Below are 72,089 nucleotides of genomic sequence, written 5' to 3'. Positions count from 1 at the left end.
CATGGACCATTGTGATGACAAATGTCATGAAGCATTGTGATGACTGGAGTCAGGGAGCATTGTGATGACATATGTCATTGTACATTGTGATGACAATGGCATGGAGCATTGTGATACAAAATGTCATGGAGGATTGTGATGACAAATGTAATGGAGCATTTTGATGACAAGGGCTTGGATCATTGTGATGACAAGGTCCTGGGGCATTGTGATGAGAAAACCATGGAGTCTTGTGATGACAAGTCTCATGGAGCATTCCGATGAAAATGGCATGGAGCATTGTGATGCCAAGGGTCATGGAGTTTGTGATGACAAAGTTCATGGGGCATTTTGATGAGAAGGTCGTGGTGCATTGTGATGAGAAGGGCAGGGAGCATTTTGATGACAGGGTCATGGAGCAATTTGATGAAAAGTATCATGGAATATTTTGATGACAGTGGTTATGGAACATTGTGATGTCAGGGGTCATGAAGGATTGTGATGAAAAGGGTCATGGAGCATTTTGATGACAGAGGTAATGGAACATTGTGATGTAAGGGTTCATGGAGCATTGTGATGATAAGGTCATGTAGCATTGTCATGACACGGATCATGGAACATTGTGATGACAGGGGGAGAGAGCATTTTAATGAGAAGTGCATGGAGCATTGTGATGACAAGGTTTTTGGAGCTCTGTAATGACAAGGATGTGGAGCAATGTGATGGCAAGCACATGGCGCATTGTGATGATATGGGTTGTGGAGCATTGTGCTCACAAGCGCATGGAGCATTGTGATGACAAGGGTCATGGAGCATTGTGCTGACAAAGGCATGGAGCATGGTGATGACAAGGATCACAGAGCATTGTGATGAAAAGTTCATGGAGCATTGTGATGAGAAGGCCATGGAGCATTCTGATGACATGCGTCATGAATCTTTGTGACAACAAAGGCATGGAGCATTGTGATTACACGGGTCTTGGAGAACTGTGATGACAAGGGTCATGGAGCCTTGGATGACAAGGCCGTGGAACATTGTGATGGCAGTGGTCATGGAGCATTGTTAGGACAGGGGTAATGGAGCATTGTGATGACAAGGGCATGGGACATTAGTCTGAAAATTTCATGGATTATTGTGATGAGATACGGCATGGAGCATTGTGATGACTAGGGCACGGAACACTGTGATATCTGTGTCATGCGGGATTGAGGTGACAAGGGCATGGAGCATTGTGATGAGAAGAGTATCGAGCATTGTGATGACAAGCGTCATGGAGCATTGTGCTGACAAGGGCATGGAGCAATGTGATGAGAGGCTTCATGTAGCATTGTGATGAAATGAGATGGAGCATTGTGATGCCAAGGGTCATGGAGCTTTGTGATGACAAAGGTCATGGAGCATTTTGATGACAAGGTCGTAGTGCATTGTGATGAGAAGGGCAGGGAGCATTGTGATGACAAGGTCATGGAGCAAATTGATGAAAAGTGTCATTTATCATTTTGATGACAGGGGTTATGGAACATTGTGATGTAATGGGTCATGGAGCATTTTGATGAAAAGGGTCATGGAGCATTCTGATGAAAAGGTGCATGGAGCATTGTGATTACAGGGGTTTTGAAGCATTGTGATGAAAAGGGCAAGGAGCATTGTGATGAGAAGGCAATGGAGCATTCTGATGACATGCGTCATGGAGCTTTGTGATGACAAGGACATGGAGCATTGTGGTGACAAAGGTCACAGGGCCTTGTGAGAGGAGGGCATGGAACATTGTGATGACAAAGGTCATGAAGCATTGTGATGACCGGTGTCATGGAGCATTGTGATGACAAGGGCATGGAGCATTGTGATGACAGGGGCATGGAACATTGGTCTGACATGTTTCATGGATTATTGTGATGACAGTGGGCATGGTGCATTGTGATGACAAGGGCATGGAACATTGTGATGATAAGGTTATGGATTATTGTGAAGACATGTGTCAGGGAGCACTGTGATGACATATGTCATTGTCCATTGTGATGACAATGGCATGGAGCATTGTGATACCAAGTGTCATGGAGGATTGTGATGACAAAGGTAATGGAGCATTTTGATGACAAGGGCTTGGAACATTGTGATGACAAGGGCCATGGAGCATTGTGATGACAAGGGCATGGAGCATTGTGATGACAAGGGCCATTGAAAATTTTGATGACAATGTCGTGAAGCACTGTGATGACAAGCTCATGGAGCTTGCTATGACAGGGATCATAGAGCATTCCGATGACAAGTGCATGGAGAATTGTGATGACAAGATCATGTAACATTGTGATAAGAAGTGTCATGGAGCATTGTGATGACAAGGACGTGGAGAATTGTGATGACATGGGACATGGAGCACTGTGATGACCAGGGCATGGAGCATTGTGATGTCAAGACCGTGGAGCATTGTGATGAGAAGATCACGGATAATTTTGATGACGAGTGTCATGGAGCACTGTAATGACATGGGGCATGTAGAATTGTGATTACAGGGGTCTTGGAGCATTGTGATGAAAATGGTATGGATCATTGTGGTGAAAAATGCATGGAGCCTTGTCATGACAGGGTTCAAGGAGCATTCTGATGACAAGTGTCAGGGAGCATTGTGATGACAAGTGTATTGAGCGTTGTAATGCCAAAGGTCATGGAGCACTGTGATGAGAAGACCATGGATAATTGTGATGATGAGCGTCATGGTGCATTGTCATGACAATGGTTATGGAACATTGTGATCACAAGGGTTTGGTGCATTTTGATGACAGCGGTCATGGAGCATATTGATTTCATTGTGATGACAATAGCATGAAGCATTATGATGATGGACATGGTGCATTGTGATGACAGGGTCATGGAGCAATTTGATGAAAAGGGTCATGGAACATTTTGATGACAGTGTTTATGGAACATTGTGATGTCAGGTGTCTTGGAGCATTGTGATGAAAAGGGTGATGGAGCATTCTGATGACAGATGATATGGAACATTTTGATGTCAGGGGTCATGGAGCATTGTGATGATATGGCATGTGGTATTGTGATGACAGAGGTCATGGAAAATTGTGATGACAGTGGGGAAGGAGTATTGTGATGACTACTGATGGAACATTGTGATATCAGTGGTGAGAAAGCATTTTGATAAGAAGTGCATGGAGCATTTTGATGACACGGTTTATGGAGCATTGTGGTGACAAGGGTCATGGAGCATTGTGCTGACAAATTCATGGAACCTTGTGATGACAACGGTCACAGAGCATTGTGATGAAAAGTTCATGGAGCATTGTGGTGACAATGGTCACAGAGCCTTGTGATGACGAGGTTAAGTACCATTGTGATGACAAAGGTCATGAAGCATTGTGATGACTGGAGTAACGGAACATTGTGATGACACGGGTATGGAGCATTCTGATGACAGGGGCATGGTGCATTGGTCTGACAAGTTTCATTGTTTATTGTGATGACAGTGGGCAAGGCGCATTCTGATGAGAAGAGCATGGAGCATTGTGATGAGAAGGTCATGGAGTACTGTGAAGACAGGGGACTGGGTGTATGTGATGACATATGTCATGGTCCATTTTGATGACAATGGCATGGAATATTGTGATGCCAAGTGTCATGGAGGAATGTGATGACAAAGTTAATGGAGCATTGTGATGACAGTGATTTGGAGCATTGTGATGACAAGGGTCATGGAGCATTTTGATGACAAGGGCATGGAGGATTGTGATGACAAGGGCCATTGAGAATTTTGATGACAAGTTCCTGAAGCATTGTGATGAAAAGCACATGGAGCTTGCTATGACAGGGGTCATGGAGCATTGCGATGACAAGTGCATGGAGAACTGTGATGACAAGAGCATGTAACATTGTGATGAGAAGTGTCTTGGAGCATCGTGATGGCAAGACCGTGGAGCATTGTGATGAGAAGACCATGGATAATTTTGATGACGAGCGTCATGGAGCACTGTAATGACAAGGGGCATGGAGCATTGTGATGACAGGTGTCATGGAGCATTGTGATGACAGGGATCATGGAGCATTGTGATGACAAGGGTCATGGAGCATTCTGATGACAAGCTTGTGGAGTACTGTGATGACAATGGCATGGAGCATTGTGAGGAAAAGGGCATGGAGCATTGTGATGAAAAAGGCATGGAGCCTTTTCATGACAGGGTTCAAGGAGCATTCTGACGAAAATTGTCAGGGAGGATTGTGATGACAAGTGTATTGAGCATTGTGATGACAAAGTTCATGGAGCATTTTGATGACAAGGGCATGGAGTATTGTGATGACATGGGTCATGGAGCTTTGTGATGAGAAGGTCATGGAGCATTCGGATGAAATTATTCATGGAGTACTGTGATGACAGGGGTCATGGAGCATTGTCATGAGAACAGAATGGAGCAATGTGATGAGAAGGTCTTGGAGCATTGTGATGAGAGGGCCATGGAGCCTTGTGATTACAAGGGTCATGGAGCATATTGATGAAATGGTGCATGGAGCATTGAGATTGCAGGGGTTTTGAAGCATTGTGATGACAAGAGCATGGAGAACTGTGATGAGAAATCAATGGAGCATTCTGATGACATGCGTCATGGAGCTCTGTGATGGCAAGGACATGGAGCATTGTGATTAAAATTTCATGGAGCATTGTTCTGACAAAGGTCACAGAGCTTTGTATGACGAGGTCATGGACCATTGTGATGACAAATATCAAGAAGCATCGTGATGAATGGAGTCACGGAGCTCTGTGATAACAGGGGTCTTAGAGCATTGTGATGAAAAGGGAATGGATCATTGTGATGAAAAAGGCATGGAGCCTTGTCATGACAGTGTTCAAGGAGCATACTGACGACAAGTGTCAGCGAGCATTGTGATGCCAAGTGTATTGAGCATTGTGGTGACAAAGGTCATGGAGCATTGTGATGAGAAGACCTTGCATAACTGTGATGACGAGCGTCATGGGGCATGTGATGACAAGTGTTATGGAACATTGTGATCAGAAGGGTTTGGAGCATTGTGATGACAGAGGTCATGGAGCATTTTAATTTCACTGTGATGAAAATAGCATGAATCATTATGATGATGGGCATGGTGCATTGTGATGACAGGGTTCATGGAGCATTGAGATGAAATGGGGCATGGAGAATTGTGATTACAGAGGTCTTGGTGCATTCTGATGACAAGGGTCAAGGAGCCATGTGATGACACGGCAGTGGAACATTGTGATGGCAGGGGTCATGGAGCATTTTTATGACAGGTGTAATGGAGCATTGTGATGACAAGGGCATGGAGCAATGTGATGAGAGATTTCATTGAGCATTGTGATGACAATGGCATGGAGCATTGTGATGCCAAGTGTCATGGAGCTTTGTGATGACAAAGGTCATGGGGCATTTTGATGACAAGGGTATGGTGCATTGAGATGAGAAGGACAGGGAGCATTTTGATGACAGGGTCATGGAGCAATTTGATGAAAATGGTCATGGAATATTTTGATGACAATGGTTATGGAACATTGTGATGTCAGGGGTCATGAAGCATTGTGATGAAATGGGTCATGGAGCATTTTGTGACAGGGGTTATGGAACATTGTGATGTCAGGGGTCATGGAGCATTGTGATGATAAGGGCATGTAGCACTGTGATGAAAGTGTCATGGAACACTGTGATGACAGGGGTGAGGGAGTATTGTGATGACTAGTGATGTAACATTGTGATATATGTGGCGAGAGAGCATTTTGATGAGAAGTGCATGGAGCATTGTGATGACAAGTGTTATGGAGCATAGCAATGATAAGGATGTGGAGTATTGTGATGACAAGCGCATGGCGCATTGTGATGACATGGGTCATGGAGCATTGTGCTGACAAGCACATGGAGCATTTTGTTGACAAGTGTCATGGAGCATTGTGCTGACAAAGGCATGGAGCATTTTGATGACTAGGGACACAGAGCATTGTGATGAAATATTCATGGAGCATTGTGGTGAAAAAGATCACAGAGCCTTGTGTGACGAGGGCATGGACCATAGTGATGAGATAGTTCATGAAGCATTGTGATGACTGGAGTCATGGAGCATTGTGATAAAAGGGGTCATGGAGCATTGTGATGACAAGGGCATGGAGCAATGTGATGACAGGGGCATGGAACATTGGTCTGACGAATTTCATGGATTATTGTGATGACAGTGGGTTGGAGCATTGTGATGGCAAGGGCATGGAGCATTGTGGTGACAAAGGCATGGAGCATTTTGATGACAAGGGACACAGAGCATTGTGATGAAATATTCATGGAGCATTGTGGTGAAAAAGATCACAGAGCCTTGTTTGAAGAGTACATGGACCACTGTGATGACAAAGGTCATGAAACATTGTGATGACTGGAGTCACGGAGCATTGTGATGACAGGGGTCATGGAGCATTGCTTTGAGGAGATTATGGATTATGGTGATCAGAGTGGGCATGGCGCATTGTGATGACAAGGGCATGGAACTCTGTGATGACAAGGTCATGGAGTATTGTGAAGACAGGTGTCAGGGAGCATTGTGATGACATATGTCATTGTCCATTGTGATGACAATGGCATGGAGCATTGTGATACCAAGTGTCATGGAGGATTGTGATGACAAAGGTAATAGAGCATTTTGATGACAAGGGCTTGGAACATTGTGATGACAATGGTTATGGAGCATTGTGATGACAAGGGCATGGAGAATTGTGATGACAAGGGCCTTTGAGAATTTTGATGACAACGTTGTGATGCATTGGGATGACAAGCGCTTGGAGCTTGCTATGACAGTGGTCATAGAGCATTGCGGTGACAAGTGCATGGAGAATTGTGATGACAAGATCATGTAACATTGTGATTAGAAGTGTCACGAAGCATTGTGATGACAAGGACGTGGAGAATTGTAATGACTTGTGACATGGAGCACTGTGATGAACAGGGCATGGAGAATTGTGATAGCAAGACCGTGGAGCATTGTGATGAAAAGACCATGGATAATTATGATGAAGAGTGTCATGGATCACTGTAATGATAAGGGGCATGGAGCATTGTGATGACAGGTGTCATGGAGCATTGTGATGAGAGGGGTCACGGAGAATTGTGATGACAAGGGTAATGGAGCATTGTGATGAGACGGTCATGGAGCATTGGCCTGAAAATGTTCATGGAGTATTGTGATTGCAGTGGTCAATGAGCATTGTGATGACAAGGGAATGGAGCATTTTGAGGACAAGGTCCTGGAGCAGTGTGATGAGAAGACCATGGAGCCTTGTGATGACAAGTCTCATGGAGCATTCTGATGAATAGGGGCATGGAGCATTGTGATTACAGGGGTCTTGGAGCATTGTGATGACAAGGTCAGGAGCATAGTGATGAGAAGGCCATGGAGCATTCTGATGACATGCGTCATGGAGCTTTGTGATGACAAGGGCATGGAGCATTGTGATTACAGGGGTCTTGGAGCATTGTGATGACAAGGGTCATGGAGCCTTGGATGCCAAGGCGGTGGAACATTGTGATGGCAGGCGTCATGGAGCATTGTTATGACAGGGGTAATGGAGCATTGTGATGACAAGGGCATGGAACATTGGTCTGAAAATTTCATGGATTATTGTGATGAGATTCGGCATGGAACATTGCGATGACTAGGGCATGGAACACTGTGATACATGTGTCATGGAGGATTGTAATGACAAGGGCATGGAGCAATATGATGAGAGGTTTCATGTAGCATTGTGATGAAATGGCATGGAGCATTGTGATGCAAAGGTTCATGGAGCTTTGTGATGACAAATGTCATGGAGCATTTTGATGACAAGGTCGTGGTTCATTGTGATGAGAAGGGCAGGGAGCATTGTGATGACAGGTTCATGGAGCAAATTGATGAAAAGTGTGATGGAACATTTTGATGACAGGGGTTATGGAACATTACGATGTCAGGGGTCATGGAGCATTTTGATGAAAAGGGTCATGGAGCACTCTGATGAAAAGGTGCATGGAGCATTGAGATTACAGGGGTTTTAAAGCAATGTGATTACAAGGGCATGGAGCATTGTGATGAGAAGGCAACGGAGCATTCTGATGACATGCGTCAGGGAGCTTTGTGATGACAAGGACATGGAGCATTGTGATTACAGGGGTCTTGGAGCATTGTGATGAAAAGGGAATGGATCATTGTGATGAAAAATGCATGGAGCCTTGTCATGACTGGGTTCAAAGAGCATACTGATGACAACTGTCAGGGAGCATTGTGATGATAAGTGTATTGAGCATTGTGAAAACAAAGATCATGGAGCACTGTGTTGAGAAGACCATGGATAATTGTGATGACCAGCATCAAGGGGCATTGTGATGACAAGTGTTATGGAACATTGTGATCAGAAGGGTTTGGTGCATTGTGATGACAGAGGTCATTGAGCATTTTGATTTCATTGTGATGACAATAGCATGAAATATTATGGTGATGGGCACGGTGCATTTTGATGACAGGGTTCATGGAGCATTGAGATGAAAAGGGGCATGGAGCACTGTGATTACAGGTGTGTTGGAGCATTGTGATGACAAGGGCATGGAGCATTGTGATGAGAAGGCCATGGAGCATTCTGATGACATGCGTCATGGAGCTTTGTGATGACAAGGGCATGGAGAATTGTGATTACAGAGGTCATGGAATATTTTGATGACAGCGGTGAGGGAGTATTGTGATGACTAGTGATGGAACATTGTGATATCAGTGGTGAGAAGGCATTTTGAGGAGAAGTGCATGGAGCATTGAGATGACAAGTTTTATGGAGAATTTTGATGACAAGGATGTGGAGCATTGTGATGACAAGTGCATGGTGCATTGTGATGACATGGGTTATGGAGCATTGTGCTGACATGCGCATCGAGCATTGTGATGACAAGGGTCATGGAGCATTGTGCTGACAAAGGCATGGAGCTTTGTGATGACAAGGGTCAGAGAGCATTGTGATAAAAGTTTCATGGAGCATTGTGGTGACAAAGGTCACAAAGCTTTGTGTGAAGAGGTCATGGACCATTGTGATGACAAATGTCATGAAGCATTGTGATGACTGGAGTCACGGAGCATTGTGATAACAGGGGTCTTGGAGCATTGTGATGAAAAGGGAATGGATCATTGTGATGAAAAAGGCATGGAGCCTTGTCATGACAGTGTTCAAGGAGCATACTGATGACAAGTGTCAGCGAGCATTGTGATGCCAAGTGTATTGAGCATTGTGGTGACAAAGGTCATGGTGCATTGTGATGAGAAGACCTTGTATAATTGTGATGACGAGCGTCATGGGGCATGTGATGACAAGTGTTATGGAACATTGTGATCAGAAGGGTTTGGAGCATTGTGATGACAGAGGACTTAGAGCATTTTGATTTCATTATGATGACAATAGCATGAATCATTATGATGATGGGCATGGTGCATTGTGATGACAGGGTTCATGGAGCATTGAGATGAAAAGGGGCATGGAGAATTGTGATTACAGAGGTCTTGGAGCATTGTGATGACAAGGGTCATGGAGCCTTGTGATGACAAGGCCGTGGAACATTGTGATGGCAGGCGTCATGGAGCATTGTTATGACAGGTGTAATGGAGCATTGTGATGAGAAGGGCATGGAGTAATGTGATGAGAGATTTCATTGAGCATCGTGATGACAATGGCATGGAGCATTGTGATGCCAAGGGTAATGGAGCTTTGTGATGGCAAATGTCATGGGGCATTTTGATGACAAGGGTGTGGTGCATTGTGATGAGAAGGGCAGGGAGCATTGTGATGACAGGGTCATGGAGCAATTTGGATAAATGTGTCATGGAATATTATGATGACAGGTGTTATGGAACATTGTGATGTCAGGGGTCATGAATCATTGTGATGAAATGGGTCATGGAGCATTTTGTGACAGGGGTAATGGAACAATGTGATGTCAGGGGTCATGGAGCATTGTGATGATAAGGGCATGTAGCACTGTGATGACAGTGGTCATGGAACATTGTGATGACAGGAGTGAGAGAGTATTGTGATGACTAGTGATGGAACATTGTGATATATGTGGTGAGAGAGCATTTTGATGAGAAGTGCATGGAGCATTTTGATGACAAATTTTATGGAGCATAGCGATGAAAATTATGTGGAGCATTGTGATGACAAGCGCATGGCACATTGTGATGACATGCGTCATGGAGCATTGTTCTGACAAGCGCATGGAGCATTGTGATGTCAAGGGTCATGGAGCACTCTGCTGACAAAGGCATGGAGCATTGTGATGACAAGGGTCAGAGAGCATTGTGATGAAAAGTTCATGGAGCATTATGGTGACAAATTTCAAAGAGCACTGTGATGAGGAGGGAATGGACCATTGTGATGACAAAGGTCATGGAGCAATGTGATGACTGGAGTCACGGAGCACTGTGATGACAATGGCATGGAGCATTTTGATGACAGGGGCATGGAGCATTGGTCTGACAAGTTTCATGGATTATTGTGATGATAGTGGGCATGGCACATTGTGATGACAAGGGCATGGAGCATTGTTATAACCAGGTCATGGAATATTGTGAAGACAGGTGTCAGGGAGCATTGTGATTACATATTTCATGGTGCATTGTGATGACAATGACATGGAGCATTGTGAAGCCACGTGTCATGGAGGATTGTGATGACAACGGTAATGGAGCATTGTGATGACAAGGGCCATTGAGAATCGTGATGACAAGTTCGTGAAGCACTGTGATGAAAAGCACATGGAGCTTGCTATGACAGGGGTCATGGAGCATTGCAATGACAAGTGCATGGAGAATTGTGATGACAAGAGCATGTAACATTGTGATGAGAAGTGTCATGGAGTATTGTGATGGAAAGACCGTGGAGCATTGTGATGAGAAGATCATGGATATTTGTGATGATGAGCGTCATGGAGCACTGTTATGACAAGGGTCATGGAGCATTTTGATGACAGGTGTCATGGAGCATTGTGATGACAGGGATCATGGAGCATTGTGATGACAAGGGTCTTGGAGCATTCTGATGACAATCTTGTGGAGTACTGTGATGACAATGGCATGGAGCATTGTGAGAAAAACGGCATGGAGCATTATGATGAAAAAGGCATGGAGCCTTTTCATGACAGTGTTCAAGAAGCATTCTGAGGAAAAGTGTCAGGGAGCATTGTGATGACAGGTGTATTGAGCATTGTGATGACAAAGTTCATGGAGGATTGTGATGACAAGGGCATGAAGTATTGTGATGACAGGCATCATGGAGCGTTGTGATGACAAGTGTTATGGAACATGGTGATCACAAGGGTTTGGAGCATTGTGATGACAGAGGTCATGGATCATTGTGATTTCAAGTATCATGGAGCATTGTGATGACAAGGGCATGAAGCAATGTGATCCCAAGGTTCATGGAGGATTGTAATGACACTGGTAATGGAGAATTGTGAGGACAAGTGCATGGAGCATTGTGATGACAAGGTCATGTAGCATTTTGCTGACAAAGGCATGGAGCACCGTGATGACAAGTGTCATGGAGCTCTGTGACGACAAGCGTCAAGGACCATTGTGATTACAGGGGTCATGGAGCATGGGGATGACAAGCGCATGGAATATTCTGATGACAAGTGGCATGGATTATTTTGATGCCAGTGGTCATGTAGCATTGTGATGACATAGGTCATGGAGCATTGTGATGAGAAGGTCATGGAGCATTGGGCTGAAAATATTCATGGAGTACTGTGATGACAAGGGTCATGGAGAATTGTGATGAGAAGGGAATGGAGCAATCCAATGAGAAGTTCCTGGAGCATTGTGATGAGAGGGCCATGGCGCCTTGTGATGTCAAGGGTTATGGATCATACTGATAAAAAGGTTCATGGAGCATTGTGATTACAGGTGTTTTGTAGCATTGTGAAGACCAGGGCATGGAGCATTGTGATGAGAAGGCCATGGAGCATTCTGATGACATGCGTCATGGAACTTTGTGATGACAGGGACATGGAGCATTGTGATTAGAGGGGTCTTGGAGCATTGTGATGAAAAGGGAATGGATCATTGTGATGAAAAATGCATGGAGCCATGTCATTACAGTGTTCAATGAACATACTGATGGCAAGAGTCAGAGAGCATTGTGATGTTAAGTGTATTGAGCATTGTGATGACAAAGGTCATGGAGCATTGTGATGAGAAGAACATGGATAATTGTAATGACAAGCGTCATGGGGAATTGTGATGACAAGTGTTATGGAACATTGTGATCACAAGGGTTTGGAGCATTGTGATGACAGAGGTCATAGAACATTTTGATTTCACTGTGATGACAATAGCATGAAGCATTATGATGATGGGCATGGTGGATTGTGATGACAGGGTTCATGGAGCATTGAGATGAAAAGGGGCATGGAGCATTGTGATTACAGGGGTGTTGGAGCATTGTGATGACAAGGGCATGTAGCATTGTGATGAGAAGGCCATGGAGCATTCTGATGATATGCATCATGGAGCTTTGTGATGAGAAAGAAATAGAGCAGTGTGATTAGAGGGGTCTTGGATCATTGTGATGACAAGGGTCATGGAGGCTTCTTATGACAAGGCTATGGAACCTTGTGATCGTAAGTGTCATGGAGCATTATTATGACAGGGGTATTGGAGCATTGTGATGACAAGGACGTGGAGCACTGGTCTGAAATGTTTCATGGATTATTGTGATGAGAGTGTGCATGGATCATTGTGATGACAAGGGCATGGAACACTATGATACATAGGTCATGGAGGATTGTAATGATAAGGGCATGGAGCATTGTGATGAGAAGGGCATCGAGCATTGTGATGACAAGCGTCATGGAGCTTTGTGATGACAAGGGCATGGAGCAATGTGATGAGAGGGTTCAAGGAGCATTTGATGATAATGGCATGGAGCACTGTGATGCCAATGGTCATGGAGCTTTGTGATGAAAAATGTCATGGAGCATTTTGATGACAAGGCCGTGGTGTATTGTGATGAGAAGTGCAGGGAGCATTGTGATGACAGGGTCATGGAGCAATTTGATGAAAAGGTTCATGGAACATTTTGATGAGAGGGGTAATGGAAAATTGTGATGTCAGGTGTCATGGAGCACTGTGATGAAAAGGGTCATGGAGCAGTGTGTGACAGGGATTATTGAACATTCTGATGTCAGGGGGCAGGGAGCATTCTGATGAAACGGGTCACTGAGCATTTTGATGACAGGTGTCATGGAGCATTGTGATGATAGGGGCATATAGCATTTTGATGACAGGGGTCATGGAACATTGTGATGACGGGGGTGAGGGAGTATTGTGATAACTAGTGACGGAACACTGTGATATCTTTGGTGAGAGAGCATTTTGATGAGAAGTGTATGGAGCATTGTGATGACAATGTTTATGGAGCATTTTGATGACAAGGATGTGGAGCATTGTGATGACAAGCACATGGCGCATTGTGATGACATGGGTTATGAAGCATTGTGCTGACAAGCGCATGGAGCATTGTGATGACCAGGGTCATTGAGCATTGTGCTGACAAACGCATGGAGCATTGTGATGACAGGGGTGACAGAGCTTTGTGATGAAAAGTCCATGGAGCATTGTGGTGACAAAGGTCACAGAGCCTTCTGTGATGAGGTCATGGACCATTGTGATGACAAATGTCATGAAGCACTGTGATGACTGTAGTCACGGAGCATTGTGATTACAGGGGTCTTGGAGCATTGTGATGAAAAGGGAATGGATCATTGTGATAAAAAAAGCATGGAGCCTTTTCACGGCAGTGTTCGTGAAGCATACTAATGACAAGTGTCAGGTAACATTGTGATGATAAGTGTATTGCGGATTGTGGTGACAAAGGTCACGGAGCATTGTGATGAGAAAATCATTCATAATAGTGATGACGAGCGTCATGGGGCATTTTGATGACAAGTGTTATGGAACACTGTGATCACAAGGATTTGGAGCATTGTGGTGACAAATGTCATGGAGCATTTTGATTTCACTGTGATGACAATAGCATGAAGCATTATGATGATGGGCATGGTGCATTGTGATGACAGGGTTCATGGAGCATTGAGATGAAAAGGGGAATGGAGCATTGTGATTACAGTGGTCTTGGAGCATTGTGATGACAAGGGCATGGAGCCTTGTGATGACAAGGCCGTGGAACATTGTGATGGCAGGGCTCATGGAGCATTGTTATGACAGGTGTAATGGAGCATTGTGATGACAAGGGCATGGAGCAATGTGATGAGAGATTTCATTGATCATTGTGATGACAATGGCATGGAGCATTGTGATTCAAAGGGTCTTGGAGCTTTGGGATGACAAAGTCATGGGGCATTAGGTGACAAGGGCGTGGTGCATTGAGATGAGAAGGGCAGGGAGCATTGTGATGACAGGGTCATGGAGAAATTTGATGAAAAGAGTCATGGAATATTTTGATGACAGGGGTTATGGAACATTGTAATGTCAGGGGTCTTGAAGCATTGTGATGAAATGGGTCATGGAGCATTTTCTGACAGAGTTTATGGAACATTGTGATGTCAGTGGTCATGGTGCATTGTGAAGATAAGGGCATGTAGCACTGTGATGACAGGCGTCATGGCACACTGTGATGACAGGGGTGAGGGAGTATTGTGATGACTAGTGATGGAACATTGTGATATATGTGGTGAGAGAGCATTTTGATGAGAAGTGCATGGAGCATTGTGATGACAAGGGCAAGGAGCAATGTGATGACAGGGGCATGGAACATCTGTCTGACAAGTTTCATGGATTATTGTAATGACAGTGAGCTTGGAGCATTGTGATGAAAATGGCATGCAGCATTGTGGTGACAAAGGTCACAGAGCGTTGTGTGACGAGGTCATGCACCATTGTGATGACAAAGGTCATGAAGCATTGTGATGACAAAGGTCATGAAGCATTGTGATAACTGGAGTCATGGAGCACTGTGATGACAGGGGTCATGGAGCATTGTGATGACAAGGGCATGGAACATTGTGATGACAAGGTCATGGAGTATTTTGAAGACAGGTGTTAGGGAGCATTGTGATGACATATGTCATTGTCCATTGTGATGACAATGGCATGGAGCATTTTGATACCAAGTGTCATGGAGGATTGTGATGACAAAGGTAATGGAGCATTTTGATGACAAGGGCTTGGAACATTGTGATGACAATGGTCATGGAGCATTGTGATGGCAAGGGAATGGAGCATTGTAATGACAAGGGCCATTGAGAATTTTGATGAAAACATCGTGAAGCATTGTGATGAAAAGCACATGGAGCTTGCTATGACTGTGGTCATAGAGCATTGCGATGACAAGTGCATGGAGAATTGTGAAGACAAGATCATGTAACATTCTTATGAGAAGTGTTAAGGATCATTGTGATGACAAGGACGTGGAGTATTGTAATGACAAGGCACATGGAGCATTGTGATGGCAAGACCGTGGAGCATTGTGATGAGAAGACCATGGATAATTGTGATGAAGAGCGTCATGGAGCACTGTAATGACAAGGGGCATGGAACATTGTGATGACAGGTGTCATGGAGCATTGTGATGACAAGGGTCATGGAGGATACTGATGACAAGCTTGTGAAGTATTGTGATGACAATGGCATCGAGCATTGTTATGAAAGGGGCATGGAGCCTTTTCATGACACGGTTCAAGGAGCATTCTGATGAGAAGTGACAGGGAGCATTGTGATGACAAGTGTATTGAGCATTGTGATGACAAATGTCATGGAGCATTGTCATGAGAAGTCCATGGATAATTGTGATGACAGGCATCAAAGTGTGTTGTGATGACAAGTGTTATAGAACATTGTGATCACAAGTGTTTGGAGCATTGTGATGACAGAGGTCCTGGATCATTTTGATTTCAAGGAGCATGGAGCATTTTGATGACAAGGGCATGAAGCAATGTGATCCCAATGTTCATGGAGGATTTTGATGATAATGATAATGGAGAATTATTATGACAACCGCATGGAGGATTTTGATAACAATGATAATGGAGAATTATTATGACAACCGCATGGAGCATTGTGATGACAAGGTAATGTAGCATTTTTCTGACAAAGGCATGGATCATTGTGATGACAAGGGTCACGGAGCAATTTGATGACAAGCGTCACAGAGCATTGTGATTACAGGGGCCATGGAACACTGGGATGACAAGGGCATGGATCATTGTGATGACAATTATCATGGAGCATTTTGATGCCAGTGGTCATGGAGCATTGTGATGACATGGGTCATGAAACATTGTGATGAGAAGGTCATGGAGCATTGGGCTGAAAATATTCATGGAGTATTGAGATGACAGGTGTCATAGAACATTGTGATGACATGGTAATGGAGAATTGTGATGACAAGGTTCTGGAGCATTGTGATGAAAAGACCATGGACCCTTGTGATGAAAAGTCTCATGGAGCATTCTGATGAAAAGGGGCATAGAGCATTGTGATTACAGGGTTCTTGGAGCATTGTGATGAAAAGGGCATGGAGCATTGTGATGACAGGGGCATGGAGCATTGGTCTGACAAGTTTCATTGATTATTGTGATGACAGTGGGCATGGTTCATTGTAATGACAAGGGCATGGAGCATTGTGATGACAAGGTCATGGAGAATTGTGAAGACCGGTGTCAGGGAGCATTGTGATGACATATGTCATGGTCCATTGTGATGCCAATGGCATGGAGCATTGTGATGCCAAGTGTCATGGAGGATTGTGATGACAAAGGTAAAGGAGCATTGTGATGACAAGATCATGTATCACTGTGATGACAAGGGCCATAGAGAATTCTAATGACCAGGTCTTGAAACATTGTGATGACAAGTGCATGGAGCTTGCTATGACAGGGGTCCTGGAGCATTGTGATGACAAGTGCATGCAGAATTGTGATGACAAGAGCATATCACATTGTGAGGAGAAGTGTCAAGGAGCATTGTGATGACAAGGATGTAGAGAATTGTAATGACAAGGGTCATGGAACATTGAGATGACCAGGGCATGGAGCATTGTGATGGTAAAACCCTGAAGCATTGTGATGAGAATACCTTGGGTAATTGTGATGACGAGCATCATGGAGCACTGTACTGACAAGGGGCATGGAGCATTGTGATGACAGTTTTCAGGGAACATTGTGATGACAGAGGTCATGGAACATTGTGATGACAAGGGCCTGGAACTTTGTGATGACAAGGGCCTGGAGCATTGTGATGACAAGTGGCATGGAGCATTGTGATGACATTGGCATGGAGCACTGTCCTGACAAGGGACATTGAGAATTTTTTTAACAATGTCATGAAGCATTGTGATGACAAGCATATGGAGCTTGCTATGACATGGGTCAGGGAGCATTGCGATGACAATTGCATGGAGAATTTTGATGACAAGAGCATGTAACTTTGTGATGAGAAGTGTCAGGGAGCATTGTGATGACAAAGAGGTGGAGAATTGTGATGACAAGGGACATGGAGCATTGTGATGACCAGGACATGGAGCAATGTGATGGCAAGACGGTGGAGCATTGTGATGAGAAGTCCATGGATAATTGTGATGACGAGCATCATGGAGCATTATTATGACAAGAGCCGTGGAGCATTGTGACATAAGATATCACTTATGAAGGAAATGTAAACATGGCTACACATGAACTGAATTAGGAAAGAGAACTGTGTCTCATATTTAGAAATCATACTTATGCTTGCTTAAGGGGAAAGGAGAGGTAGGGAGATGCACAAAACCAGAGTTTGATATTAGCACAGGTACCGTTGCATAATCCATATACAGAATAGACAAGAGCTACTCCTTCCTCAGTGAACGGGACTCAACAGCCCTATTCCTGCAGAGGAATATATCTGACTAGTAAGAATCTTAATACCTATGTATTGATATGTATCCGTAAGGGAATCAAATGTGTCTAGACCAGCATAAACACGTCAGTGAAAATAAGCTCAACCTCATTATATAAATGATTTTCAAAAACAAAACAAAAAAACAGTGAAATCCTAACACAATTCCTTCAGGTGTTCTGATGAAACCTGGAATGACCCTATCTAAAATGACAGCTGGATGAGACATAAGGCTGGACACTTTTGACTGAGAGGATTGGTGAGATTGAATGAGAAAATGCAGACCGTTTAAAGCAAAAATGCATGCCACCAATTCCATGGGTCACAACTCGCCAGGTAAAAGGGAATAACACTACAGTTATAACATGTATGGGAAACGTAGAGAATGCACACACTGTGAAGACGAATGGTTTCTAAAACTCAACTAATAGTCCCAATCCTGGTGCTCCGGTTTGAGTTTCCAACTGCTTTACTATCAATCTCCCAACTTGGAGAGACAGCCCCTTTAAACTCCTGGTTCGCACAGGTTGCCAAATTGGCAGAGGATGAAAAGGAAGAGGGAGAACCAATGAGAGAGTAGCTGTTAGGCATTTGGACGGGCATATGTCACTCTAATTTCCCGGCAGGAAGAAGAATTAACCAAAGTCTCAGCCACCCACCGGGAACCAGTATAGGTCCTGAACCGAAATTTTGGACTTCACGTCAGCTCACACAAACGAGTTGAATAATGGAGCTCAGGGCACAGCAATTCACAAAATGGCAGAGTAATAAAGGAAAACAATCGGCGAAAAATCTGTTGAGAGAAGGCAAAGGGGCAGACTTGAAAGAGAGCTAGAATAGCAGGAATCAGATTTCAAGAGGTACATTGGAATTGGCTTTAAAGCACAAGAAGAGGGGCAGAACTTCGACAATGATGTACTTGGCCAAAAAGGACGTATGCGTTTTCTCCTGAATATATTCAGGAGAAAACGCATACGTCCTTTTTGGCCAAGCAAGGAAGCGGGCAATGCAAATCTGCACTACAAAGAAGTATCACTTCCCACGAGACAAAAGGGACATCCGCAAAATGTGTAAACACCAGAAAGGCAAGACAGGCACTGGAGAACTGGGAGCCTAGTTATGCTGATGGGCAGCATGTAAATTGCCTACTGCCTCGCTGGAGGAGTGCACTGTGTTCCCTACAACAAGTAAACAACAGAGCTACAGAGCCAAGGGCAATTCCAGTCTAAGGAATATACCTTGGGAAAACTGAAAATCAATAAGACAGAGCCACCCCACCATTTAGAGCTCCACTGCTTACAAGAACCTCAACTTGGGTACACCTGAAATATCCCAGTAAAAGACAAAAATGGTTCAGGAAATTGTGGTATATATGTATGATGGAATATCCCTCAGCCATGAAATCAATATCATAAGGCCAGTAGCAGCGAAATGAGTGGATTCAGGTACGATGATTCTAAGTGAAATAAGTCACAGAGAAAAAGAAACTTATCATAAGATATCACTTATGAAGTTCCTGTAAACATGGCTACACATGAACTGAGTTAGGAAAGACAACAGAGTCTCACATTGAGAAAAAACTCTTATGCCTGCTTAAGGGGGAAGGAGAGGTGGGGTGATGCATAAAACCAGAGTTGATATTAGTACATGTACCGTTCCAAAAACCAACTACGTAGTAGAAAAGACCTAAAACTTCCTAAGTGAAAGGGACTCAAAACCCCATATTTCCCGCAGAGGAAAATATCTGAATAGTAAAAATTTTAAAACCTATGTATTGATATGTCTCCGTAAGGGAATCAAGTGTGTCTAGACTCACATAAACATGGCAGGGAGAATCAGCTCAAACCCATTCTAAAAAGGAATTTCACAAACAAAACAAAAAATCAGGGAAATCCTTTACAATTCCTTCAGGTTCTCTGATGAAACCCGGAATGACCCTATGCACAAGGACAGCTGGATGTGGCATAAGGCTGGACACTTGGGACTGAGAGGATTGGTGAGATTCGGTGAGCAAATGCAGACCACTTAAAGCAATAATGTGTGGCACACATTCCAATGGTCCCAACTCTCCATGATGAAGGGAATACTACTACAGTTATAACATGTATAGGAAACCTAGAGAATGGACACACTGTGAATACGAAATGTTTCTAAATCTCAACTAATAATCCCTCTCCTGGTGCTCCGGTTTGACTTTCCAACTGCTTTACTATCAATCTCCCAACATGGAGAGACAGCCCCTTTAACCTCCTGGTTCGCACAGGTTGCCAATTTGGCAGAGGATGAAAGGGAAGAGGGAGAATCAATGAGAGAGTAGCTGTTAGGCATTTGGACGGGCACATGTCACTCTAATTTCCCGGCAGGAAGAAGAATTAACCCAAGTCTCAGCCACCCGCCAGGAACCAGTATAGGTCCTGAACCAAAATTTTGGACTTGCGGTCAGCTCACAAAAACGAGTTGAAAAATGGAGCTCAGGGGCACAACAATTCACAAACTGGCAGAGTAATAGCGGACAACAATCATCCAAAAATCTGTTGAGGGAAGGCAATGCGGTGGACTTGAAAGGGAGCCAGTATAGCAGGAATCAGATTTCAAGAGGTACATTGGAATTGCCTTTAAAGAACAGGAAGAGGGGCACAACTTCGACAATGATGCAATGGGCCAAAAAGGGGGTATGCGTTTTCTCCTGAATATATTCAGGAGAAAACGCATACCCCCTTTTTTGCCAAGCAAGCAAGCGGGCAATGCCAATCTGCACTGCAAAGCAGTATCACTTCCCACCGGACAAAAGAGACATCCACAAAATGTGTAAAACCTAGAAAGGCAACAGAGGCCCTTTAGAACTGGGAGCCTAGTTATGCTGATGGGCGGGATGTAAATTGCCAACTGCCTCTCTGGAGGAGTGCATTGTGTTCCCTAAAAGAAGTAACCAACAGAGCTACAGAGCCAAGTGCACATCCAGTCTAAGGAATATGCCTTGGGAAATCTGAAAATCAATAAGAGAGAACCACCCCAAATTTAGGGCTGCACTGCTTACAAGAACCTCAACTTGGGTACACCTGAAATATCCCAGGAAAGACAAAAATGGTTCAAGAAATTGTGTTATTACGTACGATGGAATATCCCTCAGCCATGAAATCAATGTCATAAGGCCAGTAGCAGCAGAAGGAGTGGATTCATGTACGATGATTCTAAGTGAAATAAGTCACAGAGAAATAGAAACTTATCATAAGATATCACTTATGAAGGTCCTGTAATCATGGCTACACATGAACTGAGTTAGGAAAGAGAACAGAGTCTCACAATTAGAAAACACTCTTATGCCTGCTTAAGGGGGAAGGAGAGGTGGGGTGATGCATAAAACCAGAGTTTGATATTAGTACAGGTACCGTTCCAAAAACCAACTACGGAAGGGACAAGCCCTACACCTTCCTCAGTGAAAGGGTCTCAAAACCCCATATTTCCCACAGAGGAATATATCTGACTAGTAAGTATCTTAAAACCTATGTATTGATATGTCTCCATCAGGGAATCAAGTGTGTCTACACTAGCAGAATCATGTCAGTGAGAATCAGCTCAAACAGGGAAATTCTTTACAATTCCTTCAGGGGCTCTGATGAAACCTGGAATGACCCTATCTACAATGACAGCTGGATGTGGCATAAGGCAGGACACTTGGGACTGAGAGGATTGGTGAGATTCGGTGAGCAAATGCAGACCTTTTAAAGCAAGATTGTGTGGCACACATTGCAAGGGTTCCAACTCACCAGGTTGAAGGGAATATTACTACAGATATAACATGTATGGGAAACCTAGAGAATGGACACACTGTGAATACGAAAGGTTTCTAAAACTCAACTAATAGTCCCTTTCCTGGTGCTCCGATTTGAATTTCCAAATGCTTTACTATCAATCTCCCAACTTAGAGAGACAGCCCCCCCTTTATCCTCCTGGTTCTCACATGTTGCCAATTTTGCAGAGGATGAAAGTGAAGATGGACAACCAATGAGAGAGTAGCTGTTAGGCATTTGGACCGGCATTAGTCACTCTAATCTCCTGGCAGGAAGATGTATTAGCCAAAGTCTCAGCCACCCGCCAGGAACCAGTATAGGTCCTGAACCAAAATTTTGGACTTGCGGTCAGCTCACAAAAAACGAGTTGAAAAATGGAGCTCAGGGGCCAAGCAATTCACAAACGGGCAGAGTAATAAAGGGAAACTATCGTCCAAAAATCTGTTGAGGGAAGGCAACAAGGTGGACTTGAAAGCGAGCCAGAATAGAAGGAAACATATTTCAAGAGGTAAATTGGAATCGCCTTTAAAGCACAGGAAGAGGGGCACAAATTCGACAATGATGCAATGGGCCAAAAAGTGCGTATGCGTTTTCTCCTGAATATATTCAGGAGAAAACGCAATCGCCCTTTTTGGCCGAGCAAGCAAGCGGGCAATGCAAATCTGCACTACAAAGCAGTATCACTTCCCACCGGACAAAAGGGACATCCGCAAAATGTGTAAAAACTAGAAAGGCAACACAGGCCCTGGAGAACAGGGAGCCTAGTTATGCTGATGGGCGGGATGTAAAATGCCAACTGCCTCTCTGGAGGAGTGCATTGTGTTCCCTAAAACAAGTAAACAACAGAGCTACAGAGCCAAGTGCACTTCCAGTCTAGGGAATATACCTTGGGAAAACTGAAAATCAATAAGACAGAGCCACCCCAAAATTTAGGGCTGCACTGCTTACAAGAACCTCAACTTCGGTACACCTGAAATATCCCAGGAAAGACAAAAATGGTTCAAGAAATTGTGGTACATACGTACGATGGAATATCTCTCAGCCATGAAATCAATGTCATAAGGCCAGTAGCAGCAAAATGATTGGATTCAGGTACGATGATTCTAAGTGAAATAAGTCACAGAGAAAAAGAAACTTATCATAAGATATCACTTATGAAGGTCCTGTAAACATGGCTACACATGAACTGAGTTAGGAAAGAGAACAGAGTCTCACATTTAGAAAACACTCTTAGGCCTGCTTAAGTGGGAAGGAGAGGTGGGGTGATGCATAAAACCAGAGTTTGATATTAGTACATGTACCGTTGCAAAAACCAACTATGGAAGAGTCAATCCCTACACCTTCCTCAGTGAAAGGGACTCAAAACCCCATATTTCCCGGAGAGGAATATATCTGATTAGTAAGAATATTAAAACATATGTATCGATATGTCTCCGTAAGGGAATCAAGTGTGCCCTAACTGGCATAAACATGGCAGTGAGAATCAGATCAAACCCAATATAAAAAGGAATTTCAAAAACAAAACAAAAAAACAGGGAAATTCTTTACAATTCCTTCAGGGGCTCTGATGAAACCTGTAATGACCCTATCTACAATGACAGCTGGATGTGACATAAGTCTGGACACTTGGGACTGAGAGGATTGGTGAGATTCGGTGAGGAAATGCAGAGCATTTAAAGCAATAATGTGTGGCACACATTCCCATGGTCCCAACTCCGCAGGTTGAAGGGAATACTACTACAGCTATAACATTTACGGGAAACCTAGAGAATGGACACACTGTGAATACGAAAGGTTTTTAAAACTCAACTAATAATCCCTCTCCTGTTGCTCCAGTTTGAATTTCCAACTGCTTTACTATCAATCTCCCAACTTGTTGAGACAGCCCCTTTAACCTCCTGGTTCTCACATGTTGCCAATTGGCAGAGGATGAAAGGTAAGATGGAGAACCAATGAGAGAGTTGCTGTTAGGCATTTGGACTGGCACATGTCACTCTAATTTCCCGTCAGGAAGAAATATTAACCAAAGTCTCAGTCACCCGCCAGGAACCAGTACAGGTCCTCAACCAAAATTGTGGATTTGCTGTCAGCTTACAAAAAACGAGTTGAAAAATGGAGCTCTGGGGCACAGCAATTCAAAAACTGGCAGCGTAATGAACGACAACTATCGTCCAAAAATCTTTTGAGGGATGGCAATGAGGCGGACTTGAAAACGAGGCCCAATAGCATGAAACAAATTTCAAGAGGTACTTTGGAATCGCCTTTTAAGCACAGCAAGAGGGGCTCATTGTCGACAATGATGCACTTGGCCAAAAAGTGCATATGAGTTTTCTCCAGAATATATTCAGGAGAAAATGCATATGCCCTTTTTGGCCAAGCAAGCAAGCGGGTAATGCAAATCTGCACTACAAAGCAGTATCACTTCCCACTGGGCAAAAGGGACATCTGCAAAATGTGTAAAAACTAGAAAGGCAACACAGGCCCTGGAGAACAGGGAGCCTAGTTATGCTGATGGGCGGGATGTAAATTGCCAACTGCCTCTCTGGAAGAATGCATTGTGTTCCCCCCAGAAAGTAAACAACAGAGCTACAGAGCCAAGTGCACTTCCAGTCTAGGGAATATACCTTGGGAAAACTGAAAATCAATAAGACAGAGCCACCCCAAAATTTAGGGCTGCACTGCTTACAAGAACCTCAACTTGGGTACACCTGATATATCCCAGGAAAGACAAAAATGGTTCAAGAAATTTTAGTACATACGTATGATGGAATATCCCTCAGCCATGAAATCAATGTCATAATGCCAGTAGCAGCAAAATGATTGGATTCAGGTACGATGATTCTAAGTGAAATAAGTCACAGAGAAAAAGAAACTTATCATAAGATATCACTTATGAAGGTCCTGTAAACATGGCTACACATGAACTGAGTTAGGAAAGAGAACAGAGTCTCACATTTAGAAAACACTCTTATGCCTGCTTAAGTGGGAAGGAGAGGTGGGGTGATGCATAAAACCAGAGTTTGATATTAGTACATGTACCGTTGTAAAAACCAACTACGGAAGAGTCAATCCCTACACCTTCCTCAGTGAAAGGGACTCAAAACCCCATATTTCCCGGAGAGGAATATATCTGATTAGTAAGAATATTAAAACATATGTATTGATATGTCTCCGTAAGGGAATCAAGTGTGTCCTAACTGGCATAAACATGGCAGTGAGAATCAGATCAAACCCAATATAAAAAGGAATTTCCAAAACAAAACAAAAAAACAGGGAAATTGTTTACATTTCCTTCAGGGGCTCTGATGAAACCTGGAATGACCCTATCTACAACGACAGCTGGATGTGGCATAAGGCTGGACACTTGGGACTGAGAGGATTGGTGAGATTGGGTCAGCAAAAGTAGACCATTTAAAGCAATAATGCGTGGCACACATTCCAAGGATCCCAACTCTCCAGGTTGAAGGGAATATTACTACAGCTATAACATGTACGGGAAAGCAAGAGAATGGACACACTGTGAATACGAAAGGTTTCTAAAAGTCAACTAATAGTCCCTCACCTGGTGCTTCGGTTTGTATTTCCAACTGCTTTACTATCAATCTCCCAACTTGGAGAGACAGACCCTTTAACCTCCTGGTTCTCAAAGGTTGCCAATTTGGCAGAGGATGAAAGGAAAGATGGAGAATCAATGAGAGAGTAGCTGTTAGGCATTTGGACGGACACATGCCACTCTAATTTCAAGGCAGAAATAAGAATTAACCAAAGTCTCAGCCACACGCCGGGAACCAGTATAGATCCTGAAGCAAAATTTTGGACTTGCGGTCAGCTCACAAAAAACGAGTTGAAAAATGGAGATCAGGGGCACAGCAATTCACAAACTGGCAGAGTAATAAAGGGAAACTATCGTCCAAAAATCTGTTGAGGGAAGGCAATGAGGCGGACTTGAAAAGGAGCCAGAATAGCAGGAAACAGATTTCAAGAGGTACATTGGAATCGCCTTTAAAGAACAGGAAGAGGGCCACAATTTCGACCATGATGCACTAGCCCAAAAAGGGCGTATGCGTTTCCTCCTGAATATAATCAGGAGGAAACACATACGCCCTTTTTGGCCAAGCAAGCAAGTGGGCAAAGAAGTTCTGCAGTACAAAGAAGTATCACTTCCAAGCGGTCAAAAGGGACATCTGCAAAATGTGTAAAAACCAGAAAGGCAAGACATGCCCTGGAGAACAGGGAGCCTAGTTATGCTGATGGGCAGGATGTAAATTGCCAACTGCCTCTCTGGAGGAGTGAAATGTGTTCCCTAAAACAATTAAACAACAGAGCTACAGAGCCAAGGGCACTTCCAGTCTAGGGAATATACCTTGGGAAAATTGAAAATCAATAAGAGAGAGCCACCCCAAAATTTAGGGCTGCACTGTTTACAAGAACCTCAACTTGGGTACACCTAAAATATCCTAGGAAAGACAAAATTGGTTCAAGAAATTTCGGTACTTACGTATGATGGATTATCCCTCAGACATGAAATCAATGTCATAAGGCCAGTAGCAGCAAAATGAGTGTATTCAGGTACGATGATTCTAAGTGAAATAAGTCACAGAGAAAAAGAACCTTTCATAAGATATCACTTATGAAGGTCCTGTAACCATGGCTACACATGAACAGAGTTATGAAAGAGAAAAGAGCCTCTCATTTAGAAAACACTCTTATGCGTTCTTAAGGGGAAAGGAGAGGAGGGGTGATGCATAAAACCAGAGTTTGATATTAGTACAGGTACCATTCCAAAAACCAACTACGGATTATACAAGTCCTACACCTTCCTCAGTGAAAGAGACTCAAAACCCCATATATCCCACAGAGGAATATATCTGACTAGTAAGAATCTTAAAACCTATGTATTGATATGTCTCCGTAAGGGAATCAAGTGTTTCTAGACTGGCATAAACATGGCACTGAGAATCAGCTCAAACCCACTATAAAAAGGAATTTGAAAAACAAAACAAATAAACAGGGAAATTCTTTACAATTCCTACAGGGTCTCTGAAGAATCCTAGAATGGCCCTATCTAAAACGACAGCTGGATGTGGCATAAGGCTGGACACTTGGGACTGAGTGGATTGGTGCGATTGGGTCAACAAATGCAGACAATTTAAAACAATAATATGTGGCACACATTCCAAGGAGCCCAACTCTCCAGGTTGAAGGGTATATTACTACAGCTATAACATGTACGGGAAACCTAGAGAAAGGAAACACTGTGAATACGAAAGGTTTCTAGAACTCAACTAATAGTCCCTCTCGTGGTGCTTCTGTTTGAAATTCCAACTGCTTTACTATCAATCTCCCAAGTTGGATAGACAGCCCCTTTAACCTCCTGCTTCTCACAGGTTGCAAATTAGGCAGAGGATGAAAGGAAAGATGGAGAACCAATGAGAGAGTAGCTGTTAGGCATTTGGACGGGCACATGTCACTCTAATTTCCCTGCAGAAAGAAGAATTAACCAAAGTCTCAGCCACACGACGGGAAACAGTATAGATCCTGAAGCAAAATTTTGGACTTGCTGTCACCTCACAAAAAACGTGTTGAAAAATGGAGCTCAGGGGCACAGCAATTCACAAACTGGCAGAGTAATAAAGGGCAACTATAGTCCAAAAATCTGTTGAGGGAAGGCAACGAGGCAGACTCGAAAGCGAACCAGAATAGCAGGAAACAGATTTCAAGAGGTACGTTGGAATCACCTTTAAAGCACAGGAAGAGCGACACAACTAGGACAATGATGCACTTGCCCAAAAAGGGTGTATGCGTTTCCTCCTGAATATATTCAGGAGGAAACGCATAAGCCCTTTTTGGCCAAGCAAGCAAGCGGGCAATGCAATTCTGCAGTACAAAGAAGTATCACTTCCCAGAGGTCAAAAGGGACATCCAAAAAATATGTAAAAACCAGAAAGGCAAGACAGGCTCTGGAGAACAGGGAGCCTAGTTATGCTGATGGGCAGGATGTAAATTGCCACCTGCCTCTCTGGAGGAGTGCAATGTGTCCCCTAAAACAATTAAACAACAGAGCTACAGATCCAAGTGCACTTCCAGTCTAGGGAATATACCTTGGGAAAACTGAAAATCAGTAAGACAGAACCACCCCAAAATTTAGGGCTGCACTGCTTACAAGAATATCAACTTGTGTACACCTTAAATATCCCTGGAAAGACACAATTGGTTCAAGAAATTGTGGTACTTACGTACAATGGAATATCCCTCAGCCATGAAATCAATGTCATAAGGCAAGTAGCAGCAAAATGATTTTATTCAGGTACGATGATTCTAAGTGAAATAAGTCACAGAGAAAAAGAAACTTCTCATAAGATATCACTTATGAACGTCTTGTAAACATGGCTACACATGAACTGAGTTAGGAAAGAGAACAGAGTCTCACATTTAGAAAACACTCTTATGCCTGCTTAAGGGGAAACGAGAGGAGGGGTGATGCATAAAACCAGAGTTTGATATTCGTACAGCTACCGTTCCAAAAACCAAATATGGAATAGAGAAGACCTACACCTTCCTCAGTGAAAGGGACTCAAAACCCCATATTTCACGCAGTGGATTATATCTGATTAGTAAGAATCTGAAAACCTATATATTGATATGTCTCCATAAGGGAATGAAGTGGGTCTAGACTGGCATAAACATGGCAGTGAGAATAATCTCAAACCCACTATAAAAAGGAATTTCATAAACAAAACAAAAAAAACAGGGAAATTCTTTACAATTCCTACAGGGTCTCTGATGAAACCTGAAATGGCCCTCTGTACAAGGACAGCTGGATGTGGCATATGGCTGGACAATTGGGACTGAGAATTTTGATGAGTTTCAGTGAGCAAATTCAGACCATTTAAAGCAATAATGCGTGGCACACATTCCAAGTGTCCCAACTCTCCAGGTTGAAGGGAATATTACTACAGCTATAACATGTATGGGAAACCTAGAGAATGGACACACTGTGAATACGAAAGGTTTCTAAAACTCAGCTAATATTCCCTCTCCTGGTTCTCTGGTTAGACTTTCCAACTGCTTTACTATCAGTCTCCCAACTTGGAGAGACAGCGTCTCAAACCTCCTGGTTCGCACAGATTGCCAATTTGGCAGAGGATGAAAGGGAAGAGGGAGAACCAATGAGAGAGTAGCTTTTAGGAATTTGGACGGGCACATGTCACTCTAATTTCCCAGCGGGAAGGAGAATTAACCAAAGTCTCAGCCACCCGCCGGGAACAAATATAGGTCCTGAACCAAAATTTTGGACTTGTGGTCAGCTCACAAAAAACGAGTGGAATAATGGAGCTCAGGGGCGCAGCCACTCACAAACTGGCAGAGTAATAATTGACAACTATCGTCCAAATATTTGTTGAGGGAAGGCAACGAGGCGGACTTGAAAGCGAGCAAGAAATGCAGGAAACAGATTTCAATAGGTACATTTGAATCACCTTTAAAGCACAGGAAGAGGGGCACAACTTCGAAAGTGATGCACTTGGCTAAAAAGGGCATATGCGTTTTCTCCTGAATATATTCAGGAGAAAACGCATATGCCCTTTTTGGCCAAGCAAGCAAGCGGGCAATGCAAATCTGCACTACAAAGAAGTATCACTTCCCACCGCTCAAAAGGGACATCCGCAAAATGTGTAAAAACCAGAAACGCAAGACAGGGCTTGGAGAACAGTGAGCCTACTTATGCTGATGGGCAGGATGTAAATTGCCAACTGCCTCTCTGGAGGAGTGCATTGTGTTCCCTAAAACAAGTAAACAACAGAGCTACAGAGCCAAGGGCACATCCAGTCTAGGGAATATACCTTGGGAAAATTGAAAATCAATAAGACAGAGCCACCACAAAATTTAGGGCTGCACTGCTTACAAAAACCTCAACTTGAGTCCACCTAAAATATCCCAGGAAAGACAAAAATGGTTCAAGTAATTGTGTTACTTACGTACGATGGATTATCCCTCAGCTATGAAATCAATGTCATAAGGCCAGTAGCAGCAAAAGGATTGGATTCAGGTACGATGATTCTAAGTGAAATACATCATGGAGAAAAAGAAACTTATCATAAGATATCACTTATGAAGGTAATGTAAACATGGCTACACATGAACTGAGTTAGGAAAGAGAACAGAGTCTCACATTTAGAGAACATTTTTATGCCTGCTTATGGGGGAAGGAGGGGTGGGGTGCTGCATAAAACCAGAGTGTGATATTAGTACAGGTACCGTTCCAAAAACCACCTACGGAATAGACAGGACCTACACCTTCCTCAGTGAAATGGACTCAAGACCCCATATTTCCCACAGAGGAATATATCTGACTAGTAAGAATCTTAAAAGCTATGTATTGATATGTCTCCATAAGGGAATCATGTATGTATAGACTGGCAAAAAAATGGCAGTGAGAAACAGCTCAAACCTGCTACAAAAAGGAGATTCAAAAACAAAACAAAAAAACAGGGAAATTCTTTACAATTCCTTTAGGGGCTCTGATGAAACCTGGAATGACACTATCTACAACCACAGATGGATGTGCCATAAGGCTGGACACTTGGGACTGAGAGGATTGGTGAGATTCGGTGAGCAAATGCAGACCATTTAAAGCAATAATGCGTGGCACACATTCCACGGGTCCCAACTCTCCAGGTTGAAGGGAATATTACTACAGCTATAATATGTACGGGAAAACTAGAGAATGGACACACTGTGAATACGAAAGGTTTCTAAAACTCAACTAATAGTCTCTCTTCTGGTGCTACGGTTTGATTTTCCAACTGCTTTACTATCAATCTCCCAACTTGGAGAGACAGCCCCTTTAACCTCCGTGTTCGCACAGGTTGCCAATTGGGCAGAGGATGTAAGGGAAGAGGGAGAAACAATGAGAGAGTAGCTGTTAGGCATTTGGACGGGCACATGTCACTCTAATTTCCTATCAGGAAGAAGAATTAACCAAAGTCTCAGCCACCTGCCGGGAGCCAGTATAGGTCCTGAACCAAAATTTTGGACTTGCGGTCAGCTCACAAAAAACGAGATGAAGAATGGAGCTCAGGGGCACAGCAATTCACAAACTGGCAGCGTAATAAAGGACAACTATCGTTCAAAAATCTGTTGAGGGAAGGCAACGAGACGGACTTGAAAGCTAGCCAGTATAGCAGGAAACAGATTTCAAGAGGTACATTGGAATCATCTTTAAGGCACAGGAAGAGGGGCACAACTTCGCCAATGATGCACTTGGCCAATAAAGTCATATGCGTTTTCTCCAGATTATATTCAGGAGAAAAAGCATACACACTTTTTGGCCAAGCAAGCAAGGGGGCAATGGAAATCTGCACTACAATGAAGTATCACTTCCCACCATTCAAAACGGACATCCAAAAAATGTGTAAAAACCAGAAAGGCAAGACAGGCCCTGGAGAACAGGGAGCCTAGTTATGCTGATGGGCGGGATGTAAACTGCCAACTGCCTCTCTGGAGGAGTGCATTGTGTTCCCTAAAACAAGTAAAATACCTAGCTACAGAGCCAAGGGCAATTCCATTCTAGGAAATATACCTTGGGAAAACTGAAAATCAATAAGACAGAGCCACCCCTACATTTAGGGCTGCACTGCTTACAAGAATCTCAACTTGGGTACACCTTAAATATCCCAGGAAAGACAAAAGTAGTTGAAGAAATTGTTGTAGTTACGTACAGCAGAATATCGCTCAGCCATGAAATCAATGTCATAAGTCCAGTAGCAGCAAAATGAGTGGATTCAGGTAAGATGATTCTAAGTGAAATAAGTCACTCTGAAAAAGTAACTTATCATAAGATATCACTTATGAAGGTCCTGTAAACATGGCTACATATCAACTGAGTTAGGAAAGAGAACAGAGTCTCACATTTAGAAAACACTCTTATGCCTGCTTAAGTGGGAAGGAGAGGTGGGGTGATTCATAAAACCAGAGTTTGACATTAGTACAGGTACCGTTCCAAAAACCAAATACGGAATAGAAAAGACCTACACTTTCCTCAGTGAAAGGGACTGAAAATCCCATATTTCCCACAGAGGAATATATCTGACTAGTAAGAATCTTAAAACCTATGTATTGATATGTCTACATAAGGAAATCAAGTGTGTCTAGACTGTCATAAACATGGCAGTGGGAATCAGCAGAAAACCACCATAAAAAATGAATTTCAAAAATAAAACTAAAAAACAGGAAATTCTTTACATTTCCTTCAGGGACTCCGATAAAACCTGGAATGAAAATATCTACAATGACAGGTCGATGTGTCATAAGGCTTGACACTTGGGACTGAGATGATTGGTGCGCTTGGGTGAGCAAATGCAGACCCTTTAAAGCAATAATGCGTGGCACACATTCCATGGGTCCCAACTCTCCAGGTTGAAGGGAATATTACTACAGATATAACATGTACGGGAAACCTAGAGAATGGACACACTGTGAATATGAAAGGTTTCTAAAACTCAGTTAATAGTCCCTCTCCTGGTGCTCCGGTTCGACTTTCCAACTGCTTTACTATCAATCTTACAAATTGGAGAGACAGCCCCTTTAACTTCCTGGTTCGCACAGGTTGCCAATTTGGCAGAGGATGAAAGGGAAGAGAGAGAACCTATGACAGAGCAGCTGTTCGGCATTTGGACGGGCACATGTCACTCTAATTTCCTGTTTGGAAGAAGAATTAATCAAAGTCTCAGCCACCCGCCGGGCACCAGTATAGGTCCTAAACCAAAATTGTGGATTTGCGGTCAGCTCACACAAAACGAGTTGAAAAATGGAGCTCAGCGACACAGCAATTCACAAACTGGCAGATTGAAAAAGGACAACTCTAGTCCAAAAATCTGTTGAGGGAAGGCAACGAGGCGGACTTGAAAGCGAGGCAGAATAGAAGGAAAAAGATTTCAAGATGTACATTGAAATCGCCTATAAAGCACAGGAAGAGGGCCACAACTTCGACAATGATGCACTTGGCAAAAAGTGCATATGCGTATTCTCCTGAATATATTCAGGAGAAAACGCATATGCCCATTTCGCCAAGCAACCAAGCGGGCAATGCAAATCTGCACTACAAAAAGCATCATTTCCCACAGGTGAACAGGGACATCCACAAAATGTGTAAATACCAGAAAGTCAAGACAAGCCCTGGAGAACAGGGAGTCTAGTTATGCTGATGGGCGGGATGTAAATTGCCAACTGCCTCTCTGGAGGAATGCATTGTGTTCCCTAAAACAAGTAAACAACAGAGCTACAGAGCCAAGGGCACTTCATTTCTAGGCAATAAACCTTGGGAAAACTGAAAATCAATAAGACAGAGCCACCCCAAAATTTAAGGCTGCACTGCTTACAAGAATCTCAACTTGGGTACACCTTAAATATCCCAGGAAAGACAAAAGTCATTGAAGAAATTGTGGTAATTACGTACGATGGAATATCCCTCATCAATGAAATCAATGTCATAAGGCCAGTAGCAGCAAAATGAGTGGATTCAATTACGATGATTCTAAGTGAAATAAGTCACAGTGAAAAAGAAACTTATCATAAGATATCACTTACGACGATCCTGTATACATGGCTACACATCAACTGAGTTAGGAAAGAGAACAGAGTCTCACATTTAAAAAACATTCTTATGCCTGCTTAATGGGGAAGGAGGGGTTGGGTGATGCATAAAACCAGAGTTTGATATTAGTACAGCTACCGTTCCAAAAACCAAATATGGAATAGAAAAGACCTACACCTTCCTCAGTGAAAGGGACTCAAACCCCCATATTTCCCGCAGAGGAATATATCTGACTAGTAAGAATCTTAAAACCTATGTATTGATATGTCTCCATAAGGGAATCAAGTGGGTCTAGACTGGCATAAACATGGCAGTGAGAATCAGCTCAAACCCACTATAAAAAGGAATTTCAAAAACAAAACAAAAAAACAGGGAAATTCTTTACAATTACTACAGGAGCTCTGATGAAACCTGGAATGGCCCTGTGTACAAGGACAGCTGGATGTGGCATAAGCCTGGACACTTGGGACTGAGCGGTTTGGTTAGATTCAGTGAGCAAATGCAGACCATTTAAAGCAATAATGAGTGGCACACATTCCAGGGGTCCCAACTGTCCAGGTTCAAGGGAATATTACTACAACTATAACATGTACGGGAAACATAGACAATGGACACACTGTGAATACGAAAGTTTTCTAAAACTCAACTAACAGTACCTCTCCTGGTGCTCTGGTTTGAATTTCCAACTGCTTTACTATCAATCTCCCAACTTGCAGAGACAGCCTCTTTAACCTCCTGGTTCGCAGAAGTTGCGAATTTGGCAGAGGATGAAAGGGAAGAGGGAGAACCAATGAGAGAGTAGCTTTTAGGCATTTGGTCCGGCATTTGTCACTCTAAATTCCGTTAAGGAAGAAAAATTAACCAAAGTCTCAGCCACCCGCCAGGAACCAGTATATGTCCTGAACCAGAATTGTGGATTTGCGGTCGGCTCACAAATAACGAGTTGAACAATGGAGCTCCGGGGCAAAGCATTTCAAAAACTGGCAGAGTAATAAAGGACAACTATCGACCAAAAATCTGTTGAGGGAAAACAATGAGGAGGACTTGAAAACAAGGCAGAATAGCAGGAAACTGATTTCAAGAAGTACATTGGTATCACCTTTAAAGCACAGGAAGAGGGGCACAACTTCGACAATGATGCACTTGGCCAAAAAGTGCATATGCGTTTTCTCCTGAATATATTCAGGAGAAAACGCATAGGCCCATTTGGCCAAGCAACAAAGCGGGCAATGCAAATCTGCACTACTAAGAAGTATCATTTCCCACAGGTGAACAGGGATATCCACAAAATGTGTAAAACCAGAAAGGCAAGACAGGCCCTGTAGAACAGGGAGCCTAGTTATGCTGATTGGCGGGATGTAAATTGCCAACTGCCTCTCTGGAGGAGTGCATTGTGTTCCCTAAAACAAGTAAACACCAGAGCTACAGAGCCAAGGGCATTTCCAGTCTAGGGAATGTACCTTGGGAAAACTGAAAATCAATAAGACAGAGCCACCCCAAAATATAGGGCTGCACTGCTTACAAGAACCTCAACTTGGTTACATTTTGATGACAAGTGCATGGCGCATTGTGATAACATGGGTCATGGATCATTGTGCTGACAAGCACATGGAGCACTCTTATGACAAGGGTTAGGGAGCATTGTGCTGAAAAAGGCACAGTATATGGTGATCACCAGTGTCAGAGAGCATTGTGATGAAAAGTTCATGGAGCATTGTGGTGACAAAGTAACAGAGATTTGTGATGACGAGTGTATGGACCATTGTGATGACAAAGTTCTTGCATCATTGTTATGACGAGTCACGAAGCATTGTGATCACAGGGTCATGGAGCATTGTGATGACAAGGGCATGGAGCATTGTGATGACAAGGTCATAGAGTATTGTGAAAAGAGGGGTCAGGGAATATTGTGATGACATATGTCATGGCCCATTGTGGTGACAATGGCATGGGGCATTGTGATGCCAGGTGTCATGGAGTATTGTGATGACAAAGGTAATGGAGCATTGTGTTGACAACGGCTTGGAGCACTGTGATATCAAGGGTCATGGAGCATTGTGATGACAAGGGCATGGAGCATTGTGAGGACAGCGGACATTTAGAATTTTGATGACAATGTCGTGAAGAATTTTGATGACAAAGGCATGGAGCTTGCTATGACAGGGGTCATATGGCATTGAGATGACAATTTCATGGAAAATTTTGATGACAAGTTCATGTAACATTGTGATGAGAAGTGTCATGGAGCACTTTGATGACAAGGACGTGTAGAATTCTGATGACAAGGGACATGGAGCATTGTTATTACCAGGGAATGGAGCATTGTGATTACCAGGGACAGGAGCATTGTGATAGCAAGACTGTGGAGCACTGTGATGAGAAGGCCATGAATAACTGTGATGACGAGCCTCATGGAGCACGGTAATGACAAGGGACATGGAGCATTCTGATGACAGTTGTCATGGAGCATTGTGATGACAGGGGTCATGGAACATTGTGATGACAGGGGTCATGGAGCATTGTAATGACAAGGGTCACGGAGCATTTTGATGATAAGCTTGTGGAGTATTTTGATGACAATGGCATGGAGCATTGTGATGAAAAGGGCATGGATCATTGTGATGAAAAAGGCATGGAGCGTTGTCATGAGAGGGTTCAAGGAGCATACTGATGACAAGTGTCAGGGAGCATTGTGATGACCAGTGTATTGAGCATTGTGATGACAAAGGTCATGGAGCATTGTGATGAGAAGACCATGGAAAATTGTGATGACGAGAGTCATGGACCTTTGTGATGACAAAGGTCATGGAGCATTTTGATGACAATGGCGTTGTGCATTGTGATGAGAGGGGCAGGGAACATTGTGATGACAGGGTCATGGAACAATTTGATGAAAAGGGTCATGGATCATTTTGACGACAGGGGATATGGAATATTGTGATGTCAGGGGTAATGGAGCTTTGTGATGAATAGGGTCATGAAGCATTTTGATGCCAGGGGTTATGGAACATTGTGATATCAGGCGTCATAGAGCATTGTGATGACAAGGACATGGAGCATTGTTCTGAAAATTTCATGGATTATTGTGATGAGAGTGGGCATGGGTCATTGTGATGACAAGGGCACGGAACACTGTGATACATTGGTCATGGAGGATTGTAATGACAAGGGCATTGAGCTTTGTGATGAGAAGGCCATCGAGCATTGTGATGACAAATATCATGGAGCTTTGTGATGACAAGAGCATGGAACAATGTGATCCGAGGGTTCATGGATCATCTTGATGACAATGGCATGGAGCATTGTGATGCCAAGTGTCATGGAGATATGTGACGACAAATGTCATGGAGCATTTTTTTGATAAGGGCGTGGTGCATTGTGTTGTGAAGGTAAGGGAGCATTGTGATGACAGAGTCGAGGAGCAATTTGATGAAAAGGGTCATGGAAGATTTTGATAATATGGGTTATGGAACATTGTGATGTCAGGGGTCATGGAGCATTTTGCTGAAAAGGGTCATGGAGCATTTTGATGACAGGGGTTATGGAACATAGTGATGTCAGGGGTCATGGAACATTGTGATGACAGGGGTGAGGAAGTATTGTGATGACTAGTGATGGATCATAGTGATATCAGTTGTGAGAGAGCATTTTGTTAAGAAGTGCATGGAGCATTGTGATGACAAGGGTTTATGGAGCATTGTGATGACAAGGTTGTGGAGCATTGTGATGACAAGCGCATGGCACATTGTGATAACATGGGTCATGGAGCAATGTGCTGACAAGCACATGGAGCATTGTGATGAAAAGGGGGATGGAGCACTGTGCTGAGAAAGGCATAGAGCATTTTGATGACAAGGATCAGAGAGCATTGTTATGAAAAGTTCATGGAGCATTGTGGTGACAAAGTCACAGAGACTTGTGATGATGAAAGCATGGACCATTGTGATGACAAAGTTCATAAAGCACTGTGATGACTGGAGTCACGGAGCATTGTGATGACACGGGAATGGAGCATTGTGATGACATGGGCATAGAGCATTGCTCTGACAAGTTTTATGGATTATTGTGATGACAGTGGGCATGGCACATTGTGATTACAAGGGCATGGAGCATTGTGATGACAAGGTCATACAGTATTGTGAAGACAGGTGTCAGGGAGTATTGGGATGACATAAGTCATGGTCCATTGTGATGAGAATGGCATGGGGCATTGGAATGCCAAGTGTCATGGAGGATTGTGATGACAAAGGTAATGGAGCATTGTGATGACAAGGGCTTGGAGCTTCGTGATGACAAGGTCATGAAGCATTGTGATGACAACATCATGGAGCATTGTGATGACAAGGGCCTTTGAGAATTTTGATGACAAGGTCGTGAAGCATTGTGATGACAAGCGCATGGAACTTGCTATGACAGGTGTCATGGAGCATTGCGATGACAAGTGCATGGAGAATTGTATTGACAAGAGCATCTAACATTTTGATGAGAAGTGTCATGGAGCATTGTGATGAAAAGGACATGTAGAATTGTTATGACCAGGGCATGGAGCATTGGGATGACAAGACCGTGGAGCATTGTCATGAGAAGACCCCGGATAATTGTGATGAGGATCATCATGGAGCACTGTAATGACAAGGCGCATGGAGCATTGTGATGACAGGTGTCATGGATCATTGTGATGACAAGTGTCATGGACCATTCTGATGACAAGCTTGTGGAGTAATGTGATGACAATGGCATGGAGCATTTTGATGAAAAGGTCATGGAGCATTGTGATGAAAAAGGCATGGAGCCTTTTCATGACAGTGTTCAAGGAGCATTCTGATGACAAGTCTCAGGGAGCATTGTGATGACAAGTGTATTGAGCATTGTGATGACAAATTTCATGGAGCATTGTGAAGACAGGCATCATGGAGCGTTATGATGACAAGTGTTATGAACATTGTGATCACAAGGCTTTGGAGCATTGTGATGAGAGAAGTCATGTATCATTTTCATTTCAAGGAGCATGGATCATTGTGATGACAAGGGCATGAAGCAATGTGAACCCAAGGTTCATGGAGGATTTTGATGCAATGGGAATGGAGTATTGTGATGACAAGTGCATGGAGCATTGTGATGACAAGGTCATGTAGCATTTTGCTGACAAATGCAAGGAGCATTTTGATGACAAGTGTCATGGAGCATTGTGATGACATACGTCATGGAGCATTGTGATTACAGGGGTCATGGAGCATTGGGATGGCAAGGGCATGGAGCATTGTGATGACAATGGACACTGAGAATTTTGATGACAATGTAGTGAAGAATTTTGATGACAAAGGCATAGAGCTTGCTATGACAGGGGTCATATGGCATTTAGATGACAATTTCATGGAAAATTTTGATGACAAGTGCATGTAACATTGTGATGAGAAGTGTCATGGAGCATTGTGATGACAAGGACTTGGATAACTCTGATGACAAGGGACATGGAGCATTGTTATTACAAGGGAACGGAGCATTGTGATTACCAGGGAATGGAGCATTGTGATAGCAAGACCGTGGAGCACTGTGATGAGAAGGCCATGAATAACTGTGATGACGAGCCTCATGGAACACTGTAATGACAAGGGGCATGGAGCATTCTGATGACAGTTGTCATGAAGCATTGTGATGACACGGGTCATGGAACATTGTGATGACAGGGGTCATGGAGCATTGTGATGACAAGGGTCACGGAGCATTCTGATGATAAGCTTGTGGAGTACTGTGATGAAAATGGCATGGAGCATTGTGATGAAAAAGGCATGGAGCCTTTTCATGACAGTGATCAAGGAGCATTCTGATGACAAGTCTCAGGCAGCATTGTGATGACAAGTGTATTGAGCATTGTGATGACAAATTTCATGGAGCACTGTGATGAAAGGCATCATGGAGCGTTATGATGACAAGTGTTATGGAACATTGTGATGACAGAAGTCATGTATCATTTTCATTTCAAGGAGCATGGAGCATTGTGATGACAAGGGCAAGAAGCAATGTGAACCCAAAGTTCATGGAGGATTTTGATGACAATGGGAATGGAGTATTGTGATGACAAGCGCATGGAGCATTGTGATGACAAGGTCATGTAGCATTTTGCTGACAAATGCATGGAGCATTTTGATGACAAGTGTCATGGAGCATTGTGATGACAAGCGTCATGGAGCATTGTGATTACAGGGGTCATGGAGCATTGGGATGGCAAGGGCATGGATCATTGTGATGACAAGTGTAATGGAGCATTTCGATGACAAGATTCCCTGATCATTGTGTTGTCTGGTGTCATGGAGCGTTGTGATGACAGTGGTTATGGAGCATTGTGATGACAGGGGTCATGGAGCATTGTGATGAGAATTTCATGGAGCACTGAGCTGACAATATTCCTTGAGTATTGTGATGGCAGGGTTCATGGAGCATTGTGATGACAAGGGAATGGAGCATTCGGATGACAATGTCCTGGAGCATCGTGATGAGAAGACCATGGAGCATTGTGATGACAAGTCTCATGGAGCATTCTGATGAAAAGGGGCGTGGAGCATTGTGATTACAGGGGTCTTGGAGCATTGTTATGACAAGGGTCATGGAGCCTTGTGATGACAACACCGTGGAACATTGAGATGGCAGGGGTCATGGAGCATTATTATGACAGGTTTAATGGAGCATTGTGATGAAAAGGGCATGGAGTATTGGTTTGAAAAGTTTCATGGATTATTGTGATGAGAGTGGGCATGGAGCATTGTGATGACAAGGGCACAGAACGACGGTGATACATGGGTCATAGAGGATTGTAATGACAAGGGCATTGATCACTGTGATGAGAAAGGCATCGAGCATTGTGATGACAAGCATCATGGAGCTTTGTGATGACAAGACCAAGGAACAATGTGATGATAGGTTTCATGGAGCATTGTGATGACAATGGCATGGAGCATTGTGATGCCAAGGGTCATGGAGTTTGTGATGACAAAGGTCATGGAGCATTTTGATGACAAGAGCGTTGTGCATTGTGATGAGAAGGGCAGGGAGCATTGTGATGACAGGGTCATGGAGCAATTTGATGAAAATGGTCAGGGAACATTTTCATGATAGGTTTATGGAACATTGTGATGTCAGTGGTCATGGAGCATTATGATGATAAGGACATGTAGCATTTTGATGATAGGGGTCATGGAACATTGTGATGAAAGGGGTGAGGGAGTATTGTGATGAGTAGTAATGGAATATTGTGATATCAGTGGTGAGAGAGCATTTAGATGAGAAGTTCAAGGAGCATTGTGATGACAAGGTTAATGGAGTGTTGTGATGATAAGGTTGTGGAGCATTGTGCTGACAAGCGCATGGATCATTGTGATGACAAGGGTCATGGAGCATTATGCTGACAAATGCATGGAGCATTGTGATGAAACGTGTTACAGAGAACTGTGATGATGAGGGAATGGACCATTGTGATGACAATGGTCATAAAGCATTGTGATGACTGGATTCACGGAGAATTATGATGTGTGGGGTCATGGAGAATTGTGATGACAAGGGCATGGAGCATTGTGATGACAAGGGCATGGAGCATTGGTCTGACAAGTTTCATGGATTATTGTGATGACATTCGGCATGGCGTATTGTGCTGACAAGGGCATGGAGCATTGTGATGAAAAGGTCATGGAGTATTGTGAAGACAGGTGTAAGGGATCATTGTGATGACATATGTCATGTTCCATTGTGATGACAATGGCGTGGGGCATTGTGATGCCAAGTGTCATGGAGGAATGTGATAACAAAGATAATGGGGCATTGTGATGATTAGGGCTTGGAACATTATGATCACTAGGGCCATTTAGAATCTTGATGAGAAGGTCGTGAAGCATTGTGATGACAAAGTCCTGGAGCATTGTGTTGAGAAGATCATGGAGCCTTGTGATGACAAGTCTCATGGACCATACTGATGAAAAGAGGCATGGAGCATTGTGTTTACAGGGGTCTTGGAACATTGTGATGACAAGGGCATGGAGCATTGTGATGAGAAGGCCAAGGAGCATTCTGATGACATGCGTCATGGATCTTTGTGATGACAAGGGCATGGAGCATTGTGAATACAGGGGACTTGGAGCATTGTGATGACAAGGGCATGGAACATTGTGATGAGAAGGCCATAGAGCATTCTGATGACATGCGTCAAGGAGCTTTGAGATGACAATTGCATGGAGCATTGTAATTACAGGGGTCTTGGAGCATTGTGATGACAAGAGTCATGGAGCCTTGTGATTAAAAGGCCGTGGATCATTGTGATAGCAGGGGTCATGGAGCATTGTTATGACAGGTGCAATGGAGCACTGTGATGACTAGGGCATGGAGCATTGGTCTGAAAAGTTTCATGGATTATTTTGATGAGAGTGGGCATGGAGCATTCTGATGACAAGGTCAAGGAACATTGTGATACATGGGTCATGGAGGATTATAATGACAAGGACATGGAGCATTGTGATGAGAAGGGCATCGAGCATTGTGATGGCAAGCGTCTTGGAGCTTTGTGATGACAATGGCATGGAACAATGTGATGAGAGGGTTCATGGAGCACTGTGATCACAATGACATGGAGCATTGTGATGCCAATTGTCATGGAGATGTGTGACGACACATGTCATGGAGCATTTTGATGACAAGTTCGTGGTGCATTGTGTTGTGAAGGGAAGGGAGCATTGTGATGACAGGGTCATGGAGCAATTTGATGAAAAGGGTCATGGAAGATTTTGATGACAGGGGTTATGGAACATTGTGATGTCAGGGGTCATCGAACATTGTGATGACAGGGATGAGGGAGTATTGTGATGACTTGTGATGTAACATAGTGATATCAGTTGTGAGAGAGCATTTTGTTGAGAAGTGCCTGGAGCATATTGATGACAAGTTTTATGGAGCATTGTGATGACAATATTGTGGAGCACAGTGATGACACGCGCATGGCACATTTTGATAACATGGGTCATGGAGCAATGTGCTGAGAAGCACATGGAGCCTTGTGATGACAAGGGTCATGGAGCATTGTGCTGAGAAAGGCATAGAGCATTGTGATGACAATGGTCAGAGAGCATTGTGATGAAAAGTTCATGGAGCATTGTGGTGACAAAGGTCGCAGAGAATTGTGATGATGAGGGCATGGACCATTGTGATAACAAAGTTCATGTAGCACTGTGATGACTGGAGTCACGGAGCATTGTGATGACAGGGTTCATGTAGCATTGTGATGACAAGGCCGTGGAACATCATTATGAGAGTGTTCATGGAGCATTGTTATGACAGGGGTAATGGAATATTGTGATGGCAAGGGTATGGAGCATTGTGATGAGAAAGCCATGGAGCATTCTGATGACATGCGTCATTGAGCTGTGTGATGACAAAGGCATGGAGCATTGTGATTACAGGGGTCTTGGATCATTGTAATGACAAGGGTTATGGAGCCTTGTGATGACAAGGCCGTGGAACATTTTGATGGCAGGGGTTATGGAGCATTGTCATGACAGGGGTAATGGAGCATTGTGATTACAAGTTTATGGAGCATTGGTCTGAAACTTTTCATGGATTATTGTGATGAGAGTGGGCATGGAGCATTATGATGACAAGCGAAAGGAACACTGTGATACATGGGTCATGGAGAATTGTATTGACAAGGACATGGAACATTGTGATGAGAAGGGAATCGTTCATTTTGATGACAATCATCGTGGAGTTTTGTGATGATAAGGACATGGAAGCAATGTGATGAGAGGCTTCAGGAAGCATTGTGATGACAATGGCATGGATCATTCTGATGCCAAGGGTCATGGAGCTTGGTGATGACAAAGATCATGGAGCATTTTGATGACAAGCGCATGGAGCATTGTGATACCAAGGGTCATGGAGCTTGGTGATGACAAAGATCATGGAGCATTTTAATGACAAGCGCATGGAGCATTGTGATGACAAGGGTCACGGAACATTGTGCTGAGAAACTCATAGTGCATTGTGATGACAAAGGTCACAGAGCATCGTGATGAAAAGTTCATGGAGCATTGTGGTGACAAAGGTCACAGAGACTTGTGATGACAAGTGTATTGAACATTGTGATGACAAAGCTCATGGAGCATTGTGATGACACGGGCATGGAGTACTGTGATGACAGGCATCATGGAGCGTTGTGATGACAAGTGTTGTGGAACAATGTGATCACAAGGGTTTGGATCATTGTGATGACAGAGGTCATGGATCATTTTGATTTCAAGGAGCATGGAGCATTGTGATGAAAGGGGTCATGGAGCATTGTGATGACGGGTCATGGAGCATTGTGATGACAAGGGTCACAGAGCACTATGCTGACAGGGGCCTGGAGCATTGCGATGAAACCTGTCATGGAGCATTGTGCTGACAAAGGCATGGAGCATTGTGATGAAAATGTAATGTACTATTTTGCTGACAAATGCATGGAGCATTTTGATGACAAGTGTAATGGAGCACTGTGATGACATGCGACATGGAGCATTGTGATTACAGGGGTCATGAAGCATTGGGATGGCAAGGGCATGGATCATTCGGATGACAAGTGTCATGGAGCATTTTGATTACAAGGTTCCCGGATCATTGTGTTGTCTGGTGTCCTGGAGCGTTGTGATGACTGTGGTCATGGAACATTGTGATGACAGGGGTCATGGAGCATTGTGATCAGAATTTCATGGAGCATTGGGCTGAAAATATTCATTGAGTATTATGATGGCAGGGGACATGAAGCATTGTGGTGACAATGGAAAGGAGCATAGTGATGACAACTTCCTGGAGCACTGTGAGGAGAAGACCATGTAGCCTTTTGATGACAAGTATCGTGGAGCATTCTGATGAAAAGGGGCATGGAGCATTGTGATAACAGGGGACTTGGAGCATTGTGATGAATAGGGCATGGATGATTGTGATGGAAAAGCATGGAGCCTTGTCATGAGAGGGTTCAAGGAGCATACTGACGACAAGTGTCAGGGAGCATTGTGATGACAAGTGTATTGAGCATTGTGATGACAAAGGTCATGGAGCATTGTGATGAGAAGACCATGGATAATTGTGATGATGAGCGTCATGGGGAGTTGTGATGACAAGTGTTATGGAACATTGTGAACACAAGGGTTTGGAGCATTGTGATGACAGTGTTTATGGAGCATTTTGATTTCATTGTTATGACAATAGCATGAAGCATTATGATGATGGGCATGGTTCATTGTGATGACAGAGTTCATGGAGCATTGAGATGAAAAGGGGCATGGAGCATTGTGATTACAGGTGTCTTGGAGCATTGTGATGAAAAGGGCATGGAACATTGTGATGCTAAGGCCATGGAGCTGTCTGATGACAAGCGTCATGGAACTATGTGATGACAAGAGCATGCAGCATTGTGATTACAGGGGTCTTGGAGCATTGTGATGACAAGGGTCATGGAGCCTTGTGATGACAAGGAGGTGGAACATTGTCATGACAGGCGTGAGGGAGTATTGTAATGACTAGTGATGGAACATTTTGATATCAGCGGTGAAAGAGCATTTTGATGAGAAGTGCATGGAGCTTTCTGATGACAAGGTTTATAGAGTATTGTGATGACAAAGTTGTGGAACATTGTGATGACAAGTGTCATGGAGCATTGTTCTGACAAGCCCATGGAGCATTGTGATGACAAGGGTCATGGAGCACTCTGCTGACAAAGGCATGGAGCATTGTGATGACAAGGGTCACAGAGCATTGTTATGAAAAGTTCATGGAGCATTATGTTGACAAAGTTCACAGAGCCCTGTGATGACGAGGTTATGGACCATTGTGAGGACAAAGGTCATGAAGCATTGTGATGACTGGAGTCACGGACAATTGTGATGACAAAGGCATGGAGCATTGTGATGACAGGAGAATGGAGAATTGGTCTGACATCTTTCATTGATTATTGTGAAGATAGTGGGCATGGCGCACTGTGATGACAGTGGCATGGAGCATTGATATGACCAGGTCATTGAGTATGGTGAAGACATGTGTCAGGGAGCATTGTGATGACATATGTCATGGTGCATTGTGATGACAATGGCATGGAGAATTGTGAAGCCAAGTGTCATGGAGGATTGTGATGACAAATGTAATGGAGCATTCTGATGACAAGGGCTTGGAGCATTGTGAGAGAAGACCATGGATAATTGTGATGACCAGCATCATGGGGCATTGTGATGACAAGTGTTATGGAACATTGTGATCATAAGGATTTGGTGCATTGTAATGACAATCGTCATTGAGCATTTTGATTTCCTTGTGATGAAAAAAGCATGAAATATTATGGTGATGGGCACGGTAAATTGTGATGACAGGGTTGATGGAGTATTGAGATGAAAAGGGGCTTGGAGCATTGTGATTCCAGGGGTGTTGGAGCATAGTGTTGACAAGGGCATGGAGCACTGTGAGGAGAATGCCATGGAGCATTCTGATGACATGCGTCATGGAGCTTTTTGATGACAAGGGCATCGAGATTTGTGATTTCAGGGGTCTTGGAGCACTGTGATGACAAGGGTCATGGAGGCTTGTGATGACAAGACCGTGGAATCTTGTGATGGCAGGGATCATGGAGCATTGTTATGACAGGGGTAATGGAGCATTGTGATGACTAGGACATGGGGAAATGGTCTGAAATGTTTAATGGATTATTGTGAAGAGAGTGGGCATGGAGCAGTGTGATGACAAGGGCACGGAACACTGTGATACATAGATCATGCAGGATTGTAATGACAATGGCATTTATCATTGTGATGAGAAGGGCATCGAGCATTGTGATGACAAGCGTCATGGCGATTTGGGATGACAAGTTCATGGAGCAATGTGATGAGAGGGTCCATGGAGCATTGTGATGATAATGGAATGGAGCATTGTGATGCCAAGGGTCATGGATCTTTGTGATGACAAATGTCATGGAGCATTTTGATGACAAGGGCCTGGTGCATTGTGATGAGAAGGGCAGGGAGCATTGTGATGACAGGGTCATAGAGCAATTTGATGAAAAGGGTCATGGAACATTTTGATGACAAGGGTTATAGAACATTGTGATGTGACGTATCATGGAGCTTTGTGATGAAAAGGGTCATGGAGCATTTTGATTACAGGGGTTATGGAACTTTATGATGTCAGGTGTCATGGAGCATTGTGATGATAATGGCATGGAGCATTGTGATGACAGGGGTAATGGAACATTGTGATGACAGGGTTGAGGGAGTATTGTGATGACTAGTGATGGAACATTGTGATATCAGTGGTGAGAAGGCATTTTGAGGAGAAGTGCATGGAGCATTGTGATGACAAGGTTTATGGAGCATTTTGATGACAAGGATGTGGAGCATTGTGATGGCAAGTGTATGGTTCATTGTGATGACATGGGTTATTGAGCATTGTGCTGACAAGCGCATCGAGCATTGTGATGAAAAGCGTCATGGAGCATTGTGCTGACAAAGGCATGGAGCTTTGTGATGACAAGGGTCACAGAGCATTGTGATAAAAATTTCATGGAGCATTTTGGTGACAAAGGTCACAGAGCTTTGTGTGACGAGGTCATGGACCACTGTGATGACAAGCGTCATGAAGCATTGTGATGACTGGAATCACGGAGCATTGTGATAACAGGGGTCTTGGAGCATTGTGATGAAAAGGGAATGGATCATTGTGATGAAAAAGGCATGGAGCCTTGTCATGACAGTGTTCAAGGAGCATACTGATGACAAGTGTCAGGGAGCATTGTGATGACAAGTGTATTGAGCATTGTGTTGACAAAGGTCATGGAGCATTGTGATGAGAAGACGTTGCATAACTGTGAAGACGAGCGTCATGGGGCATTGTGATGACAAGTGTCATGGAACATTGTGATCAGAAGGGTTTGCAGCTTTGTGATAACAGAGGTCATGGAGCATTTTGATTTCATAGTGATGACAACTGCATGAATCATTATGATGATAGGCATGGTGCATTGTGATGACAGGTTTGATGGAGAATTGAGATGAAAAGGGGCATGGAGAATTGTGATTACAGAGGTCTTGGAGCATTGTGATGACAAGGGTCATGGAGCATTGTGATGACAAGGGCATGGAGCAAAGTGATGACAGGGGCATGGAACATTGGTCTGACAAGTTTAATGGATTATTGTGATGACAGTGGGCATGGAACATTGAGATGACAAGGGCATGGAGCATTGTTGTGACAAAGGTCACAGAGCGTTGTGTGACGGGGGCATGGACCATTGTGAGGACAAATGTCATGAAGCATTGTGATGACTGGAGTCACGGAGGATTGTGATGACAGGGGCCATGTAGCATTGTGATGACAAGGGCATCGAGCATTGTGATGACAGGGGCATGGAACATTGGTCTGACATGTTTCATGGATTATTGTGATGACAGTGGGCATGGCGCATTCTGATGACAAGGGCATGGAACATTGTGATGACAAGGTCATGGAATATTGTGAAGACAGGTGTCTGGGAGCATTGTGATGACATATGTCATTGTCCATTGTGATGACAATGTCATGGAGCATTGTGATACCAAGTGTCATGGAGGATTGTGATGACAAAGGTAATGGAGAATTTTGATGACAAGGGCTTGGAACATTGCGATGACAAGGGTCATGGAGCATTGTGATGACAAGGCCATGGAGCATTCTGATGAAAAGTTGCATGGAGCATTGAGATTACAGGGGTTTTGAAGCAATGTGATTACAAGGGCATGGAACATTGTGATGACAAGGCAATGGAGCATTCTGTTTACATGCGTCATGGAGATTTGTGATGACAAGGACATGGAGCATTGTGATTACAGGGGTCTTGGAGCATTGTGATGAAAAGGGAATGGATCATTGTGATGAAGAATGCATGGAGCCTTGTCATGAGTGGGTTCAAGGAGCATACTGATGACAACTGTCAGGGAGCATTGTGCTGATAAGTGTATTGAGCATTGTGATGACAAAGATCATGGAGCATTCTGATGAGAAGACCAAGGATAATATTTATGACCAGCGTCATGGGGCATTGTGATGACAAGTGTTATGGAATATTGTGATCAGAAGGGTTTGGTGCATTGTGATGACAGAGGTCATTGAACATTTTGATTTCACTGTGATGACAATAGCATGAAATATTATGGTGATGGGCACGGTGCATTGTGATGACAGGTTTCATGGAGCATTGAGATGAAAAGGGGCATGGAGCATTCTGATTACAGGGGTGTTTGAGCATTGTGATGACAAGGGCATGGAGCATTGTGATGAGAAGGCCATGGAGCATTCTGATGACATGTGTCATGGAGCTTTGTGATGACAAGGGCATGGAAAATTGTGATTACAGGGGTCATGGAATATTGTGATGACAGGGGTGAGGGAGTATTGTGATGACTTGTGATGGAACATTGTGATATCAGTGGTGAGAAGGCATTTTGAGGAGAAGTGCATGGAGCATTGTGATGACAAGGTTTATGGAGCATTTTGATGACAAGGATGTGGAGCATTGTGATGACAAGTGCATGGTGCATTGTGATGACATGGGTCACAGAGCATTGTGGTAAAAATTTCATGGAGCATTGTGGTGACAAAGGTCACAGAGCTTTGTGTGACGAGGTCATGGACCATTGTGATGACAAATGTCATGAAGCATTGTGATGACTGGTGTCACGGAGCATTGTGATAACAGGGGTCTTGGAGCATTGTGAAGAAAAGGGAATTTATCATTGTGATGAAAAAGGCATGGAGCCTTGTCATGACAGTGGTCAAGGAGCACACTGGTGACAAGTGTCAGGGAGCACTGTGATGCCAAATCTATTGAGCATTGTGGTGACAAAAGTCATGGAGCATTGTGATGAGAAGACCTTGCATAATTGTGATGACGAGCGTCATGGGGCATGTGATGACAGGTGTTATGGAACATTGTGATCAGAAGGGTTTGAAGCATTGTGATGACAGAGGACATGGAGCATTTTGATTTCATTGTGATGACAATAGCATGAATCATTATGATGATAGGCATGGTGCATTGTGACGACAGTGTTCATGGAGCATTGAGATGAAAAGTGGCATGGAGAATTGTGATTACAGAGGTCTTGGAGCATTGTGATGACAAGGGTCATTGAGCCTTGTGATGACAAGGCAGTGGAACATTGTGATGGCAGGGTTCATGAAGCATTGTTATGACAGGTGTAATGGAGCATTGTGATGACAAGGGCATGGAGCATTGTGATGCCAAGGGTCATGGAGCTTTTTGATGACAAATGCATGGGGCATTTTGATGACAAGGGCGTGGTGCATTGTGATGAGAAAGGCAGGGAGCATTGTGATGACAGGGTCATGGAACAATTTGAATAATAGGGTCATGGAATATTTTGATGACAGTGGTTATGGAACATTGTGATGTCAGGGGTCATGAAGCATTGTGATGAAATGGGTCATGGGGCATTTTGTGACAGGGGTTATGGAACATTGTGATGTCAGGGGTCATGGAGCATTGTGATGATAAGGGCATGTAGCACTGTGATGACAGTGGTCATGGAACATTGTGATGACAGGGGTGAGCGAGTATTGTGATGACTAGTGATGGAACATTGTGATATATGTGGTGAGAGAGTATTTTAATGAGGAGTGCATGGAGCATTGTGATAACAAGTTTTATGGAGCATAGCAATGAAAAGGATGTGGAGCATTGTGATGAAAAGGGCATGGCACATTTTGATGACATGCGTCATGGAGCATTGTGCTGACAAGCGCTTGGAACACTTTGATGACAAGTCTCATGGAGCATTGTGCTGACAAAGGCATGGAGCATTGTGATGACAAGGGACACAGAGCATTGTGATGAAAATTTCATGGAGCATTGTGGTGACAAAGATCACAGAGCCTTGTGTGACGAGGGCATGGACCATTGTGATGAGAAAGGTCATGAATCATTGTGATGACTGGAGTCACGGAGCTTTGTGATGACAGGGGTCATGGAGCATTGTGATGACAAGGGCATGGAGCATTGTGATGACAATGGCATGGCACATTGTGATACCAAGTGTCATGGAGGATTGTGATGACAAAGTAATGGAGCGTTTTGATGACAAGGGCTTGGAACATTGCAATGGCAAGGGTCATGGAGCATTGTGATGACAAGTGCATGGAGCACTGTGATGACAAGCGCCATTGAGAATTTTGATGACAAGGTCATGAAGCATTGTGATGAAAAGCACATGGAGCTTGCTATAACGGGTCATGGAGCATTGCGATGACAAGTGCATGGAGAATTATGATGACAAGATCATGTAACATTGTGATGAGAAGTGTCATGGAGCATTGTGATGGTAAGACCGTGGAGCATTGTGATGAGAAAACCATGGATAACTGTGATGACTAGCGTCATGGAGCACTGTAATGACATGGGCGTGGACCATTGTGATGACAAGTGTCATGGAGCATTGTGATGACAAGCGTCATGGAGGATACTGATGACAAGCTTGTGAAGTTGTGTGATGAAATTGGCATGGAGCATTGTGATGAAAAGTCCATGGATCCTTTTCATGACATGGTTCAAGGAGCATTCTGACGAGAAATGACAGGGAGCATTGTGATGATAAGTGTTTTGAGCATTGTGATGACAAAGTTCATGCAGCATTGTCATGAGAAGTCCTGGATAACTGTGATGACAGGCATCAAAGTGTGTTGTGATGACAAGTGTTATGGAACATTGTGATCACAAGTGTTTGGAGCATTGTGATGACAGAGGTCATGGATCATTGTTATTTCAAGGAACATGGAGCATTTTGATGACAAGGGCTTGAAGCAATGTGATCCCAAAGTTCATTTGGATTTTGATGACAATGGTAATGTAGAATTATGATGACAAGCGCATGGAGCATTGTGATGACAATGTCATGTAGCATTTTGCTGACAAAGCTTGGAGCATTGTGATGAAAAGTGTCACGGAGCAATGTGATGACAAGCGTCACAGAGCATTGTGATTACAGTGGCCATGGACCACTGGGATGACAAGGGCATGGATCAATGTGATGACAATGATCATGGAGCATTTTGATGACAGTGGTCATGGAGCATTTTGATGACATGGGTCATGAAGCATTGTGATGAGAAGGTCATGGAACATTGGGCTGAAAATATTCATGGAATATTGTGATGACAGGTGTCATAGAACATTGTGATGACAAGGGAATGGAGCATTGTGATGACATGGTGCTGGAGCATTATGATGAGAAGACCATGGAGCCTTGTGATGACAAGTCTCATGGAGCATTCTGATGAAAAGGGGCATAGAGCATTGTGATTACAGGGTTCTTGTAACATTGTGATGAAAAGGGCATGGAGCATTGTGATGACAGTGGCATGGAGCATTGGTCTCACAAGTTTCATGGATTATTGTGATGACAGTGGGCATCGTGCATTGTTATGACAAGTGCATGGATCACTGTGATGACAAGGTCATGGATTATTGTGAAGACCGGTGTCAGGGAGCATTGTGATGACATATGTCATTGTCCATTGTGATGACAATGCCATGGAGCATTGTGATACCAAGTGTCATGGAGGACTGTGATGACAAAGGTAATGGAGCATTGTGATGACAAGGGCTTGGAGCATTGTGTTGACAAGGGCATGGAGCATTGTTATAACAAGGGCCATTGATAATTTTGATGACAATTCATGAAGCATTGTGATGACAACCACATGGAGCTGGCTATGACAGGGGTCATGGAGCATTGCGATGAAAAGTGCATAGAGAATTGTGATGACAAAGCATTTAACACTGTGAGGAGAAGTGTCATGGAGCATAGTGATTACAAGGACGTGGAGAACTGTGATCACCAAAGACATGGAGCATTGTGATGACCAGGGCATGCAGCATTGTGATGGCAAGACCGTGGAGCATTGTGATGAGAAGACCATGGATAATTGTGATGACGAGTGTCATGGAGCACTGTAATGACAAGGGATGTGGAGCATTGTGATGGCAGGTGTTATAGAGAATTCTGATGACAGCGATCATGGAGCATTGTAATGACAAGAGTCATGGAGAATTCTGATGACAAGCTTGTGGAGTATTGTGATGAAAATGGCTTGGAGCATTGTGAAGAAAATGGCATGGAGCATTGTGATGAAGAAGGCATGGAGCCTTTTCATCACAGGGTTCAAGGAGCATTCTGACGACAAGTGTTAGGGAGCATTGTGTTGGCAAGTGTATTGAGAATTGTGATGACAAAGGTCATGGAGCATTGTGATGACAAAGGCATGGTGTATTTTGATGACAGGCATCATTGAGCGTTGTGATGACAAGAATTATGGAAAATTGTGATCACAAGGGTTTGGAGCATTGTGATGACAGGGGTCATGGATCATTTTGATTTAAAGGAGCATGGAGCATTTTGATGCCAATGGTCATGGAGCTTTGTGATGACAAAGGTCATGGAGCATTTTGATGACAAGGTCGTGGTGCATTGTGATGAGAAGGGCATGGAGAATTGTGATGACAAGGTCATGGAGCATTTTGATGACAAAGGCATGGAGCATTGTGATGACAAGTGTCATGGAGCACTGTGATGACATGCGTCACAGAGCATTGTGATTACGGGTTCATGGAGCATTGGGATGACAAGGGCAGGATCACTGTGATGACAAGTGTCATGGAGCATTTTGATGACAAGAGTCCCGGATCACTGTTTTGTCAGGGGTCATGGAGCACTGTGATGACAGTGGTCATGGAGCACTGTGATGACAGGGGTCATGGAGCATTGTGATGAGAATGTCATGGAACATTGGGCTGTAAATGTGCATGGAGTATTGTGATGACAGCAGTCACGGAGCATTGTGATGACAAGGTCTTGGAGCATTGTGATGAGAAAACCATGGAGCCTTGTGATGACAAGTCTCATGGAGCATTCTGATGTAAATGGGCATGGAGCATTGTGATTACAGGGGTCTTGGAGCATTCTGATGACAAGGGAAAGGAGCATTGCGATGAGAAAGCCATGGAGCATTCTGATGACATCCATTATGGATCTTTGTGATGACAAGGGCATGCAGCACTGTGAGTACATGGGTCTTGGAGCCTTGTGATGACCAGGGTCATGGAGCCTTGTGATGACAAGGCTGTGGAACATTGTGATGACAGGGATCATGGAGCATTGTAATGACAGGGGTAATGGAGCATTGTGATGACAAGGCCATGTGGAATTGGTCTGAAAAGTTTCATGGATTATTGTTATGAGAGTGGGCATGGAGCATTGTGATGACAAGGGCATGGAGCACTGTGATGACAGGGGCATGGAACATTGGTCTGACATGTTTCATAGATTATTGTGATGACAGTCGTCATGGAACATTGAGATGACAAGGGCATGGAGCATTGGGGTGACAAAGGTCACAGAGCTTTGTGTGACGAAGGCATGGACCATTGTGAGGACAAAGGTCATTAATCATTGTGATGACTGGAGTCACGGAGCATTGTGATGACAGGGGTCATGGAGCATTGTGACGACAAGGGCATGGAGCATTGTGATGACAGGGGCATGGAACATTGTTCTGACATGTTTCATGGATTATTGTGATGACAGTGGGCATGGCGCATTGTGATGAAAAGGGCAGGGAACATTGTGATTACAAGGTAATGGAGTATTTTGAAGACAGGTGTCAGGGAGCATTGTGTTGACATATGTCATTGTCCATTCTGATGACAATGGCATGGCACATTGTGACACCAAGTGTCATGGAGGATTGTGATGATAAAGGTAATGGAGCATATTGATGACAAGGGCTTGGAACACTGCGATGACAAGGGTCATGTAACATTGTGATGACAAGGGCATGGAGCACTGTGATGACAAGCGCCATTGAGAATTTTGATGACAAGGTCGTGAAGCATTGTAATGAAAAGCACATGGAGCTTGCTATGACGGGTCATGGAGCATTGCGATGACAAGTGCATGGAGAATTGTGATGATAAGATCATGTAACATTGTGATGAGAACTGTCATGGAGCATTGTGATGGCAAGACCGTGGAGCATTGTGATGAGAAAAGCATGGTTAATTGTGATGACGAGCGTCATGGAGCACTGTAATGACATGGGCTTGGAGCATTGTGATGACAAGTGTCATGGAGGATACTGATGACAAGCTTGTAAAGTGTTATGATGACAATGGCATGCAGCATTGTGATGAAATGTGCATGGAGCCTTTTCATGACACGGCTCAAGGAGCATTCTGATGAGAAATGACAAGGAGCATTGTGATGATAAGTGTATTGAGCATTGTGATGACAAAGTTCATGGAGGATTTTCATGAGAAGTCCATGGATAATTGTGATGACAGGCATCAAAGTGTGTTGTGATGACAAGTGTTATTGAACATTGTGATCACAAGTGTTTGGAGCATTGTGATGACAGAGGTCATGGATCATTTTGATTTCAAGGAACATGGAGCATTTTGATGAAAAGGTCTTGAAGCAATGTGATCCAAAGGTTCATGGAGGATTTTGATGACAATGGTAATGGAGAATTATGATGAGAAACGCATGGAGCATTGTGATGACAATGTCATATAGCATTTTGCTGACAAAGCATGGAGCATTGTGATGACAAGAGTCACGGAGCAATGTGATGACAAGCGTCACAGAGCATTGTGATATCAGGGGCCATGGAACACTGGGATGACAAGGGCATGGATCAATGTGATGACAATGGTCATGGAGCATTTTGATGACAGTGGCCATGGAGGATTTTGATGACATGGGTCATGAAGCATTGTGATGAGAAGGTCATGGAACATTGGGCTGAAAATGTTCATGGAGTATTGTGATGACAGGTGTCATAGAACATTGTGATGACAAGGGAATGGAGCATTGTGATGACATGGTGCTGGAGCATTATGATGAGAAGACCATGGAGCCTTGTGATGACAAGTCTCATGGAGCATTCTGATGAAAAGGGACACAGAGCATTGTGATTACAGGGTTCTTGGAGCATTGTGATGAAAAGGGCATGGAGCATTGTGATGACAGGGGCATGGAGCATTTATCTGACAAGTTTCATGGATTATTGTGATGACAGTGGGCATGGTGCATTGTTATGACAAGGGCATGGATCATTGTGATGACAAGGTCATGGATTATTGTGAAGACCGGTGTCAGGGAGCATTGTGATGACATATGTCATTGTCCATTGTGATGACAATGCCATGGAGCATTGTGATAACAAGTGTCATGGAGGATTGTGATGACAAAGGTAATGGAGCATTGTGATGACAAGGGCTTGGAGCACTGTGTTGACAAGGGCATGGAGCATTGTGATAACAAGGGCCATGATAATTTTGATGACAATTCATGAAGCATTGTGATGACAACCACATGGAATTTGCTATGACAGGGGTCATGGAGCATTGCGATGAAAAGTGCATAGAGAATTGTGATGACAAAGCATTTAACACTGTGAGGAGAAGTGTCATGGAGCATAGTGATTCCAAGGACGTGGAGAACTGTGATCACCAAAGACATGGAGCATTGTGATGACCAGGGCATGCAGCATTGTGATGGCAAGACCGTGGAGCATTGGGATGAGAAGACCATGGATAATTGTGATGACGAGTGTCATGGAGCACTGTAATGACAAGGGGCATGGAGCATTGTGATGGCAGGTGTTATAGAGAATTCTGATGACAGCAGTCATGGAGCATTGTAATGACAAGGGTCATGGAGCATTCTGATGACAAGCTTGTGGAGTATTGTGATGAAAATGGCATGGAGCATTGTGATGAAAATGGCATGGAGCATTGTGATGAAAAAGGCATGGAGCCTTTTCATGACAGGTTTCAAGGAGCATTCTGACGACAAGTGTTAGGGAGAATTGTGATGACAAGTGTATTGAGAATTGTTATGACAAAGGTCATGGAGCATTGTGATGACAAGGGCATTGTGTATTGTCATGACAGGCATCATTGAGCGTTGTGATGACAAGAATTAAGGAACATTGTGATCACAAGGGTTTGGAGCATTGTGATGACAGGGGTCATGGATCATTTTGATTTAAAGGAGCATGGATCATTGTGATGCCAATGGTCATGGAGCTTTGTGATGACAAATGTCATGGAGCATTGTGATGAGAAGGGCATGGAGCATTGTGATGACAAGGTCATGGAGCATTTTGATGATAAAGGCAAGGATAATTGTGATGACAAATGTCATGGAGCACTCTGATGACATGCGTCACGGAGCATTGTGATTACGGGTTCATGGAGCATTGGGATGACAAGGGCAGGATCATTGTGATGACAAGTGTCATGGATCATTTTGATGACAAGAGTCCCGGATCACTGTTTTGTCAGGGGTCATGGAGCACTGTGATGACAGTGGTCATGGAGCATTGTGATGACAGGGGTCATGGAGCATTGTGATGAGAATGTCATGGAACATTGGGCTGAAAATGTTCACGGAATACTGTGATGACAGCAGTCATGGAGCATTGTGATGACAAGGTCTTGGAGCCTTCTGATGTAAATGGGCATGGAGCATTGTGATTACAGGGTTCTTGGAGCATTCTGATGACAAGGGAAAGGAGCATTGCGATGAGAAAGCCATGCAGAATTCTGATGACATCCATCATGGATCTTTGTGATGACAAGGGCATGGAGCACTATGAGTACATGGGTCTTGGAGCCTTGTGATGACAAGGGTCATGGAGCATTGTTATGACAGGGGTAATGGAGCATTTTGATGACAAGGCCATGTGGAATTGGTCTGAAAAGTTTCATGGATTATTGTTATGAGAGTGGGCATGGAGAATTGTGATGACAAGGGCCCGGAATACTGTGGTACAGGGTTCATGGAGAACTGTAATGACAAGGGCATGGAGCAATGTTATGAGAAGGGCATCGAGCATTTTGATGACAAGCGTCATGGAGATTTGTGATCACAAGGGCATGGCACAATGTGACGAGAAGGTTCATGGAGCATTGTGATGACAATGACATGGAGCATTGTGATGCCAAGGGTCATGGAGCTTTGTGATGACAAAGGTCATGGAGCATTTTGATGACATGTGTTATGGAGCATTGTGAGGTCAGGGGTCATGGAGCATTGTGATGAAAAGGGTCATGGAGCATTTTGATGACATGTGTTATGGAGCACTGTGATGTCAGGGCTCATGGAGCACTGTGATGATAAGGGCATGTAGTATTGTGATGACAGGGGTCATGGAACATTGTGATTACAAGGGTGAGGGAGTATTGTGATGACTACTGATGGCACATTGTGATATCAGTGGTGACAAAGCATTTTGATGAGAAGTGCATGGAGCATTGTGATGACAAGCTGGTGGAGCATTGTGTTGACAAGCGCATGGAGCATTGTGATGACAAGTCTCATTGAGTATTGTGCTGAGAAAGGCATGGAGCATTGTGATGACAAGGGTCACGGAGCATTGTGATGAAAAGTTCATGGAGCATTGTGGTGACATAGGTCAAAGAGACTTGTGATTACGAGGGCATTGACCATTGTGATGACAAAGATCATGAAGCATTGTGATGAATGGAGTCATGGAGCCTTGTGACGACAGGGGTCATGGAGCATTGGGATGTCAAGGGAATGGAGCACTGTGATGACAGGGGCATGGAGCATTGGTCTGACAAGTTTCATGGATTATTGTGATGACAGTGGGAATGGTGCATTGTGATGACAAGAGCATGGAACATTGTGATGACAATGTCATGGATTATTGTGAAGACAGGTGTCAGGGAGCATTTTGATGACATATGCCATGGTCCATTGTGATGTCAATGACATGGAGCATTGTGATGCCAAGTGTCATGGAGGATTGTGATGACAAAGGTAAGGGAGCATTGTGATGACAAGGGCATGGATCATTGTGATGACAAGGGCCATTGAGAATTTTAATGACCAGGTCTTGAAACATTGTGATGACAAGGACATGGAGCTTGTTATGACAGGGGTCATGGAGCATTGTGATGACAAGTGCATGCAGAATTGTGATGACAAGAGCATATATCATTGTGATGAGAAGTGTCCAGAAGCATTGTGATGACAAGGACGTGGAGAATTGTGATGACAAGGGACATGGAGCATTGAGATGACCAGGGCATGGAGCATTGTGATGGTAAAACCGAGAAGCATTGTGATGAGAAGACCTTGGGTAATTGTGATGACGAGCATCATGGCGCACTGTACTGACAAGGGGCAAGGAGCATTGTGATGACAGGTGTCAGGGAACATTGTGATGACATGGGTCATGTAGCATTGTGATGAAAAGGGCATGGAGCATTGTGATGACAAGGGCTTGGAGCATTGTGATGACAAGTGTCATGAAGCATTGTGATGACAATGGCAGGGAGCATTGTGATGACAAGGGACAATGAGAATTTTTATAACAATGTCATGAAGCATTGTGATGACAAGGATATGGAGCTTGCTATGACAGGGTTCAGGGAGCATTGCGATGACAAGTGCATGGAGAATTGTGATGACAAGAGCATGTAACATTGTGATGAGAAGTGTCATGGAACATTGTGATGACAAAGAGGTGGAGAATTGTGATGACAAGGGACATGGAGCATTGTGATGATCAGGGCATGGAGCAATGTGATGGCAAGACCGTGGAGTATTGTGATGAGAAGGCCATGGATAATCGTGGTGACAAGCATCATGGAGCATTATGATGACAAGAGCCATGGAGCATTCTGACATAAGATATCACTTATGAAGGAAAAGTAAACATGGGTACACATGAACTGAATTAGTAAAGAGAACAGAGTCTCACATAGAGAAAACATACTTATGTCTGCTTAAGGGGAAAGGAGAGGTGGGGAGACGCATAAAACCAGAGTTTGATATTAGCACAGGTACCATTCCATAATCCAAATACAGAATAGACAAGACCTACTCCTTCCTCAGTGAACGGGACTCAACAACCCCTATTCTCCGCAGAGGAATATATCTGACTAGTAAGAATCTTAAAACCTATGTATTGATATGTCACCGTAAGGGAATCAAGTGTGTCTAGACTGGCATAAACATGGCAGTAAAAATCAGCTCAAACCCACTATAAAAAGAATTTCAAAAACAAATCAAAAAAAAAGGGAAATTCTTTACAATTCCTTCAGGGGCTCTGATGAAACCTGGAATGACCCTATCTAAAACATCAGCTGGATGTGGCATAAGGCTGCACACGTGGGACTGAGAGGATTGGTGAGATTCAGTGAGCAAATGCAGACCATTTAAAGCAATAATGCGTGCCACACATTCCAAGGGTCCCAACTCTCCAGGTTGAAGGGAATATTACTACAGCTATAACATGTACGGGAAACCTAGAGAATGGAAACACTGTGAATACGAAAGGTTTCTAAAACTCAACTAACAGTCCCTCTCCTGGTGCTCCGGTTTGACATTCCAACTGCTGTACTATCAATCTCCCAACTTCGAGAGACAACACCTCAAACCTCCTGTTTCGCACAGGTTGCCAATTTGGCAGAGGATGAAAGGGAAGAGGGAGAACCAATGAGAGAGTAGCTGTTAGGCATTTGGACGGGCACATGTCACTCTAATTTCCCGGCAGGAAGGAGAATTAACCAAAGTCTCAGCCACCCTCCGGGAACCAATATAGTTCCTGAACCTAAATTTTAGACTTGCGGTCAGCTCACAAAAAACGAGTTGAAAAATGGAGCTCAGGGGCACAGCAATTCAGAAAGTGGCAGAGTAATAATGGACAACTATCATCCAAATATATGTTGAGGGAAGGCAACGAGGCGGACTTGAAAGCGAGCCAGAATAGCAGAAAACAGATTTCAAGAGGTACATTGGAATCAACATTGAAGCACAGGAAGAGGGACACAACTTCGACAGTGATGCACTTAGCTAAAAAAGGGCGTATGTGTTTTCTCATGAATATATTCAGGAGAAAACGCATACGCCCTTTTTGGCCAAGCAAGCAAGCGGGCAATGCAAATCTGCACTACAAAGAAGTATCACATCCCACCGGTCAAAAGGGACAGCTGCAAAATTTGTAAAAAAATAGAAAGGCAAGACAGGGCCTGGAGAACAGGGAGCCTACTTATGATGATGGGCAGGATGTAAATTGCCAACTGCCTCTCTGGAGGAGTGCATTGTGTTCCCTAAAACAAGTAAACAACAGAGCTACATAGCCAAGGGCACTTCCAATCTACGGAATATACCTTGGGAAAATTGAAAATCAATAAGAGAGAGCCACCCCAAAATTTAGGGCTGCACTGCTTACAAGAACCTCAACTTGGGTCCACCTAAAATATCCCAGGAAAGACAAAAATGGTTCAAGAAATTGTGTTACTTACGTACGATGGATTATCCCTCAGCCATGTAATCAATGTCCTAAGGCCAGTAGCAGCAAAATGATTGGATTCAGGTACGATGATTCTAAGTGAAATACGTCACAGAGAAAAAGAAACTTAACATAAGATATCACTTATGAAGGTACTGTAAACATGGGTACACATGAACTGAGTTAGGAAAGAGAAAAGAATCTCACATTTAGAAAACACTCTTATGCCTGCTTAATGGGGAAGGAGAGGTGGGGTGATGCATAAAACCAGAGTGTGATATTAGTACATGTACCGTTCAAAAAAGCACCTACGGATTAGCCAAAACCTACACCTTCCTCAGTGAAAGGGACTCAAAACCCCATATTTCACTCAGAGGAATATATCTGACTAGTAAAATTTTAAAACCTATGTATTGATATGTCTCCTTAAGGGAATCATGTGTGTCTTGACGGGCATAAACATGGCAGTGAGAATCAGATTAAACCCACTATAAAAAGGAGATTGAAAAACAAAACAAAAAAACAGGGAAATTCTTTACAATTCCTTCAGGGGCTCCGATGATACCTGGAATGACCCTATCTACAATGACAGCTGGATGTGGCATAAGGCTGGACACCTCGGACTGAGAGGATTGGTGAGATTCGGTGAGCAAATGCAGACCATTTAAAGCAATAATGTGTGTCACACATTCAAAGGGTCCCAAATCTCCAGACTGAAGGGAATATTACTATCGCTATAGTATGTACGGAAAACCTAGAGAATGGACACACTGTGAATATGAAAGGTTTCTAAAACTCAACTAATAGTCTCTCTCCTGGTGCTCCGGTTTCATTTTCCAACTGCTTTACTATCAATGTCCCAACATGGAGAGACGGCCCCTTTAACCTCCTGGATAGCACAGGTTGCCAATTTGGCAGAGGATGAAAGGGAAGAGGGAGAAACAATGAGAGAGTAGCTGTTAGGCATTTGGACGGGCACATGTCACTCTAATTTCCCACCAGGAAGAAGAATTGACCAAAGTCTCAGCCACCCGCCGGGAACCAGGAAAGGTCCTGAACCAAAATTTTGAACTTGTGGTCAGCTCATAAAAAACGAGTTGAAAAATGGAGCTCAGGGGCACAGCAATTCACAAACTGGCAGTGTAATAAAGGACAACTATTGTTGAAAAATCTGTTTAGGGAAGGCAACGAGACGGACTTGAAAGCGAGCCAGAATAGCAGGAAACAGATTTCAAGAGGGACATTGGAATCACCTTTAAAGCACAGGAAGAGGGGCACAACTTCGACAATGATGCACTTGGCCATTAAGGGCATATGCGTTTTCTCCAGATTATATTCAGGAGAAAATGCATATGCCCTTTTTGGTCAAGCAAGCAAGCTGGCAATGCAAATCTGCAAAACAAAGAAGTATCACTTCCCACCGGTCAAAAGGGACATCCGCAAATTGTGTAAAAAACCAGAAAGGCAAGACAGGCCCTGGAGAACATGGAGCTTACTTATGCAGAAGGACAGGATGTAAATTGCCAACTGCCTCTCTGGAGGAGTGCACTGTGTTCTTTAAAACAAGTAAACAACAGAGCTACAGAGCCAAGGGCACTTCCAGTCTATGGAATATACATTGGGAAAACTGAAAATCAATAAGACAGAGCCATCCCAAAATTTAGGGCTGCACTGCTTACAAGGACCTCAACTTGGGTCCACGTAAAATATCAGAGGAAAGACAAAAATGGTTCAAGAAATTGTGTTACTTACATAAGATGGAATATTCTTCAGCCATGAAATCAATGCCATAAGGCCAGTAGCAGCAAAATGAGTGGATTAAGGTACGATGATTCTAAGTGAAATAAGTCACAGAGAAAAAGGAACTTATCATAAGATATCACTTATGAAGGTCCTTTAAAATTGTCTGGATACACATAATCTGAGGTAGGAAAGAGAACAGAGTATCACATTTAGAAAACACTCTTGTGCCTGCTTAAGGGGGGAAGGAGAGGTGGGGTGATGCATAAAACCAGAGTTTCATATTAGTACAGGTACCGTTCCAAAAACCACCTACAGAATAGAAAAGACTTACACCTTCCTCAGTGAAATGGACTCAAAACACAATATTTCCCGCTGAGGAATATATCTGACTAGTAAGAATCTTAAAACCTGTGTATTGATATGTCACCGTAAGGGAATCAAGTGTGTCTAGACTGGCATAAACATGGCAGTAAGAATCAGCTCAAACCCACTATAAAAATTATTTCGAAAACAAAACAAAAAAAAAAGGGAAATTCTTTAAAATTCCTTCAGGGGCTCTGATGAAACCTGGAATGACCCTATCGACAACGACAGCTGGATGAGGCATAAGGCTGGACACTTGGGATTGAGAGTATTGGTGAGATTGGGTGAGCAAATGCAGACCATTTAAAGCAATAATGCGTGGCACACATTCCACGGGTCCAAACTCTCCAGGTTGAAGGGAGTATTACTACAGCTATAACGTATACGGGAAACCTAGATAATGGACACAGTGTGAATATGAAAGGTTTCTAAAACTCAACTAATATTCCCTCTCCTGGTGCTCTGGTTACACTTTCCAACTGCTGTACTATCAATGTCCCAACTTGGAGAGACAGCCCCTTTAACCTCATGTTTCGCACAGGTTGCCAATTTGGCAGAGGATGAAAGGGAAGAGGGAGAACAAATGAGAGAGTTGCTGTTAGGCATTTGGAAGGGCACATGTCACTCTAATTTCCCGGCAGGTAGAAGAATTAGCTAAAGTCTCAGCCACCCGCCGGGAACCAGAATAGATCCTGAACCAAAGATTTGGACCTGCCATCAGCTCACAAAAAACGAGTTCAAAAATGGAGCTCAGGTGCACAGCAATTCACAAACTGGCAGAGTAATAAAGGACAACTATCGTCCAAAAATCCGTTGAAGGAAGGCAACGAGGCGGACTTGAAAGTGAGACAGAATAGCAGGAAACAGATTTCAAGAGGTACATTGGAATCACCTTTAAAGCACAGGAAGAGGGGCACAACTTCACAGTGATGCACTTGGCCAAAAAGGGCGTGTGCGTTTTCTCCTGCATATATTCAGGAGAAAACACATACACCCTTTTTGGCCAAGCAAGCAAGCGGGCAATGCAAATCTGCACTAAAAAGAAGTATCACTTCCAATCGGTAAAAAGGGACATCTGCAAAATGTGTAAAAACCACAATGGCAATAAAGGCCCTGGAGAACAGGGAGCCTAGTTATGCTGATGGGCAGGATGTAACTTGCCAACTGCGTCTCTGGAGGAGTGCATTCTGTTCCCTAAAACAAGTAAACAACAGAGCTACAGAGCCAAGGGCACTTCCAGTCTAAGGAAGATACCTTGGGAAAACTGAAAATCAATAAGACAGAGCAAACACAAAATTGAGGGCTGCACTGCTTACAAGAACCACAAATTGGGTACACCTTAAATATCCCAAGAAAGGGCCTCCCTGGTGGCGCACTGGTTGAGAGTCCGCCTGCCGATGCAGGGGATACGGGTACGTGCCCCGGTCTGGGAGGATCCCATATGCCGCGGAGCGGCTGGGCCCGTGAGCCATGGCTGCTGATCCTGTGCGTCCGGAGCCTGTGCTCCGCAGCGGGAGAGGCCACAACAGTGAGTGGCCCGCGTACCACAAAAAAAAAAAAAAAAAAAAAAAAAAAAAATCCCAGGAAAGACAAAAATGCTTCAAGTAATTGTGGTACTTACGTACAATGGAATACCCCTCAGCCATGAAATCAATGTCATAAGGCCAGTAGCGTCAAAATGAGTGGATTCAGATACGATGATTCTAAGTGAAATAAGTCACAGAGAAGAAGAAACTTATCATAAGATATCACTTATGAAGGTCCTGTAAACATGGCTACACATGAACTGAGTTAGGAAAGAGAACAGTGTCTCACATTTAGAAAACACTCTTATGCCTGCTTAAGGGGGAAGGAGAGATAGGGTGATGCATAAAACCAGTGTTTGATAGTAGTTCAGGTACCGTTCCAAAAACCAGATACGGAATAGACAAGACCTACACTTTCCTCAGTGAAAGGGACTCAAAACCCCATATTTCCCACAGAGGAATATATCTCACAAGTAAGAATCTTAAAATCTATGTATTAATATGTCTCCATAAGGGAATCAAGTGTGTCTAGACTGGCATAAACATGGCAGTGAGAATCAGCTCAAACCCAATATAAAAAGGAATTTCAAAAAGAAAACAAAAAAAGAGGGAAATTCTTTACAATTCCTTCAGGGTCTCTGATGAAACCTGGAATGACCCTATCTACAATGACAGCTGGATGAGGCATAAGGCTGGACACTTGGGACTGAGAGGATTCGTGAGATTCGGTGAGCAAATGCAGACCATTTAAAGCAATAATGCGTGGCACACATTCCAAGGGTCCCAACTCTCCAGGTTGAAGGGAATATTACTACAGCTATAACATGTACGGGAAACCTAGAGAATGGCACACATTGAATACGAAAGGTTTCTAAAACACAACTAATAATACCTCTCCTGGTGCTCCAGTTTGACTTTCCAACTGCTTTACTATCAATCTCCCAACTTGGAGAGACAGCTCCTTTAAACTCCTGTTTCGCACAGGTTGCTAATTTGGCAGAGGATGAAAGGGAAGAGGGAGAACCAATGAGAGATAGCTGTTAGGGATTTGGACGGGCACATGTCACTCTAATTCCTGTCAGGAAGAAGAATTAACCAAAATCACAGCCACCCGCCGGGAACCAGTATAGATCCTGAACCAAAATTTTGGACTTGCGGTCAGCTCACAAAAAACGAGTTGAAAAATGGAGCTCAGGGGCACAGCAATTCACAAACTGGCAGAGTAATAAAGGACAACAATCCTCCACATATCTGTTGAGGGAAGGCAATGAGGCAGACTTGAAAGCGAGCCAGAATACAGGAAACAGATTTCAAGAGTTACATTGGAATTGCCTTTAAAGCACAGGAAGAGGGGCACAATTTTGACAATGATGCACTTGGACAAAAAAGATGTATGCATTTTCTCCTGAATATATTCAGGAGAAAACGCATACGCCCATTTTGGCCAAGAAAGCAAGCGGGCAATGCAAATCTGCACTACAAAGAAGTATCACTTCCCACCGCTCAAAAGGGACATCCGCAAAATGTGTGAAAACCAGAAAGGCAAGACAGGCCCAGGAGAACAGGGAGCCTAGTTATGCTGATGGGCAGGATGTAAATTGCCAACTGCCTCTCTGGAGGAGTGCATTGTGTTCCCTAAAACAAGTAAACATCAGAGCTACAGAGCCAAGGGCACTTCCAGTCTAGGGAAGATACCTTGGGAAAACTGAAAATAAATAAGACAGAGCCACCCCAAAATTTAGGGCTGCACTGCTTACAAGAACCTCAACTTGGGTACACCTTAAATATCCCAGGAAAGACAAAACGGTTCAAGAAATTGTGTTTCTTATGTACGATGGAATATCCCTAAGCCATGAAATCAATGTCATAAGGGCAGTGGCAGCAAAATGAGTTGATTCAGGTACGATGATTCTAAATGAAATAAGTCACAGAGAAAAATAAACTTATCATAATATAACACTTATGAAGGTCCTGTAAACATGGCTACACATGATCTGAGTTAGGAAAGACAACAGAACAATGAAACTTATCATAATATATCACTCATAGCGGGAATGTACACATGGCTACACATGAACTGAATTACAAACACAACAGAGTCAAACATTTAGAAAACAAACTTCTGCCTGATTAACGGGAAAGGCGAGTTGGGGTGATGCATAAATCCACAGTCCTTAATTAGCACAGATATCGTTCCATAAACCAAGTATGTAATAGACAGCACCTACTCCCGGCAAAATGAACTGGACTCAACAACCCCTATTCATTGAAGAAGAATATATCTGACTAGTAAGAATTTTAAAACATATGTATTCTCATGTCTCCATAAATGAATCAAGTGTGTGTCTAATGACTTGAACACAGCACTGAAATTCAGCTAAACCCCCTTATAAAAATAAATTTCAAAAGCAAAATGGAAAAACAGCAAAACAGGGAGAAAGTCTTAAAAATTACGTTCAGGGCCTGTGATGCAACCTGGATTGACCACCTTTACATCCACAGCTGGATGAGACATAAGACTGGACACTTGGGTCTGACAAGACTGCTGAGGTTGTGTGAGCAAAAGAACACCACTTAGAGCAATACTGTGTGCTACCCAATCCAGTGGCCCAAACTCTCCAGGTTTAAGGGAATCTTCCTACAGTTAAGACATGCTTGGGGAACCCAGTGGATGGTACACTGTGTAATCGGGAAAGTTTTCTAAAAGGTACCTCATTTTTCCTTTCCTCATGCTCGGCTTCGCCATTCCATCTGCATTACTAAAAATCTCCCCACTTGGAGTGTCAGCGCCTTTACCCTCCTGTTATGCACAGTTTGCAAATTGTGCAGAGGATGAACAGGAAGAGGGGAAACAAATGAGAGATTAGCTCTAGGTGTTTGAATGGGCACAAGTCACTCTAGTTTCCCATCAGGAAAAAGAATTAAACACAGGCTCAGCCTGCAACCCCGGGACCAGACTAGGGCCTAAAACCATCCTGCGGTATTGCAGCCAGCTCACAAATAAGCTAGTTGAAAAATGGAAATCAGGGGCACAGCAATTCACAAACTTGCAGATTATAAAGGACAACTATCATCCAGAAATATATTGAGGTAAGGCAGTGAAGAGGATTTGAAAGCAAGGCAGAATTGAAGGAAACAGATTTCAAGAGGTAGATTGGAGTCGTTTTTAAAGCACATGAAAAGCGACAGAACTTCGACAATGTTGCCCTTGGCCGAAAAGGGAGTATGTGTATTTTCTTGAATATATTCGGGAAAAAATGCATACGCCCTTTTTGGCCAAGCAAGCCATCAGGCATTGCAAATCCACCCTACATAGAAGTGTCACTTACCTCCGGTCAAAAGGGCCATCCGCAAATAGTGTAAAAACCACAAATACAGGACAGGCCATGGAGAAAAGGGAGCCTGGTTACGCCGATGGACAGGATGTAAATTGCCAACAGCCTCTCTGGAGAACTGTATGTTGTTTTCTAAAACAGAGCTACAGAACAAAGCACACTTCCACTCATGGGCGTGTATTTTGGGAAAATTAAAAATCCACAAAACACAGCCAGTCCAATGTTTAGAGCCGTTCTGTTTACAAGAACCTCGACTTTGGTACACTTTAAATATCCCAGGAAAGGGAAAATAATGGATAAAGATGTTGTGGTACTTATATACAATGGAATGTCACTCAGACATAAAATCCATGTCATAACGCCAATAGCAGCATAATGAGTGGCTTTAGGTATGATGATGCTAAGGGAAATGAGCCACAAAGAAAAAGAAACTTATTGTAATATATCACTTATAGAGGAAATGTAAACATGGCTACACATGAACTGAATTACAAAAGAGAACAGAGTTACACATTTACAAAACACACTTATGCCTCCTTAAGGGGAAAGGTGACGTGGGGTGATGTGTAAAAGCAGAGTTTGAAATTAGCACAGATACCATTCCATATACCAAATATGTAATAGACAAGACCTACTCCTTTCTCAATGAACTGGACACAAAACACCCTATTCACTGAAGAGGAATATATCTGACTGGTAATAATCTTGAAACCTATGTATTTATATGTCTCCATAATGGAATCAAGTGTATGTAGATTGGCATAAACACAGATCAATGGAACAGGACAGAAAGCTCAGAGATAAACCTACATACCTATGGCTATCTCATCTATGACAAAGGAGCTAAGGATATACAATGGAGAAAAGACAGTCTCTTCAGTAATTGGTGCTGGGAAAACTGGACCCCTACACATAAAAGAATGAAATTAGAACACTCCATAACACCATACACAAAAATAAACTCTAAATTGATTAGAGATCTAAATATAAGACCAGACACTATAAAACACTTAGAGCAAACCATAGGCAGAACACTCTATGACATAAATCACAGCAAGATCCTTTTTGACCCACCTCCTAGAGAAATGGAAATAAAAACAGAAATCAACAAATGGGACCTAATGAAACTTAAAAGCTTTTACACAGTACAAGAAAACATAAACAAGATGCAAAAACAACCCTCAGAATGGCAGAAAATATTTTCAAATGAAGCAATTGATAAAGGATTAATCTCCAAACTTTACAAGCACCTCATGTAGCTCAATATCACAAAAACAAACAACCCAATCCGAAAACGGGCAGAAGACCTAAATAGACATTTCTCCAAAGAAGATATACAGATTACCAAGAAAGACATGAAAGGATGCTGAACATCACTAATAATTAGAGAAATGCAAATCAAAACTACCGTGAGGTATCTCCTCACAGCAGTCAGAGTGGCAATCATCAAAAAAATCTACAAAACAATAAATGATGGAGAGGCCTTTATTGGAGAAAAGGGAACACACTTGTACTGTGGGTGGGAATGTAAATTGATATGGGCACTAGGGAGAACAGTACGGAGGTTCCTTTAAATAAGTAACAATAGAAGTACCATACGACACAGCAATCCAACTACTGGGAATTTGCCTTACGAAAACCATAATTCAAAAAGAGTTATGTACAAAAATATTCATTGCAGCTCTATTTACAATAGCCAGGACATGGAAGCAACCTAAGTGTCCATCGACAGATGAATGGATAAAGAAGATCTGGCACATATATACAATGGAATATTACTCAGCCATAAAAAGAAGAAAAACTGAGTTATTTGTACTGAGGAGGATGGATTAGAATCTGTCCTACACAGTGAAGTAAGTCAGAAAGGGAAAAACAAATACTGTATGTTAACAGAGATATACGGAATCTAATGAAGAAATAAAAAAGATTATGAAGAACCTAGTGGCAGGACAGGAATAAGGACACAGATATAGAGAAAGGACTTGAGGACACCGGAAAGGGTATGGGTAAGCTGGGACGAAGTGAGAGAGTGGCATGGACATAAATACATTACCAGATGTAACACCGATAGCTACTGGGAAGCAGCCACATAGAACAGGGAGATCAGCTCGGTGCTTTGTGACCACATAAAGAGGTGGGATATGGAATATTGGAGGGAGATGCAAGAGGAAGGGGATCTGGTGATATTTGTATATGTATAGCTGATTCACTTTGTTATACAGCAGAAACTAACACTCCATTGTAAAGCAATTATACTCCAATAAAGGTGGAAAAGGAAAAAAAAAAAAGAAAGCCCAGGGATAAACCTACACACCTATGCTAAACTAATCTATGACAAAGGAGGCAAGACTTTACAATGGAGAAAAGAGAGTTTCTTCAGTCAGTGGTGCTGCGAACTATGGACATCTATATGTAAAAGAATGAAATTAGAACACTCCCCAACGCCATACATAAAAATATATTCAAAATCGATTAGAGACCTTAATGTAAGACCGGACAGTATAAAACTCTGAGAGGAAAACTTACGAAGAATACTCTGACATAAATCACAGCAAGATCTTTTTTTGATCCATCTCCTATAGTAATGAAATAAAAAAAAGAAGCTAAACAGTTGGGACCTAATGAACGAAAAAGCTTTTGCAAAGCAAAGGAAACTACAAACAAGATGAAAAGACAACCCTCAGAATGGCAGAATATATTTGCAAACGAATCAATGGACAAATGTTTAATCTCCAATATATATAAACAGCTCATGCAGGTCAACATTAATAAGACAAAAAACCCAATACAAAAATGGAAGCAGATCTAAATAGACATTTCTTCCAAGAAGACATAGAGATGGCCAAGACGCACATGAAAATCTGCTCAACATCACTAATTATTAGAGAAATGGAAATCGAAACTACAATGAGGTATCACGTCACACCTGTTAGAATGGGCATCATCAGAAAATCTACAAACAACAAATGCTGGAGAGGGTGTGGAGAAAAGGAACCTTCTTCCACTATTGTTGGGAATGTAAATCGATACAGTCTCTATGGAGAACGGAATGGAGGTTCCTTAAAAAACTAAAAATAGAATTACCATATAATCCAGCAATCCCACTACTGGGCATATACCCAGAGAAAACCATAAATCAAAAAGACACATTCACCACAATGTTCATTGCAGCACTATTTACAATAGCCAGGTAATGAAAGCAACCTAAGTGCCCACAGACAGATGAATGGATAAAGATGTGGTACATATATACAATGGAATATTACTCAGCCATACATAGGAATGAAATTGGGTCATTTGTAGAGACCTTGATGGATCTAGAGACTGTCATACAGAGTGAAGTAAGTCAGAAAGAGAAAAACAAATATTTTATATTAATGCATATATGTGGAACCTAGACAATTGGTACAGATGAACCGGTTTGCAGGGCAGAGATAGAGACACAGATGTAGAGAACAAACATATGGACACCAAGGGGGGAACGCCATGTGAGGGTGGTGGTGGGATGAATTGGGAGACTGGGATTCACATGTGCACACTTATATGTATAAAATAGATATCCAATAAGAACCTGCTGTATAAAAGAAATAAATAAATTTTAAAAAAATAAAAATAAATAAATAACATTTAATAAAATAAAACAGAAAAAAATTTTTCCCTTCATATAGACGTCTTTATATTAATGCATTATTTCCATGTTTATATCTCTAAATTAAAAAAAAAAGAGGAATAAATAAAACCTACTTTGAACCAAAAAGAAAAAAGGAAAAAAAAAAAAAAAAAACAGAACCCACCACTTATACAGAGGAAAATCGTATCAGGGCCCTTGCTTCAGTGGGAAAAAAATTCTTAAGTTGGTTAGAAGTGGGAAATCATCCCCCATGCAGTCAGCAGCGCTCCACCCCACAAGGAACATCCTCATTGAAAAGCTGGGGGACTATGTCGAGGCGTCTGTGAGTAAATGTGAGCTGAGCCCCAGTCCTGCTGCAGCTGAAATCTTCCCACCCTTTCCAGGTAAAACACCTGAATATGTACAAGAACTTGCAAGCCTAGAGGAAGGGCTGTGGAGCCACACCAGCGACAGCATGCAGGCCGACGTGGTGCCTGCAGGACAGCCAGGATGGTCCTGGCACCAGATGCTCTTCTGGAAGCTTTCCATTTCCCTGCCTGAGATACCCCTCCTGCCACGGCCCCCACTGCTTTTTTACTTCCTCACCTCTGCCTGGGGAGCAATTCCAGCGGCAGGTATGGGTGACACATCCTCTTCTTTAGCAGGTGGCAGCCTGGCAACTCCTGCAGAAAGTCCAGCAGAGCCCCACTCACAATGGACCACCCACAAAGCCATGGCCCCTCACTCCCTCCCACCACCCCAGCCCCGACACTGCTGACGGGGCAGAGAATATGGCGTCAGGCACAGCTACAGGAGCTCTTGCTGACTGGAGAGGTGCTTATATTGATCTCAACC

Source organism: Hyperoodon ampullatus (genome assembly GCF_949752795.1).
Source record: "Hyperoodon ampullatus genome assembly, chromosome: X".
In the NCBI taxonomy this organism is placed as follows: domain Eukaryota; kingdom Metazoa; phylum Chordata; class Mammalia; order Artiodactyla; family Ziphiidae; genus Hyperoodon; species Hyperoodon ampullatus.
Note: the sequence above shows the minus strand (reverse complement) of the source record.